The 60,948-nt window shown below is 44.5% G+C and overlaps 1 protein-coding gene across 1 annotated transcript; it reads left to right on the forward strand.

Annotated features, from left to right (window-relative positions):
• The first annotated feature begins 7,319 nt into the window (after positions 1-7,319).
• LOC147421016 (alpha/beta-Hydrolases superfamily protein) lies at positions 7,320-55,033 on the forward strand. Its single transcript, XM_086505211.1, has 10 exons — positions 7,320-8,332; positions 8,445-9,656; positions 9,756-10,766; positions 10,859-10,900; positions 52,640-52,716; positions 52,815-52,902; positions 52,995-53,078; positions 53,205-53,303; positions 53,386-53,484; positions 54,317-55,033. Exons 1-10 carry the CDS (start codon positions 7,415-7,417, stop codon positions 54,434-54,436), a joined length of 3,750 nt encoding a protein of 1,249 aa, XP_086361337.1. The 5' UTR covers positions 7,320-7,414; the 3' UTR covers positions 54,437-55,033.
• Positions 55,034-60,948: the final 5,915 nt, after the last annotated feature.

Genomic DNA, 60,948 nt, shown 5'->3' on the forward strand with positions numbered 1-60,948 from the left:
GAGCATCTTGCTCTACTTTACCTGCCACATTGGCCTCCGATGTTGGCTTGTTGTCTTGAGACTCGGTCTCCTTCTTCTTCTTGGACCAGCAATCCTTCTTGACGTGTCCCTTCTTGCCGCAGTTCCAACATTCAAGAACTGACTTTGTGCGTGACTTGCTCCGTCTTGAGCGATCACGACCCTTTTGGTTTTTGAACCTCTCCTTAGGCCTTCCTCTTGTTTCCATTGACAGTGCAGCACTTGATGATTCTCCTGTGCTTCTCCTTCGTATTTCCTCGCTTAAGAGAACACCCACAACATCATCAAACTTAAGAGTATTTGTGCCAGAAATAGAATTACTTATAGCCATCACAAGGCTGTCCCAACTATCCGGTAGAGATGATAGTATAAGGAGAGCTCGCACTTCGTCATCGAAATTGATTTTCGCCGATCAAAGTTGACTTATGTTTGTGTTAAAGTCATTTAGGTGTTCTGCAACTGAACCATTCTCTGCCATCTTTAGATTGAACAAGCACTTCATAAGAAATACCTTATTGGATGTCGATGGTTTCTCGTAGAAGTCGTCAAGTGACTTCATCAAGTCCTCCGTGGTCTTCATCTCCGAAACATTGAAGGCCACCGTTGACGTCAAGTTTAACCGGATTGTTCCCAGTGCCTTTCAATCAAGGACAATCCATTCTTCATCTGCCATTGTTGCAGGCTTCTTCGCAAGACCGCCTAGTGGCAAATAGAGGTCCTTCTGGTAGAGATAGTCTTCAATCTGCATCTTCCAATGTTGGTAGTTTTTGCCGTTGAACTTCTCAATCTTGAGCTTCCCTTCCTCCGCCATAACTCCCACTCAATTGGCAAGGAATCCTTTCCTTGAGATAATTTAGCTACGAGCAAACCTTGCTCTGATACCAGTTGTTAGGAAATATGACGTAGATAAATAGATATTTAAGTAGATTACTTAATGGAGAGAGATAGATTTCACACACAAGAGATTATAGAGTAGAAAGAGTACACAAGATATACGTGGTTCACCCAATGTGGGCTACATCCACGGGAAAGCAGCCACTCAATGGCTTTAGTACTTCAAAACAAGAAGTAGTTTATAAAGGGATTATACCCTTAATAGAGCTCCCGCCTTGCTTCATTCTCACCACCTCACACCCACCTTGTTGCATCAACTTCACACTATGAATGTGTGTAGAAATGGCCTCCTTTTATAGGCCAATGAGAGAGGGTAGCCATGTGTAGCCGCCCTTGTGTAGATAACTCCAAATCGGACCCTCCAATTCGCCCATGCATGGCCACCCTTGAGAAGACAAGTCCGCTTTTGAATTGCCACCGGCCATTGACTTCCGACCACCGGCCACCGGCCGGTCGGCCAACCGACCACTTTCCGGCTGTCGTCCGACCATAATATTTCGGCGAAAAAGGAATATTTCGACGATGGCCGTGAAAATTTTGGTTTCTGGCGAGTGATTTTTATTTCCGACAAGTGATTTTCCTTCACGCACAATGGCTTCTCCTCATAATGGGGGCCTTACAAATGTGTGTTTTTACCACATAAAATTACAAGGGGTAAATCAGGCTCCATACTTAACATGATGGAGGCCCAAGCGTTAGTTTCCAACACATAACTGAAAAAGGAACTCCAACAGACTAAGGTAGAGGTAGAGGCACTGAAAAAGGAAAAAGCTGAATGGGTAAAACAGATTGTGCATTACCAGATTGACCAAAATCAGAATACTTGGACGATCTCAACTCTTGAGAGGAAGATAGACAATTTAACCTGTTGGAAATGTTGTGATGGAAGAAGAGAAGAACATTGCCCAGAAGTCAGCAGAGTGCTTCAAAACTATGTAGAATGCAAAAAGGGTTGACTATAGAACCTTGCACGACACCCATAATCTAATGAAAAAGGCTATTTTGAAAACATATATTTATCAATCCTTGGTCGAGATTGTGGATGCACACGGAGACCTAACTCTCAATGCGAAGGACCTGTAGATAGTCGTAGAGTCTATTCAATCAAATCTAAAACATAAGACAAAGGAGTACAATATTGCACTATTAAATGAGGCTATTGCTGAGTTCCTCAATAATCAGCAGAACTAAGATAAGGACTATGACAAGGATGAGGATGAGTTTGAGGAGGAAGGGATGCGGCATAACCACCAAGAGGGTAACGATGATGATGATGATGAGGATACCCTCTCCTCCATCACCAGGATTAGTTGCAAGGGAATCGAAACCCAATGACGACCACATGTCTGATGGCAAAAAAGATGGAAATGCTGGTGACCAACAACAACCTAGAGTGGATGACTTTTAGCAACAGACCTTACTGCCTAACCAGCAAAAGTCAGGACATGAGTTTCCAGCAAGATGTCAAGGGTAAGCATGTTATCCATGACTCTAATTTTGATTCTGATCATGCACACTCCATGGAGTTAATAATGCTCAATAAGTGATGGAGGAAGAAAAAATCACTCCAGATACAAAGTTTTTACATGATGAGATTGTCTATTCGGATCTGGAAAGATTTCAAATGTTATATGTGGAGGCTAGACGAATGGTGTTGGATTGGAAGTCAATAAGTTATCATAATAAACATGGTTGCCAATTGCCTCCACATTCAAGCTGTGTATAGGTTCTGGAAAGAGTTCCGGAGTGGTGCATCACCCATGATGATTTGGCAGTTACCCCTTTTTTAAAGGATCTTGCCATTAGTAATCTGAAGGCTTTTACAACTAGAAATGCTACTAGTCACCAAACCCACTTACCAATGTATGAAGGATATACGGGTTCAAATTAAAGAAATGTTGATTCAAATGCCGAGTATCAAGGGAGTTTTGGATTAGAGAATTTAGACCTTGCTTGAAGACAATGCTACCAGTAGTAAAGTGCCAAAGACTCGGATGACAATAGGGAACAATAGATTAATCTCAAGAGTTTGTTTCATTTGGTCCGAATTACTAGAACGATGATGCATCAGGAGAACCAAATGGTCCTAAATTTTTTGGAATTCGTTCGAGATTCCCCAATTCTCTTATGTGCCATTCTGGCTAACAAGGCTGAGGTGCAGAGGTTTTTTCCTACTCTCTATCCAACACATCCTGAATCGGCAGACCAGCAAAGCTATATTAAAATAGCTGACGAGCTTAGAGACTGGTACGATGAAGCCACCACTAAGTGGACAACTTGGAATCAAGTTGTGGTAGAGGCTCTGAAGGAAGACCAGGTTCTTGATTTTCTTAGAGCTATTAATACTTCCAGGTGAAGATGAGCCAGTGGTGAGTTCAAATTTGTAGGCTGGTCAAGATCACCAATCAATTGATGTAGCTCACTGTCATAAAATCTAATATCTAACCAACCCAAATGATTTTCTCATATTAAATTGATCACTTAATGTGGGAGAATAAACGGGAACAAGTGTTAAGATATAGATATGTGCTTATAGATCTATCTCAACACGGGGCCAATGGTAAAGGGGCCCAAAAGGGAGATGGTCTATCAAAGAGCAAGGCTAACCAATGGAGCATAAGACCTTAGGGTTAGCTTCATTAAAGACCTCCAATAAATGTGTGTAAAAGTCCTTTGACCTTAGGTAAGCTAGGACTGAGCTTGAGGTGGGAACCCGGCCCAAGCTCGAGATGCTTGTCCTGCTTGAGGTGCTTGTCGTGCTTGAGGTGTTTGTCATGCTTGAGGTGCTTGATTAAGATGCTTGAGGTGCTTGAATGGATCCTTGCTTGAGGTGCTTGACTTGCTGCATGATTAAGGTACTTGAGGTGCCTTGAGAAGCTTGCCTGAGATGCTTGTGGGAACACCCCCTAGTTCAAGTGCTTTGTCATGCTTGGTGAGTAAGGTGCTTGATCACCTAAAGTCAAAAGCATTCCTACAAGAGGGGGGGCGAGCCCTTTTCCTAGGGGCTAGAGAGAGAACACCCACTCACACACACAAGGGAAGCCCCAACTTGAAGAGGCAGCAAGGACACATGTCAGGTCCCTACCCATGTTACCTTCATGAGTTGCTTGAAGCCTATTGGCTAGGCTTCAAAGGGGTCCAATGATAAATTACTTGAATTATCTAATTGATTTTGCATTTATCAATTCCTCTCTCTCAAAGGGGAAAGAGGGACACTTGTCCCAAGGTTACCCATGTTGCTTGTAATGGCTCTTGCTTATGATTGGCTAGGCCTGGGAGGGTCCAATGAGCTTCAAGCATGAGCTACAAGGGGGGGTCGACCCAAGCTAGCTAGGGGCTTACTTGAGGGGTATACTCACCCACACACACTCACAAGCACTCTCATTGTGTGCTATGCAAAGTGCAAGAGCTCCCTCTCCAAGCAAGTAGAGGTTGAGAGCCTACACCAACACTCTTGGCTATGGATGTGCAAATCCAACCAAGAGCCATGCTTCAATGCTTAAGCTTGCCATCTCCTTCTTCTTCATTACTATGCTATTATGTATGCTAGCAATAAGAGTATGATAAGTGAGGAACTAATTCTTTCTCCTACGAAATGTTTCTTCTTCCTCTTCCCTACCCTCATTCCCTGCTAGCTCTCTCCACCTTCGAAGGTGTTTGAGGTCTTGGGACTGAGGCTTGGGATAGTTAAAGCTTTCTTCAAGTTCATGTTATGCTATGATTGTGATGCATGAAGCTTTCCATCTTCATTGCATCACCTAGGTCACAAGGAATACAAAGAATGTATTGTAACAAGTCTCTCTTAATGGGAGAAATCATAATACAAATGCCTATTGGAGGGGGGACCGGCTCCACATAAATCCGGTCCTCAACTGTTGTCATGTTCTCTAAATTCTCTCTCTTGCAAAAGTATTGTTCATGCCAAGTTAACTAATTGCTATGATTATGTTGCTATCTTCGATTATGTCTACCCGCTATGCTCACAAAGTTAGTTCTCGAAAGTATTCTCATTAATGTCCGCTATTCTCAAGTTGAATAGGCTAATTCCATTACATCACACTCGAGGTGTCTACGATAACTGAAAAGGAGTTAGCCAATAAAGCAACCTCTGAACCGCAGTTCCAAGAAATGGCTGAAATTCTCTTCGAAGCTCGCATGAAGTGCAATCATCCTTTACCACAAGGATGGATACACACTACCCCTTATTGCCATAAGGTGTCTAGGGCTCGATTAACTAGAGGCAATAGGACCTTGTACGTCCCTGAAATGAGACCTGGAATGCACTCACCCTTTATGAGATGGAAATGAAGACAGTTAGGAAGGATCAACTAGAACAAGAAGCCTTGTATCGGCTTATTCAGAAAGAGAACGCTAGTCCTAGTGTGCAAGATCCACATAGAGTCTTGTATAAACCTCCCAAGAAGAAGGCTCCAAATAAGAAGAAGAGGGTTCAATGGACTAATACTGGCTAACTAATGCCTTCTAGAAAATTTTGGTATACACCAAAATTCAAGAAAAGTGGGAACGAATGTAGATGGCGGGAACAACTTCTAAGAAGGCGGTTGGATTGGTAACTTCCAAAAACAGTAACTGTGAACAATTACCTTGGTAATTGGCACAATGTTTAAGTGGTCAAAAGTCCAGTCAGGAAGCTATAAATAGGGTTCACTAATTCATTTTCAAGGACGACTAATTCTTGGATCCTAGTTCCTTGTATCTTGTACTCACACACTGAGCATACTTGATTCATCATTGTACTTGTCTACTGATTTGAATATACACTTCTAGTTTCAGTTCCCGGTTCCAATATTCATTCTCTTTTCTAGTTTCAATGCTCATTGCCATTTCCAATTCCAGTGTTGTATTTCATTCCAGTGTTTTATGACCTGAATTCTCATACTGATTTGAACAAACTCTAACTACCAACCTAATAGATGTCTGAAAGTGTTTAGCTCATTCCACACACATTTACAAGAGTACCAATAGATACAAAAGTTCTCACCCCCCAAATAGGATTAACGTGTCCTATTTATAGGTGTCTAATGGGGTCTAATTAGTCGCATAATCACACAACTGTCGATAACTCCAACAGGTAATTTGTTCAAGTAAACCCTCATGCAAGGGATTCCTAGAACCAGTTCTCACCTTCTACATGCAAGCCTTATCTTATATTAGCACACTTATGAATAGTACTTCGTGTGTTGTGTACTCTTAAGATTCTTGTGAGGATAAGGACTATCACATGCCTTTCTGCATCGAACCATAGTCCTCTTATAGCCTCTTGGATTACCTTTAGGAGACCCCTTGACTTGCATGCCTAGCCAGCCATGCCACCCTTGTCCTAACACTTTCCTTCATCTTTTCCATCTTCGTGTGCATTCTTGCAACTCGATTTCCAATCGGCCTCACCATCTATGTTAGTTTCTAGGTACCATATTTCAACTCTTCAAAACAAAAATTGTCCCATCCTACTTTCAAGGTCCACGATCGTATTTTTGTCAAGTTTTGTATAAATCAAAATAGTTCACTCTCTTCCTCAACTTTAGAGTGACCATAATATTACCATTTTAACCTTAAAACCGCTAATACATTAGCGGCTTAGAGAGACCCGACCCTTAGAGATGTTAAATATAGTCTCTCTCTCTCTCTCTCTCTCTCTCTCTCTCTCTCTCTCCCTCTCTCTTTGATGTGGCGAATTGCAATAACCTTGAAACTCTAGCAACTAGTATATGAAACTTCACACAGGTGCGAATTTTGGCAGAGTTACAAAATGAGTTCTCAATCTTGGCAATGCGTTCTTTGTTCTGCTCGAGCCATGAGAAAGCAGAACAAAGAACGCATTGCCAAGATTGATGTTGACAACTTAATCCTACTGTGCGACCTGTGAAACCCTTCTAAACAATGATGATTTGGAGCAAGTTTGGGATAGCTAATCAAAGTTGGGTCTAGTCTCTAGATATTCTAGTGGTGCCTCAAGACTAATTGACACGGACTCCCCAAATGGGGATCAATTGTCCCAATCAAAAGGCACCGGCGACATTCATCTATGCTGTCAAATCACGAATGTGCATGGTTGTGATCATCTTGTGATGTGATCTCGGTATAATCACAACGTGATTGCCATGTGAGCAACACACGGGGTGTGATCCCTTTGTGATCCACAAAAAGGTCAAAACCCAAGGTTTGCTTTATATGTTTCATTTATGTAACTGACAGGGAATAGCTTAACGGTAAGGCATTGGTCCAACATTCAAAGGTGAGCTTGAATACAAGTGCCCCACCTGGATGACGTCTTTATCTTCGCAAGAGAAAGAAGATTCTTTAATTATTCCTTAGATTCTTAAATCATTCTCCTTGCCCACCGTTGATCTCTATTGGGATTTGGGTGGATAGACGGGCCGCACTTTCATGCATTTAGCGACAAACAGAGGATGAGGTAGTATAAAATCCCAAGAGGGCGCTTTATGGACAAGCGCTAGGTAGAAAGAGGTGTTGGAATGAGATGTTTGGGCTGTTCATCAGAACAGCGAAGCTTCCGTCTTTGAGGTCGTCTACGAGGTTCTTCTGTACAAGAAGACTATACACACAGATTAAGGTCCATTCTTCCTGCTTTGAAGGCAACTCCGGGTCGATCGGAATACGAAAATTTTATCCCCCTCCTCCCTTCTTTGCCAGCAGAAGCTTGAAAACAGGGTTCATCGTTCACGATTCCATTGTTCCTGGCCATGCATGTTATGTGACGAAAGAAGCATGTGATGTGACGAAAGAAACCTCAGCCCTTGAGGATCGATCCCTCGTTCTGCTTACTGATCACACCAGGAAAAGCTTCTATGGCTGGCTCGGTGGGTCTACTGCTGCAGCACTACTTTTGTCCGCAGCTTTTGTGTTTGCAAAAGCCAACGAAAGTCCTACAGTTCTGCATGACTTTGACCTTAATACTACAATTTCTGAGGCACATGTTTTGGCCACGGACTCATGGAGAAGAGTCACCTCTGCCTATGATACCATTTGCATATCATTATGGAACTTTCTGGATAAAGTTTCTGAAGCAGCAACAGCAATGACTGTTTTGGCACGGTGTGTAAATGCTGTTCTCTTTACGAAGGGTGAAGATTATGCAAACGAATTGGCTCTGAGATGGAGATTGAGGGTTATCTCACTGCTGGCAGATTTGGCGGCCTCCAGTCATTCAAGACGAAGGGCTTTGATTCAAGCAGGCAATGGTTCCGTTATAGACTGGCTGTTAGAAGCTGTAGGACATGGAGAGCAGAAGTATCAACTGGTTCAGGCTGAAGCTGGTCGAGCGCTCTCTCAATTTTTGTCAGATGATGTTACGAGTGAGGTGGTGCTTGGAAGACCCAATGCTTTGTCACACTTGCTATTGTTCGCGGCTTCAATTCAACCCAACAAGAGTGCAAAGGTCTGAAATTTACAAATTTAAGTACATAACTTAATGCTTACACACACACACACACACGCACACACACAAACTCTGTTACTCTTTTGCTCTTATATTTTGGTTGACAATACAGGAGTTGGGCATCTTTCTTGGAAATGATGAGAGGACCAGAGGCAGAAGCATGCTGGTAGCGGCTTTGATGGACATTATAACTTCTAGCTGTGAGGTCGAGAAAAAAGGTGGCATTCAACCAAAGCTTTCGGGGTTGGCAGATGTCTCAGATATTTCGGCAGCTTTAAAGGTTCTTCGAGAGGGAAGTTTGTGCTTGGATGAAGCTAGTGATGAAAGCAGCAGTGACAATGGAGGCAAGGGACAAGATATTCGTGTAGATCAGGAGATTGTATGGAGTAGGTCAGGTGAATCAAGTGTTATGGGAGCTCAAAACCAATTAGTTAGCTTGCCTGGGTTTTTTTGGGGCCTTCTATCTGGTCTGGGAGGCAAGCGGTTAACTCCAGCGAAAGAGTGGCAATTAAACCTAGGGCCAGACTTGATAGCAACTGGTTCAACAGGTTCAAGGGAGATTGCAGAAAGGAAACAAGAAACTGTTAGTCATGGGCTTTGGGATGACTTGCATGGTAATCATGTGGCTGTGCCACTGGCTGCTTGGGCCGTAGCAAGTTGGGCACAAGCATCGAGCACTAATTGTGGAAAAATAGCCAGGCTCGATAAGGATGGTGATGCTATTTTTGCATGTGTGAGGGCGCCTGAGCGCACGGTCAAGTGGCATGGTGCCATTGCTGCACGCATGGTCTTGGAGAATGGGTTTTGTGAACAGGCTGCTGTTTCGTGGAGTGGTGCTCTTCTGGAAGCAGCAAAGCAAGCATCAATGGTGGAGGATATACAACTTTCCTTGACGGCACTACATTCTTTTTACGCTTGTATTCGGAAGAATGATCAAGCACGGGAACTTGCAGCCAAGAACAGTCTGAAGTTCCTGCGAGACATTGCAAAGCAGACTGCCCAAAGTGAAAAGTTGCAGAAAGCGATTTCTGAAGTACTTGAATTGCTGAGTATCCGTGGTTCAGGTTTATCATCTGAAGAGGGAAAGAAATGGTCTAGCATTTTACTTGGTTGGCTTTTCAATTCCAAATTAGACGATTCAGCTCGTCTTACAGCGTCGAAAATTCTTGCCCATGTGCTTGATGAACTGGGTCCTACTGGTATATCTCTTTCTCAAGCCTGGCTAGCCATGGTTATTCTGGGAACAGTGAATGGTTATGTTACTGATCCGGCACGGGGGGATGCTCAGGTTTCTAAGAGTGCCAAATCGAAAGCTCTTATTCAGGTAATGAGTGTTGGGTTTTTCTTGTAAATTTGGGTATGAAGTGGCAAGTACTTTTCTCCTTGTTGAGGTTATTCATTGGCATTCATACTTGGCTTGTAGGGGCAATCAAGTCAGCTGGCCTTACAAGCAGCCAATGAGCTTGCGAAAGCAGTTTTTTTGTCTATTGGAGAGATCCAAGGATCTGCTGTAGAAAAAGGGGCCTCTGATCTTCCTGAGTCGGACTGGGGAGATCTCAATAGATTGCTTCTCTTTAACATCGTTGGGAAAGTGACTAAGAAAGACAAGGGGAGGCTTACTCCCGCAAATACTGTGGAAAGTACCCTGAAGGCTATGAAGGCTTTAATAGAACTGTCAGCAGAGGACAAAGGATGTCAGCAAAGAATCATTGAGATGGGGGGCCTGCAGCTCTTAAAAAGATTCACCATTAAAGACGATTATGAGAAATTGTTGGGTTCGGCAAAATTGTCAGGTTTAGTTGAAAATCATAAAGCAAACGGGGAAACTGGTTATGTGTCCAAAGAGTCTTATGCTGCCCAACTTCGAAAACATGCTGCTCGAATGGTATCTATCTTGTCGTTTGAACCATCTGCAGCGGCTGCCATAGAGGAGGATGGCTCTTGGTGCAGTTGGTTAGAGACCTGTGCTGATAATCTGCTTTCTAGCTGCAGTGATTTGAAGACATGCAGCTATGCCCGGGCAACACTTCTGAATATGGAAGCATGCACAAATAGGGGAGGACAAAAGACTTTCAGCAAGGGACTTGTAAAGGAACAGCCCCATTATGAAGATAGGATCTTCATCATTAACACAGATTCACCCCTTTGGAGAGACTCAGATGGGCAGCAAGTTGGAAGTGCACCAGGAAGCAACTTATCTATTGCAGGGAGTAAGAATCGTCCTGACTTTCAGATGGACGTCGTTTTTGTGCATGGACTATGTGGTGGCCCTTTCAAAACTTGGCGTATATCAGATGATAAGACTTCTTCAACTAGCAAGGCTGGCTTGGTGGAGAAAATTGATGTTGATTCAGGGAGAGAGGGGACATGTTGGCCCAAAGAATGGCTTTCTCGCGATATTCCTACTTGCCGAGTGTTAACTGTGAAGTACAAGGTCTTATTATGTGCTTTCTGTTACGTCAATGAAAGAGAGCGGGCCAGCATGCATGTAGTAAACGATGTTAACTGCTTCTCATTACTTTGCAGACCAATCTTTCTCAATGGTCGGGTGCCACACTCCCCTTGCAGGTGCACTTTATGACATTCCTGTTTCTCCCCTTTTGTGTTTTACAGAAGAGGATTGTAAAGATGCTCAGTTGAGATTTGTTGACTTGTGTAGGAAACTAAGCTTTTAATTAAGGTAGCAATGTTCATGTCAAACCATTTCTTCTTGGTGCTACCCTTCTTAGACCTTTTGCAAGACATGTGTTTCACCGAAAAGCATTCCTTCGCACAAGAGAAAATTATTTCTTTGAAAACTTTCCACTTGCATTCTAATGTTGGGCTCTCTTGATGCTCTATCATGCTTAACATTTGGTCCACAATATCAGCATATATAAGTGCTCGTTTGAGGTCTAGACGTAGGTACAAATGATTCACATAATGATTGGAGGCTACATGCTCGGGCCGTTTATCACACTTGAGGTCAATACATAACATCCTATGATCCGATTCCGGATTCCATTCACCAAGTGTAAAGCTTTGTATGCATTCTAGAGTGGCTTCCGAGAACAACATATAGTCAATCACGCTAGCACCGTTGTGCTTTCTACGTGTAAAGTCATTGGTGCCTTGCCATAGAGATACACCATTTGCAATGAGCATTCCGGTACTATTGCACATATGTAGAAGTGACTTTCCATAGTGATCCACTTCTTTTGCATCATTAGAACTTCGATTTTACATATGTGAGTCATCCATTCTTCTTGAGACATGCGGCATGTCTACTTGTTGTGTGTCGTGTTGTAACATATTTGTGTGAGCATTCATGTTTCCAAAAACAATGACTTCACCTTGATCCTTGTAATGAGCAATGTCTTCCTCTAGTTCAACAAAGGACTGATCTCTATCCATATTTAAGCAAGCATAAAAGTTGGAGTCATAGTGAGGAATGTAGCAACCGGCCACAAACATGACTTGACCATTTGGTGAGCTGATTTTCAGCCATAAGTAGCGTTTATACTTATCTTCTTTGACAATGGAAACATCTTTCAAACCCTTTTTGGGCCTCCTTGGCCTCTTCGTTGCTTTGCATTTTTGGCCCACATCAAAGAATGCACATCGTATTTATCAAATCCAAGAATTCGTTGCGCATCATGCTCCCATGTTTCGACAAGAAGTATCACATCGGAGTCATTGGTAAGCTCATCAATGCCAATTCCCGCATTCCATGGATACCCGTTACAATTCCAAAAGCTTATTCGCAAGCGTGAGTTGGTCTCATAGATCACGTGTCCCTATTTGTTGGGTGGACTTGCATCCTCCTTAAGTGGCTTTTCTTCTTGAGGTGATACCTTAACCTTCTTGCTTCTTTCCTCATATACATTACAACCTGTTCCTTTGAGGTAGATCCAATCATTGTCAAGGATGATCTTTCTCTTTACCTCATCAGCCATGGTACATACAATAGGTCTTTCTCCGGAGCGAGGGACTCCTTGTTTTCCAACTCGATGTGCACCATAAGCCATGATTCCTGACATGCCAAAGTGTGTAGCAAAAAACTCTTCAATAGCAACTGCAAGAGATTGGGGTGTTTCCATGCTTTCCTCCTTGATTCCACGAATGACGATGTTCTTTGAGCGTTTTTGTCGTTCGTGCAATTCTTGAGTGTCCACATTCTCTACATTCTTTGCTTGGACAACGGCTTGCGTGATAGGAGATGTAGAAACCACATTATCCTTACATATATCAGCCCATGATTTGGATGCATTTCTCATCTCACATATATCATGTCGTATTGTATCTATTGTTTCCTCTTTCAATACATGATCACTCTCAACTTTGCTCAAGCGCTCTTTCAATACATTCATGTCAACAAGAGAGCGTTTACATTCTTGAACTTCATTCTCAAGATGCATCAAGCGTGTTGTTTGTATTTCAAGAACCTTCTTGAGGTGCTCATTCTCCACAACGAGAACTCTTAAAGTACCATTCTCCATTGCAAGTGCGCACAACTCTTCACCTTGTTTGTTGACGGTTTCTTGTAACGAGATCAAGTACGCCATGATCATTGCTTCCGTTGTTGTAGATGATGTGGTTAGATTAGCATCCAAATTCCTTGGAGATTTTGCATCATTCTCCATGGTGAGTGTGGCTTTTCCACCCTTGCGAGTTTTGTCTGACATTGCCTTCAAGTCGGCAACAAAAACGCAAAGTTTTGACAGTTTTTTCAGTTCTGAGATGCTGTTACAGCAAAGCCTTCCATTACACAGAAAAATTCTGTCTTTACATCAATGCGTAGAGGGCTTCGTGCTCTTCGATTGAGGCTATAGATTACCTAAATCGGAGTTCGGATGAGCAAGTTATGGTCAAATGAGTGAACTGTTGTCTACTAGGTCAAAAAACGGCTGAGAGAGAGAGAGAGAGAGAGAGAGAGAGAGAGAGAGAGAGAGAGAGAGAGAGAGAGTATTGCCTTGTATGAGTATTTTTATTGTTGGGGAGAAGTCTTTATTCAAGCACTTTAACCGAACGTATTACCACATCAGTTCTAGATCAGACTTGATGGTACTCGGAAGCCTCAGCTTCCTATTCTCAGGGCAAAACCCTATTCCTAAGAACCTCTGTTCCTTACCCAGAATCCTCGAAGACCAAGTTTCTCACCTTTGGAACTTTCCAGACCCATGGCATGGTATCTCTAAAGCTCTATTCCGACTCTATTCTTCCGGAGAGATCTTAGCATCAACTATGCTACCCTGGACACGAAGTCCCTTCTCGGGAATCTCTACTCCTAGATTCCAACTCGAGAGTCTATCACTCTCAAATCTGTGGATCTAATCCCGAGACCTAGTCTAATTTGTGGATCTAATCCCGAGACCTAGTCTGGAACCCTTGGTCTGATCTGACTCTGTTTCCATAGAGCGCTTTTCTCCTGTAGAGGCTCATGCCTTCCTCTGCTCCTACTTCCTCGTGCAGAGGAGGTGCACCTGCAAACAAACACTCATAGATCAAGACATGAAAAGCATTACCTGTGAAGTCTCAAAAACTCGGAACGTAACTCGGTTCTTGGAAAGCAATGTATGCTTGAAAAACTTGAAACGACTTCGACGGGATATCTGGGGCGTGTTTCGTTGTACGCTAGAAAACCTTTAAACGACGCATACGAGATGTCTCGGGAGCCTTCTCTTGAAGGAATTGTAATCGCCATCAATTACAATTTACACCTGCAAAAACAACCAAAGGACATAAACTCTCTTCAGTAGACACCGACTGTATGTACTCATGCACTAGACTCCACCATTCCAACACTTCTACAAAGACATCAGTATCGATCAAGGGTCTCAGATACAAATCCTGATCATTGTAACCATTTAGCAATCACATCCAGACCACGTTGATCTTTTCATGGATGTCACAAATTGTTGACGTGTCAAAGCCTTGAAGAAGGGAGCCGACTTGCAAATGCTGGCCGAGGGGCCTAAACCCTAAGAAGAACAAGTAACAAAAGAAGAAGTTCTACCAACTTATGGGGATCCCATCCAATGGGGCCCCAAGTGACATAAAGGATTAAAATAAAGCAGGACTCTCACACACACACAAAAGAGACTTGCGGCAGAATTTCAAAAATTGCGCTTGCATGATGACGTGGCAAGCTGTACGGAATTCCACGTTTTGCACTAGCTGATGACGTGGTAGGCTGTACGGATTTTCGTAAATTACGTTGGCAGCTATTTGGCTTTGCTTTTGGACCAGATGCTTTTGAGTTTGAAGGCTTTTTACTGTAAACTGCTTTTGGGGCCTAGGGCCTTTAAATATGAGGTTAGGGCTCATTCTCTGGCATGCTTCCTGGAGAAGGTGCAGAGTCTGGAGTATCGGCTTGTACTGTGTTGATGCAATATAAAGAAACATCGAAAGGGGCGCCAAGGTTTGGGGCCAATACTCTCTGGGGTGGAATTTCGCCACTCCATGTCGCGTGTCGTCTCTCTCTCTCTCTCTCTCTCTCTCTCTCTCTCTCTCAGTTCTGTTTTTATTGAAGTGCTAAAAGTCTGTTCGGTCTGTTCTTTTCTATTGGCACATGGTGCCTGTCTTGTGACATTGATATCAGAGCATCAAGCATGTGCTGTTCTGAAAGCATACCGGTCCCTTGTGGAATTTATTTGAGGTATCTTCGTCCCCTAACCCGGACTTATTAGCCGCTCCCACCCTTACTTCATCGCGCATCGAGCGCGCTCCCGTCTTCACCGCTCATGTCTTATAGGACATAAGCCATTAAGATCACTTGCAAGAGAAGGATCCAAGATTTGTTTCGAGCTGCTGTTTTTCTTAGTGACAGTACCATACAGATGTCTATAGCTACCAAGCCGCACACTTCCAAGGACTTGGCAAGCTTTCAGAAAAAAGAAAAAAAAAATTGCCCAAAGTTATATGGTTTCTGACATCTTTCTTCTGAGTGCAATGTCTGGCAGAGTGGGGTATCTTGAAATGCTTGCCATGGAAACCCTAGCAGATTATAACTAGAAATTTCTCGACATCTCCTAGTAGATGTCTCTTCACGAGCAGATGACCTTGGAGATCCAGTGTGATTGCTATCTTGGGACTACCATCGCCGCCAAAGAAAACACTCTCTATCCAAGAGCTGATGGACCATGCTGTGCTCGCCTACGACCTCATGGAAGGAACCTAACCCTAATTTTTGGTGCAGGTTTCAGGATGGAAAGTAAGTCGACTTTTCGAGCTCGGCTGATGTCGAGATTGCTTTTTAAGTTTGAAATCTGTTTTAGAACTTGTTTGGTGATCCTGTCAAAAATTTGTTTGAAATGGATGGTATCTGTTTTGCACCTGTTTTGGTGCGTATTTGAATTGTTTGACTTTGGTTTTAATACTGGTTTCAATGATTGGTGATTTTACTCCCGGGTGAAGTAGTGAGAAATCATGTTTGAGAATGCTTGTTCATACTCATGGCTCGGACCCTTGTGGTTATTTGCGGGGGGAGTATTGAATGATTGAAAAGTGCTGTTTTTTTTTACTCATGGCCCGGACCCTTGTGGTTATTTATGGGGGGAGTATTGTTGTGACTCCCAGCCCGGACCTGGATGGTTATGCGGGAGGAGTATTAAGAAGTCTGATCAGTGGTTACTCTTAGCACCTCCAAATGACGCAGGCTGCGGTCTGGGGGGGCGTTTGGTTGTAAAAGGGCTCTATATTTCCCGGCCCGGACCTTTTTAGGTTATGCGGGGAGAGTGATGAGGGAGTCGTTGAATATCTCCCTGCTCGGACCTTGTTAGGTTATGCGGGAGGAGCGCTCATCGGCGGCTTTATGTTTCTATGTCTTGTAACATGCATATGTGAGCATTTGTGTTGCATTGTGATGTGCCAACCATTGAATATTCCTAATTGGATGAGAGTGCCTGGATATGTAATTTTAGTGCATCAAGACACCCGTGGAAGATCAGTACGGTCTGGGTGTGATGGTTAATTTTACTACGCCGGAATATCGAGAGTTCCGATCTGGGCGAAAGGAGAAGCTAACTCCTTGATCAAAAGAGCCGAAAGGAGAAGCTAACTCCTCAATTAAAAGAGCAAACTGATTGTCCCTTAGAATGACCCTCGTGAATTTTTTTAAGCTAACTTGAGTTGTTTTGCAGATATGCTGTAATCGCGGACGATTACTCTCTTTCAAGAAGGCGAGATGTCACAAATTGCTGACGTGTCAAAGCCCTGAAGAAGGGAGCCGACTTGCAGATGCCGGCCGAGGGGCCTAAACCCTAAGAAGAACAAGTAACAGAAGAAGAAGTCCTACCAACTTATGGGGACACCGTCCGATGGGGCCCCAAGTGACATAAAGGATTAAAATAAAGCAGGACTCTCACACACACACAAAAGAGACTTGCGGCAGATTTCCAAAAATTGCGCTGGCATGATGACGTGGCAAGCTATACGGAATTCCGCGTGTTGCGCAGGCTGATGACGTGGCAGGCTGTACGGATTTTCGTAAATTTCAGTGGCAGCTTTTTGGCTTTGCTTTTGGACCAGATGCTTTTGAGTTTGAAGGCTTTTTACTATAAACTGCTTTTGGAGCCTAGGGCCTTTAAATATGAGGTTAGGGCTCATTCTTTGGCATGCTTCTTGGAGAAGGTGCAGAGTCTGGAGTATCGGCTTGTATTGTGTTGATGTAATATAAAGAAATATCGAAAGGGGCGCCAAGGTTTGGGGCCAATACTCTCTGGGGTGGAATTCCGTCACTCCGTGTCGCGTGTCGTCTCTCTCTCTCTCTCTCTCTCAGTTCTGTTTTTATTGAAGTGCTAAAAGTTTGTTCAGTTTGTTCTTTTCTATTGGCACGTGGTGCCCGTCTTGTGACAACGGATGTCTTGATCTACTAAATCGTGTTACTATCATATTCATATCCTTTCATTTAACATTTCAATCAAGCAAACCATGCTCATGACCATCCCCACAAGACAGTACATCCACATAGCATGCAGTTCACAAAATCGGACACTTAGTTCACACTGAACACCGTGTTTTCAATCATTCAATCTAGCCATCTCATTCCGTCCAGAACTCTTGATGCATCTAGATCATTGTGCAACCATCTCATCCTTCTGGAACTTTTGATGCATTCACAACAATATCCAATCATCTCATCCAGATAGACATCTTGATGTACTAGAATCTCATTAAATTCACATTCAGTTCACTTAGCCATCACATCTAGATCTCGCTGATCTCTAACAGACGTCTAGATGCACTAAGTTTACAAAATGCCGCAGACATTTCATCTTTCTCTACATGTCTCTAACAATACACATGAAAGAGCACATGTTTTAAATTCAATCAAGGAAATTTCCAATTCAGTGCATAGAGTTCATAAAGTCATTCCGCAAAATACTGTCAGCCCGTCAGTACCCTAAAATCTCAACGACAAATTAGTGACTCTATTCAATCTAGGCAATCTGTGAGTCTGTGACAAAGGAGTGGAGTGGCTCCCCTCTTGTGTAGTCCGCACCGCACCGCACCGCACCAGATTCAACCTGCTGATTCATTGGCAGCGTTTGGCATAGACATTGCTAATAGCCCAAAAGCTTCAAGGTATAGCTCTCTTTGAAGAGAATTTGCGAGGTTCTCCTCCATCCACTTGCATCGAGGGCCAAAAAGTACCTTGACCAAATCATCCGGTGGACCTAGCTTATCTTTCTGTTCTTTTCTTGTGCCCTGTGACCTGTTGGTAGCCTACCTTTCTATTCTTTTCTTGTGCCCTGTGACCTATTGGTAGCCCTGCTGACCTCCTTGTCCTTGGCACCTCAATTTGGATCGATGGAATTCTCTAATCTACCAGCTTATTTCCTTTCCTTTCTTTCCTTGTGCCCTGAGACCTGTGGGTAGCGTCTCTAGCCTCCAGTCCACTGGCACGTCAGTCTCAATCGTTGAAACCCTGAGACGCACTATCATTTGATACCTGTTCTTCTTTGAAATTCTCTGATGTACTTGCACCTGGTTCCCTTAGTTCGTCGGAACCTTCGAATGCACTACCATTTGATTCTCTTACTGCCTCGGAATCCTATGATGATATGTTATCCTTTTCCTGCGATTCATTCTCTTCTCTGAAAGACTCTTGCCCTGTTGAGGTCGATACTATCCTATTCGTAGGATCAGTCAATGAGCCGGCATGCATTCCGAATCCTTGCTTAGCATGTCCCATAATTCTCTGGATAGAGTCAGATTTCTGCTCTAGACAATACTCTCAAATCTCTTTTGGCAAACCATAGCAAAACTACTCAATCTGGTCCCTCAAAGTAATCTTCCAAAACCAACACATTGGCAAATAAGTATCCCAAAACCTCTGGGGGTAGTCATCTAATGTATCTTTCTTAGTCATGGTCAAATGATGCCTAGCTGTGATAACATCTCTTTCATATACGTGTGATATTCAAGTTGACGTGAATTTTTTAATGAATTTTACCCAAGTCGTAGGTGCTTCTCTGCGTAACAACAGAGTAGACCACCATGTTTGTGCATTTCCTTTCTAGCAAGATGCCGCCCTTCACACCTTGGAGGGTTCCGAGAACCGAAGGCGACGTCAAACTGATGTAGAAACTCAAGGGCTCGATGGGTGTCCTGGTAGCCCAAAGACGTCTCAAACCCGACGGCCTGACCCCCTTTCTTGAACTCCTTGGTGTTGACTTCTAGCCTATATAATTAGGGAAATCCACCAATTTCTCTTCTTCTGAGAGTGCTTCAAGCCTTTCATTATCTGGTTCATCTTTTTGTCAAGAGCTCTATCGAGCTCTTTCTGTGAGTATAGTTTCCTCCTTTCTGCACGCGTATGTCCTTTCAGCTTTCTTCCCTGCTTGGGAGGAGAATCAATGGCCTCTCGCCATCTCGAGCGAATCTCATCCATTGGGTATCTCCTCCATTGGGTAAGTCTTCAGGTGTTTCGCAAATTTCGGGTCTCTGGAGTACTTGATCAGTCTTTTCACACACTTGTCAACCTGCAGTTGACGTTTGTACTCTCCTCTTGCAAAGTTTCCCGTCGAAAATTTGCCCAATTCTTCATTCTTTTCTTTAGTTCTCGCGTCGGGTTTCAACTTTTCTTAGCCTCCCCCTTGAGATGTGTTATCTCTGTAAGATTCTCCGCGAGAACCCATGTGTGGTCTTGGGTTCTTTATGGCTTATGCCCCTAAGACAACGATGAAGACGGGAGCGCGCCTGATGCGTGATGAACTAAGGGTGGAAGTAGCTATTAGGTCCGGGGCAGGGACACGAAGATTCCTTGACAAACAAAATCTTGAGTGCTTTGTCAGATTCTCCTCGAGAACTCGTGTTGCAGAAGGGATCGGATCCTCCGCAGAAGAAGAATCTTTCTGAGCTCTGATACCACTGTTACAGGCTTGGACACTCCACGGGAGAAATCAATAGCAACACACAAAGAGAAATTGCAAAATCATTGAACTTTACTAGAGGCACGGGGGAGTTCCCCGCCCAGATGCACTGGCCCCAAAGATTGGCGCCCCTTTCTGTATTTCTTTATTATTACGAGTCGCAACAGTACAACTTGCGAGGGTCCTTTGCTCTCATACTCTGTGTCCAGATGCTCTGCAGAGTGAGAGGCCCAAGGACTCTTCTAAATCTACATGAGATGCCTAAAAGCAGAGCCCCCAAAAGAACTTCCTTAAAAGCATCTACTCCCAAAAGCTAGCACTAAAATCATTCAGCGCAATATGTGGAAATTCATACAGCCTGCCACGTGGCATTGGCAGCATGTCAACTCATTTTACAAAAATCCTCCTCAGAGTTCAAACAAGCTTTGGGATTTTTAAGGAGAGGCTCCTCAGTCGGTGCTCATAAGTTCTTCTAGGCTTTGTTCTTCAGTTTCTCTTGTCCACTCAACCATTTCTCTTCTTGTTGGGCATGCCACGTCTTCACTTTCTGACAAGTTGTACTTCGGTGAAGCAATATAAAGAAATACCGATAGGGACGCCAGCTCTCGTAAGGGTGGAACTCCGCCACTTCGTGTCTCGTACGTTGTGCATCTCTTTCAGTTTAATTGTTATTTGAAATGCTTAAACTTGTTCAGTTTGTTCTTTTTCGTTGGCTCGTGACACCCTGTCACAAATTGCTGACGTGTCAAAGCCCTGAAGAAGGGAGCCAACTTGCAGATGTCGGCCAAGGGGCCTAAACCCTACGAAGAACAAGTAACAGAAGAAGAGGTCCTACCAACTTATGGGGACCCCGTTCGATGGGGCCCCAAGTGACATAAAGAATTAAAATAAAGCAGGACCCGCACACACACACAAACTGATGACGTGGCAAATTTTCAAAAATTGCGTTGACATGATAACGTGGAAGGTTGTACCGATTTCCGCTTTTTGCGTTGAATGCTGTACGGATTTCCGTGGCTTTGCTTTTGGACCAGATGCTGTTGAGTTTGAAGGCTTTTCACTGTAATTGCTTTTAGGCCAAGGGCCTTTAAATATGAGGTTAGGGCTCATTCTCTAGCATGCTTCTTGGCGAAGGTGCAGAGTCTCGAGTATCGGCTTGTACTATGTTGATGCAAAATAAAGAAATACCAAAAGAGGCGCCAAGGTTTGGGGCCAATACTCTCTGGGGTGGAATTCCGCCACTCCGTGTCGCGTGTTGTCTCTCTCTCTCTCTCTCTCTCTCAGTTCAATTGTTAATGAAGTGCTAAAAGTCTGTTCAGGTTGTTCTTTTCTATTGGCACGTGGTGTCCGTCTTGTGACAGTGGTATCAGAGCATCAGGCGTGTGCTTTTCTGAAAGCATACCGGTCCCACAAAAGAGCAGACAGAGCTATTGGAATTTTATTCGAGGTATCTTCGCCCTCCAACCCGGACTTATTAGCCACTCCCACCCTTACTTCATCGCGCATCATCGCTGTGTCTTATAGGGCATAAGTCATAAAGAACCCAAGATTTGGGATTCATGGATTCAACAGAATATTTGCGGTTTCTGCTCAACGAGCTTCACGATCTTCTGATGCTGCAAAGTTTTCAACAATTTTTGAGCTACATGTTACCCCCTCTGATGCCCCAGGTGGTACCTCCTCCTCTGGAGGTGGTACCTCCTCCTCCGGCACCAGAAAGTACGAGAGCTTCCAACCGGCAACCTTCTTAGCCGTCTGTTCCGATCATGGGAGTTTTCAGGAATATGGTGCAGCCATCTGACCCTGATCCAGTGCAACCGCCTTTGCCACCGCCATTGCCCCCACCACCGCCGCCACCAGGCTACAATGGTTGGAGCCCACTTGGATACCCTTATTATCCATACCCGGGATATGCGCCTAACCAACCCAAAGATTTTAAAGATGGCGGCTCGACAATCAAATTTTTCACTTTTTCCGGGGTGAAAGATCGCAAGAAAGTATTGCAGTTCCTGTAGCAATTCGACAACATCTATGCTTTAGGGAACTATACAGAAGTATCCAAGATTTCTCGAGTAGCAGGATTTCTTATAGATAATGCTATGCAATGGTGGAGTTCAATCGTGACACAACCGCATGCTCCAAGGACCTGGCAAGCTTTCAAGACAGTTTTTGCACGTAGTTACATAACTTCGATGTTTGAAGTCCGGATTTTGGCAGAGTGGGGCAACTTGAAAATGCTTGCCACCAAAACCATGGATGACTATAACCAAAGGTTTCTCGACGTGTACCTTCAGGTGTCCTTTAAGTTCATTCCCTTGGAGGACCAGTGCAAGCGCTACACCATTGGACTACCATCACCATTGCAGGAATATTCTCTCTCCAAGCAAGTCTCTACCATGCAAGAGCTTATGGACCATACCGTGGTCGGCTACAAGCTCATGAAAGGAAAGTTGGAGTTTACCACAGAAGAACCTCCGGCCACTAACCAGAACTTCCGGCCACAACAAACAAATTCTCGGGAGTCCCGTGAAAACCAACCTCAACGGCCTCGTTTGACACGTCGTCAACGAGACGCCTTGTTACAAGAAGGCCGATGCTTCGAATGTTTCCAAACAAGGCATATGTTCAATACATGTCCTAAGCGAGCCTCGACGTCCTCAGTGCAACCTTCTGCTCCCACGTTAGACAAATCCTCGGGGCCACCTCCGGCCAACAAGGCTAGACCTGCTATTGGACTAGTACTCGATATTTATGGTATACACCTCGAGAGTTTTAATGAATTATGCAGAGCTTATGGAAAAATCACCGGCTTGAAAGTCCTTATTTTCTTTGACCCTGAAGCTATGGAGAACTTCATCCATCTAGAATTCTTAAAGTAGATGCACTTTGATTATGATGCAGAGGGTGGAGAAATTGAAGCTGCGCTAGCCACGGGGCAAACTCAGAAAGTGGTACCGCTCATTGGTGCACTTCCAGTGACTATACAAGATTATTATGGAAAAGCTGATTTCCACATTATGAAGTTGGGCAATTGCGACGTTCTCTTGGGCATGCCTTGGCACGACAAGAATGATGCAACTCTCTAGGTCCAGAACCGAACCATCACCGTGATGCAGAAGGGCAAGCCCGTTGTCCTCAAAGTTCGGTTGTCCGAACAAAACCCTGAATGACCTCTCTAGTTGTTTTCTAGTTAGATACTTTTGAACATTGTTTGAGAAAGTATTGCTTGAACTTTGTTTGAAATGGATGCTATTTGTTTTAAACCTCTCTTGGTGCCGATTTGAAATGTTTGACTCTGGTTTCATTGATTGGTGATTTTTACTCCCGGGTGGAGAAGTGAGAAATACTGTTTTGGTATTGTTTGAACCTCGGAACCACGCAGGCCGATGCATGGGGAGCGTTTCGTTGTATGCTAGAAAACCTCCGAACGACGTAGGCCGATGCCTGGGGAGCGTTTGGTTGTATGCTTGAACCTTCGAGCGACGTAGACTGCGGTCTGGGGAGCGTTTGGTTGTACAGTCCTCTGAGCTCATGGCCCGAACCTTTTTAGGTTATTTGCGGGGGGAGTGACGAGGTAGTCGTTGAGTAGCTTCATACCGCAAACCGTTTGTCTCGGGGGAGTGCTCAACGGCGCTGTTTGTTGTGTCTTGTAACATGCATATGTAAGCATTTGTGTTGCATTGTGATGTGCCAATTACTGAATATTCCTAATTGGATGAGATTGCCTGGGTATGTAATTTTAGTGCATCAAGACACCCGTGGAAGATCAGTATGGTCTGGGTGTGATGGCTAATTTTACTACGCCGGATTATCAAGAGTTCCGATCTGGACGAGAGGAGAAGCTAACTCCTTGATCAAAAGAGCCGAAAGGAGAAGCTAACTCCTTGATCAAACAGTTGAAAGGAGAAGCCAACTCCTTAACAAAAAGAGCAAACTGATTGTTCCTCGGTATGTCCTTTGAAATGACCCTTGGAATTTTTTTTTGAGCTAACTAGAGTTGTTTTGTAGATATGCTGTAATCGCGGACGATTACTCTCTTTCAAGAAGGGGAGATGTCACAAACTGTTGACGTGTCAAAGCCCTGAAGAAGGGAGCCAACTTGCAGATGTCGGCCAAGGGGCCTAAACCCTAAGAAGAACAAGTAATAGAAGAAGAGGTCCTACCAACTTATGGCGACCCCGTCCGATGGGGCCCCAAGTGACATAAAGGATTAAAAGAAAGCAGGACTCGCACACACACACACACAAACTGATGACGTGGCAAATTTTCGAAAATTGCGCTGACATGATGACATGGCAGGCTGTACGGATTTCCGCGTTTTGCGCTGACTACTGTATGGATTTTCGTGATTTACGTTGGCAGCTTTTTGGCTTTGCTTTTGGACCAGATGCTTTTGAGTTTGAAGGCTTTTCACTGTAATTGCTTTTTAGGCCAAGGGCCTTTAAATATGAGGTTAGGGCTCATTCTCTGGCATGCTTCCTGGCGAAGGTGCAGAGTCTCGAGTACCGGCTTGTACTGTGTTGATGCAATATAAAGAAATACCGAAAGGGGCGCCAAGGTTTGGGGCCAATACTCTCTGGGGTGGAATTCCGCCACCCCGTGTCGTGTGTTGTCTCTCTCTCTCTCTGTCTCAGTTCAGTTGTTAATGAAGTGCTAAAAGTCTGTTCAATCTGTTCTTTTCTATTGGCACGTGGTGCCCGTCTTGTGACACACCCTCCCGTTACATGTGTACATTCCATTCACGCAATCAAAAGCAACTACCACATCGGCAATGGTGTGGGGGCCCTTGAGAGGGTTGGTTGGGACCCCATTAGGTGGCATTTCCTCCTCTCTCTCTCTCTCTCTCTCTCTCTCTCTCTCTCTCTCTCTCTCTCTCTCTCGAACAGCGCTGCTTGTGCATTAGCGTTTCGAGTAGCAAGGGGCAGCACGCAGGGAGCCACGGCAACAAAATGACGCGAAGACTTTTCGAAGTAAGGTGCAGCAGCGTGTAAGGTGCAACCATTGCGTAAGGAACCATGAAACCGGCCCGTAGGGCGGTAGGCGTTGGCTTTCACCCGAAATTATTTACTTTAGTCACACACACACACAGAGCACTTGCAAAGGAGACCTGTAACGGGAATTAACACTTAATCACACACACGGCTCGGAAGCTAGAATGCTCCGAGGAGACGTCGACAACCTGTAGGCCCCAAAATTGGGGCCCCTTTCGGTATTTCTTTATTCTTTAGGAGGGTAAAGTACAAAGAAGAGTCCTGGGAATCCTTTGACTGTATCCCACTAGATACCGCCTGTTTTGGCCAAATTTCGGCAGCATAACAGCCCCAAAACTTGCGCGAAACCAATTCCCCTGCTGGAACTCGCTTCTATTGGCGTATACCCTCTGATTCCTGTCCAAAAACAGTAAATTCAGCACGCTGTATTTACTGGTTTTTGCCCTGTTTTCAGCCCCAAACAGTCCCCTAACTGTCCTCTGCCAGTGGGGCACGATTCCCAATGGTCCTGGCATCTGTAGGGCTGAAAAACAGTAAAATTACAGCGCATACACAGCGCTGATTTTGCACCTGTATGGTGAGGTTATGACCCTCACCAGTGCCTGCTTTGGAGCAGCAGCTAGCTACCCTTGTTCCTGCTCAAGGAGGCTCTTGCCTCAGCACAAAAGCATGAACCCACACAACTGTACATCAGTCAAATGAATAGCCCTCTTGTGGGGCATCACATAACTGCACGTAGGGGAGAGAGAGAGCCGTGTGTAGTGTGCAGGGCATCACTCCTAGCACCACACTGTACATGAAAGGGAAAGGAAGCACTCCATAGCTCTTAACCTGTGACAAAAACTGAAATGAGGCCTCTCCCAGCATAAAATTCAGCGCCACTTCTTCTGCAAGAGGAAAGTGCATGAAAATTCGACACTTGGCGCATTTACAAGCATCTGTCCGTTTCGGGTTCGCCGCTTAAAAATATCCTGACCGGTTGCCCAGTCGACTTCGTGGCAGAGTTATAAAATGTTCCCCTAGTCATACCGGAGGTAATGACGCGAAAACATTTCACGGCCCAAAATAGCAGTTCCCTAAATTTTAGGAGATGCTTCCGTTGGGCTCCCTCTGGTCTTCTGACCATCTATCCTCATTGGAGCCGCATCCAAAAGTGCAATGTGGCCCCACTGTCGGATACTTTTTGTTGGTAGTCCCACCGTGACTTTACGCCTTAATTGAGTTCACTTCCTAGTATCCACCAACTTGCTAAGTGCGACGGGGGGACCTATATGATCTTGCTCTGAGCCTAGACATCCTCTTACTATACGAATTCCAGTGCCGACCACTTCCCGTCTATGGGTGAATCTACCGTTCACATTGGACATACAATGTCCGACCGTTTGCTACTTCAAAAAGAGGGTCTCAAAACAAATAAAATAAACCCCATTGGAAAGAAACCAACAACCAAGGTTAGCAGTTGCCACATCTCTGTGACATGGTTAATAACTTCCTCGTGACATACCCCCCTCTTGAAATCGCAAACGTCCTCGATTGCATACAATAAATACACGCCACTGATGATCTTGTGCTATCAACACTCTTTTATCATCGCATGTATCCGCAAGAAAGGTCGTAACATACATAGATACAAATGACTTAATGAGGCCTTCATACTTTTGCCATTTCCATCTATGGCACTGAATTCATATGTGCATTTGATGTACTAGCTCTATCATTACCCCTCCTTTGCACACGTTGGGTTGGGGCATAAGTAGGCTGTAACCCAAAGGCTTCAAGGTAAAGCTGCAATACATTTGGTGACTCTAACAGTTCATGCTCTTCCATCCACTTTGCATCCATAGGCGGATAGTTCTTGAACTTCACCAAATAGCGTCTTGCAACTTGTCCTTTAACTTTTCTGTCCTTATGTGCCAAAACTTGCTCAGGTACCAGGATCTCATCAAGTTCCTCAACTTCTGGCTGATCCTCAACTGGCATATCTTCTGGCACATCACCCATGAAGGGTCTTAGAAGACTCACGTGAAACGCATTATGAATCTTCCACGCATCAGGCAATTTCAGCCTGTAAGCCACATCGCTGATCTTGTCAAGCACTTGAAAAGACCCATAGTAACGCATGCTGAGCTTAGGAAACAGCCGTTCCTTGCCCTTCATTTTCTTTAACCTTGCCTTTTCGAACCTTAACAGAACCCAATCAACAGGTGATAACAACAATTCACGACGGTGACAACCAGCAGCCTTTTTCTGCTTTGCCTGAGTCTTCTCCAAGGCAACTTTAATTTTCTTATACATCTCATCGATGTTCTCAACATATCGATCTGCCTCAAAAGATCTTGTCCTTTGTATGCAAAATGGGAGGAACCTTTTTGCCGCCTTCAACAATCTCAAAAGGTGCCTTGCCAATAGACGAATGCACCGTATTATTGTATGCATACTCAAGCATAGGCAAATACTGTTCCCACTTGCCCTTATTATCTGACACATAGCATTTCAGCAGATCTAAGACAGTAGAATTAGCCTCTTCTGACTGTCCATCAGTTTGTGGATGAAACGAAGACAAAAACTTGAGCGTAGTGCCCATGTTCTCAAACAATCCTCTCCAGAACAAACTGGTCATGCAAGGATCACGATCACTGATAATCGATTGTGGCATACCATGGTACTTAAACACATTGTACATGAACAAGCGTGCCATTTGATCAGATTTTATCTTCTTCCTGACAGGGATAAAATGGGCTTGCTTGCTGAACCTGCAGATAATGGTCCATATACCATCATTCCTTGTTGGCGTCCTTGGAAGATCAAAGATAAAGTCCATAGCAATGCTTTCCCATGGCTTATCCGGAACCGGCAGTGGTTGTAACAACCCTGGTGCCTTTTGCTTGTCAAACTTGACTTTTTGGCAAACTATGCATGCTCGCACAAAGGCATCCACATCTCTCCTCAAGGTAGGCCAATAGAAGAACGTCTCTACCGCTTTAACTGTTGCATCAATGCCACGATGCCCTACATACGGTGGGACATGACTCTCTTCCATGACCTTATGTCGCAGTGGCCTAGTGACACAAAGTCTGCCGTGCATCATCATAAAACCATCTCTGAGGAGGTAGTGCTCGTGATGTTGCCCCTCTTGTAATTGTTCAAAGATCCTTGCAAAATCTTCATCAGCAGTATATTGTTCCTTCATGTCATCTAACTCATGATGATAAGGAATTGACACAACTGAAATTTGTGGCTTTCTTGATAACGCATCAGCCACAACATTCTTCTTACCTTCCACATGCATAATCTGGAAGTGGAACATGGAAAGAATGTTTGCCCATCGCATATGCTTTTGGGATAACTTTGACTGTGTCAAGAAGTATCGCAAGGTCTGATGATCTGTTTGGACAACAAAATCAGTACCTAAGAGGTAGTGCTTCCAGCTAGAAAGCGCATGAATCACGACCAAGAGCTCTTTCTCATAGACTTGCATAGTCCTCTCTGGCCCTTGCAAAATTCGGCTTTCACAAGCTACTACCCGTCCATCTTGCATTAGCACTGCTCCGATGCTACTGCCACACGCGTCACACTGGACCACAAATGACTTCCTGAGATCTGGCAAAACAATAACTGGATCTGAAGTCAACTTTTCCTTTAAGAGACTAAAAGCTGAAATCTCTTTTTGGGTCCATCTGAAAGTGACTTCTTTCTTTTGCAATGCGTGAAGAGGCGATGCTATCTCTGCAAAATTTCTCATAAACCTTCTATAGTAGGAACACAATCCCAAGAAGCTTCTGACATCGTGCACAGTCTTCAAGTCTGGCCATGTCTTGATAGCTTCGACCTTTGCGGGATCCATTCTAACACCATCCTTTGAGACTATGTGGCCCAGAAAGTGGATCTCTTCAAGGAAGAATTCACTTTTCTTAGGATTGACAAGTAACCTGTGACTGCGCAGCTCTTCGAACACAATGGTCAAGTGATGCCTATGCTCCTCTTCATTCTTCGAATACACTATCATGTCATCGAAGAATGTTCCAACAAACTGTTGATGCGAGCGGAAAATCCGGTCCATCATTCTGTTGAACGTGGCAGGAGCATTTGTTAGCCCAAACGGCATCACTAGAAACTCATAAAGACCAAATGTCGTTCTAAACGCAGTCTTGTGCACATCCTCTGGCCTTATACGAATCTGATGGCACCCACTCTTAAGGTCTATCCTGCTGAAAATTGCAGCACCCTCTAAACGATCGAGAATATCATCAATGCGAGGAATAGGAAACCTATTCTTGATGGTATTCTTATTTAACGCACGGTAATCAATACACATGCGCCATGAGCCATCCTTCTTTTGCACTAGGAGCACTGGGGAGCAAAAGGGTGAAGAACTAGGCTGAATCAGCCCCTTCTCTAATAACTCCTCAACCTGGCCCATAATCTCTTTCTGCTGCGCCGCACTAACCCTGTAGGGAGGTCTATTTGGCGGGCTACACCCTGGCACCAAATCTATCCGATGGTCCTCAAGTCTCTCTGGCGGCAATTGCGACGGTAATGAATAAGAAAAACAGTCACTAAACTTTTGCAAAAATGCTGACCTTTCTTTATCTAACATAGATAAATTTGATTGATCACTATCTGAGACATCACGTGCAAAAATCAAGTACACAGAAAGATGATTCTTTATTACAGTAGTGATAGCAGAAGCAGATACAATAGGGACTGACTCTCCTTTAAGCTTAACATCCAAGATGTGAGTTTTGCCCCTATGCTATACAATGATCTTTTTGTTGTAGGCATCCAAGACTCCATGCACTCGGAACATCCACGGGATCCCCAACAAGGCGTCACAAGCTTCCAGCGACATGATGTAAAACTCTTCAGTGTCCACATACGACTGAATATGCAGACGCAGTTTTCCAATGATGGGAGTAACACACTCTGAGTGGCCAGGACATGCCAACCCTGCCTCTGCTGTGTACCCCATCTCTTCGGCTCTAATGCCCAGCTTCATAGCTAACTCTGGTGAGATAAAGTTGGCTTTGGCACCTGGATCAAAGAAGATGAGTGCCGTCTGATCCCTAACTTTACCCCATGCCCTGCATAACTCACTGGCATTTGTGCTGGGCTTGTCACCCACCATGTCTGGCACTAAACCTGCCGTGGGTTTTGGCTTCTTGCCTTTGTGGTCTTCTTTATCCTCTGAGTCAGCTGGCCTTTTCCTTTGTGGACAATTGATAGAAAAGTGACCAGGCTGCTCGCATATAAAGCATTTGTTCTCAGCCATTAGGACCTTCTTTTCCTCGAGCGACTTGCGCACAAAAGGCTTCCTTTTCTGTTTCTTTGCGTGCGCTCCAGAAGTCCCGGCTGAATCCTTGTCTTTGGTGGCCTTTTCTGACCCCTGTGACGCATCAGGAGCCGTTTTCACAAAGGGCTTCTTCGCTGAATTTTTCTTTCGCTGCCCTCCTTTGTCACTGCTCGGAAATCCACTGTCCTCTCCTTTCAACAAGGCAAGACCAGTGTTCGCAACTTCCATAAATTGAGTAAGGGTAGCCACTCTGTTCTTTGTACAGTAATCGCGAAGCCCTTTAGGCAGCCCACAACAGTACTTCTCTATCTGCTCTGTCAATGGCACAAATTTGTAGGAGGTCACTGAAAGTAATGCTTTACAAAACCTCCTATTGTACTCCAGGAAGCTCTTGCACGAAGTTGCCGTAAGTTGGTGCCAATCTGTCAGGACGTCAGCTTCAAATTCATTTGACAGCCAAGCAGATGCAAACATTTGCTTGAAGTAAACCCAAGTGGCGGGTGCCTGTCCTTGCATTAACAATGTCGTCCACCATGTAAGCGCATTGTCCTTTAAGAAAGTGGCAGCTTTCCTGACCTTCGAGGCCTCTGTAAAATTCCCTCCCGCATAAGCTGTATCAAACTGCTGGAGGAAAGTGAGTGCCTTTGTCTTGTCCTCGAAACCACTGAAGGTACTGAACTTTACCGCTGCGCCACCTTCTTTGTAAGCCTTCGGCTTCTCTAGTGCCCCCAAATTGTCATACGGAATGGTCTGCAACATGGGCACTGTACTAGGCTTCATCGGCACGTGTTGGCCATTCACATTTTGCGTCAGAGGTGCGATATCTGGCTGCTGTCCAGAAAAACCAGCCATGCCAAACTGACCCTGTGGCACCCCAAACTGACCCTGGTTGCAGTGGAAACCTTGTTGCATGCCGATACTACCATACATGGGGTTTGGCATGATGCCTTGCATACCCCCGAACACTGTTCCTGGCATGTACGGCTGACTTCTAGACGCATAACCAGCCATACTTTGGAACACTGATCCACCCCCGAAATACCCAGGATGTACTGTGGGTGGTGGAAAAACTGAATGCATAGCCTGGTATCCAGCTCCCTGTCCATTCAAGACAGCATGCTGGCTCTGAAAGGTGGCGGGCTGAACTGGCATAACTTGTGGAATAGGCGTTCTAGCCACCTGTTTAAGCACGGGAGGAACCTGCTTTGGAGCCCCCGACTCCGCAACATGCGAGTGTTCCCTTTCCTCCTGCGTCACATGAAGTACCTGGGCTTGAGCATCAACAAGCTCCGTACGCGGCGTAGGTTGCCTATTTTGCTGTTGCACTGGTGGCGCTTGCAAGAATTCCATAAACCTCGGATTCTGCACCAGTTGCGAAAAGACATTCACTACGGCAACTAACTCAGTCTTGAACGCATCATCCTCAAGTTGCCCTGTCATAAAGCCCTGTAGTACTGGAGGGACATTCACGTTGACAAGAGGTACAGACTGACGTGGCCGTGAGCTCTCGCCAATCTCAAAAACTATAGGAATCTCCTGCCTGTCCTTTGAAGAGGAACCCTCTTCCATAATTCCCTTCCCCTTGTCGGCCATAGTGTAATCCCCGTGTTTCTGCACTGTGTGTCTTTACCCTGAACAATCCAGGCTCACTCTTTGAGGAAAAAGTGATTGATGTCCCGGCAACGGAACCATGAAACCGGCCCGTAGGGCGGTAGGCGTTGGCTTTCACCCGAAATTCTTTACTTTAGTCACACACACACAGAGCACTTGCAAAGGAGACCTGTAACGGGAATTAACACTTAATCACACACACGGCTCGGAAGCTAGAATGCTCCGAGCAGACGCCGACAACCTGTAGGCCCCAAAATTGGCGCCCCTTTCGGTATTTCTTTATTCTTGAGGAGGGTAAAGTACAAAGAAGAGTCCTGGGAATCCTTTGACTGTATCCCACTAGATACCGCCTGTTTTGGCCAAATTTCGGCAGCATAACAGCCCCAAAACTTGCGCGAAACCAATTCCCCTGCTGGAACTCGCTTCTACTGGCGTATACCCTCTGATTCCTGTCCAAAAACAGTAAATTCAGTACGCTGTATTTACTGTTTTTTGCCCTGTTTTCAGCCCCAAACAGTCCCCTAACTGTCCTCTGCCAGTGGGGCACGATTCCCAATGGTCCTGGCGTCCGTAGGGCTGAAAAACAGTAAAATTACAGCGCATACACAGCGCTGATTTTGCACCTGTATGGTGAGGTTATGACCCTCACCAGTAGATCTAAAGGTTGAGGGCAGAGAGCACGCAGGTATGCAGCAGCTCATGCGCAGGTCTCAGGGCAGAACGCGTAGGACTCAGAGCTGATCATGCAGGGCGCAGGACATAGGAAGGGCTGAACGCGGACAGAGCGTGCAGGACTCAGAGCTGATCACGCAAGGCGCAGGACAGGGCTGAACGCGTTGCAATTTGCATTTGCATTTTGCAGAGGGAAGCCCAGGAAGGCCTGCATTTTGAGCGCAAGTGAAAAGGAAATCGCTCTTGGCGAAGGTCTCCATTAAAGTTACAAAATTGGCAAGGACGGGTCGAGTTGAATCCCCCCTCCTCTTTGGCTCTATTACACAAAAGGGGTCGCAGTGCATCTCTTTAGGACATCATCTCCATTGGTTGGACATGTTTGTTGCTCCTTTGTATTTGTGTTACTTTGGGACCATCGCCAGATTGGAGACTCGTAGTTGGGATTGTCGTTGCTTTGGCGGCAGTAATAAGGCGGCACACAACAGTAGAGTTGTTGGTTCGCACAGCCCTGCTAGTCTGCGCACAGGGGTCGTTACGATGGAGGTTATGAGCGCTTCACCAAGTTGCAAGTCCCGTACGAAGGCGACCTTCATGCTTACAAACAAGCGGATAACACAAGTGGAAAGGGAGATGAAGGAATGGAAAGCAGAGATGGAAGGATGGTGGAAGGAGAAGGCCAACCTTCTTCAAATGTTCCTCAACGTAGGTATTCAATGGAAGAAGGAGAAAGAGGACCTGCATGTAGTGATACAAGCACTTAAGGCGTATTCACAAGCACTCAAAGAAGAGGTCTCAACCCTCAAGCGAGTGCTTGCCGATAGAGCAAGCAATGGACTAGAGGAAGGTGAATTCCAACCCTCGGTGATAGAGGAATCAAGGTCATCAAGGAACAGGTACAGATGATCAGAGAGGAAGAGAAACAGAATGGAGCGAAGACGTCTTCGTGGGTGGATGTAATCACGAAGACACAGAAGAAGGCGGATAAGAAAGGGAAAGGGAAAGAAACCACGTCTATCCCCACTCCTACAATCATCAACATGACTTTAGAAGAAGAGCAGCGAAGGAAGACTAGAGCTTTGCACATACGAATAACCGGTCTAAAAGACTGAGATGCTGTGGAAGGGGAAGTCAAAGAACTTCTCCGCATGATGGGTAGTGAGGCTACTCATACAAAGGCATGGAGGGTAGGGAAGAAGACACAAGGAAATGGGGAGACTTCAAGAGAAAGAGCTCTAATCATGCGCTTCCCATCCATGGAGGCAAAGAAGGACTTCTTGAAGAAGCGTCCTACACTAAAGAAAACGGGCATATTCCTTGGAGATGACCTCACACTCACACAGCTTGCTAATATGAAAGAAGTTATGCTCGAGATAACGACAGCTCGAGAGAAGGGGAAAGTGGCCTTCTACAAGGATGGACGAGTGGTTATTCTAGAGAAGTGCCCCGCATGACGGCGCAAGACCTGTGGGACCACACTCAGAGTGGCTACATGGAATTGTAATGTGTAACAAACAGCTGACGTGTCAACCTACTGAAGAATGGAGCTGTCGGCCGAGGGACCTAAACCCTAGAAGAAGTAGAAGCAGATGTACAACAGATTTTCGAAAATTGCATTGGCATGATGATGTGGCAGGCTGTACGGATTTGCGCGATTTGCGCTGGCTGATGACGTGGCAGGCTGTATGAATTCCGTAAATTGCGCTGGCAGCTTTTTGGCTTTGCTTTTGGACCAGATGCTTTTGAGTTTGAAGCCTTTTCACTGTAATTGCTTTTGAGGCCAAGGGCCTTTAAATATGTGCCAAGGGCTCATTCTCTGGCATGCTTCCTGGAGAAGGTGCAGAGTCTGGAGTTCCGGCTTCTATTGTGTTGATGCAATATAAAGAAATACCGAAAGGGGTGCCAAGGTTTGGGGCCAATACTCTCTGGGGTGGAATTCCGCCACTCCGTGTCGCGTGTCGTCTCTCTCTCTCTCTCTCTTTCTCTCTCTTAGTTCAGTTGTTATTGAAGTGCTAAAAGTCTGTTCAGTCTGTTCTTTTATATTGGCACGTGGTGCCCGTCTTGTGACAGTGGTATCAGAGCATCAGGCGTGTGCTTTTCTGAAAGCATACCGGTCCTACAAAAGAGCAGACAGAGCTATTGAAAATTTTATTCGAGATATCTTCGGCCTCCAACCCGGACTTATTAGAAAATTTTATGCGAGGTATCTTTTTATTCAAGGTATCTTCGGCCTCCAACCCGGACTTATTAGCCACACCCACCCTTACTTCATCGTGCATCGAGCGTGCTCCCGTCTTCACCGCTCATGTCTTACAGGACATAAGCCATTCATATCACTTGAAGGAGAAGGATCCAAGATTTGTTTCGAGCTGCTGTTTTTCTGAGAGACAGTACCATGTAGATGTCTATATGACCAAGCCGCACACTTCGAAGGACTTGGCAAGCTTTCAAGTAAAAAAAATTTGCCCGAAGTTATATGGTTTTTGACATCTTCCTTCTGAGTGCAACTTTTGGCAGAGTGGGGTATTCTGAAATGCTCTTCATGGAAACCCTAGCAGATTATAACTTGAAATTTCTCAACATCTCTCAGTAGATGTCTCTTCACGATCAGATGACCTTGGAGGTCCAGTGCGATTGCTATCTTGGGACTACCATCGCCGCCAAAGAAACGCTGTTTCAGGATGGAAAGTCAGTCAACTTTTCGAGCTCGACTGATGTCAAGATTGCTTTTTAAGTTTGAGTTCTGTTTGATCTTGTTTGGTGAGCTTGTTTGGAATTTGTTTGAAATGGATGGTATCTGTTTTGAACCTATCTTGGTGCCGATTTGAACTGTTTGACTCTGGTTTTAATACTGGTTTCATTGATTGGTGATTGTACTCCCGGGGGGAAGAAGTGAGAAATACTGTTTTGGTATTGTTTGAACCTCGGAACAACGCAAGCCGATACCTGGGGAGCGTTTTGTTGTATGTTTGAAAACCTCGGAACGACGCAGGCCGATGCTTGGGGAGCGTTCCGTTCTATGCTAGAAAACCTTCGAACGACATAGGCAAATGCTTGGGGAGCGTTTGGTTGTATGCTTGAACCTCCAAGCGATGCAGACTGCGGTTTGGGGAGCGTTTGGTTGTACAGTTCTCTGAGCTCATGGCTCGGACCTTTTTAGGTTATTTGCGGGGGGAGTGACGAGGTAGTCGTTGAGTAGCTTCATACCACAGACCGTTTGTCTCGGGGGAGTGCTCAGCGGCGTTGTTTGTTGTGTCGTGTAACATGCATATGTAAGCATTTGTGTTGCATTGTGATGTGCCAATTACTGAATATTCCTAATTGGATGAGATTGCCTGGGTATGTAATTTTAGTGCATAAAGACACCCGTGGAAGATCAGTACGATCTGGGTGTGATGGCTAATTATACTATGCCGGAATATCAAGAGTTCTGATCTGGACGAAAGGAGAAGCTAACTCCTTGATCAAAAGAGCTGAAAGGAGAAGCTAACTCCTTCATCAAAAGAGCCGAAAGAAGAAGCTAACTTTTTAACAAAAAGAGCAAACTGATTGTCCCTCGGAATGTCCCTCGGAATGACCCTCGGATTTTCTTCTTTGAGCTAATTTGAGTTGTTTTGCGGATATGCTGTAATTGAGGACGATTACTCTCTTTCAAGAAGAGGAGATGTAACAAACAGCTGACGTATCAACCTACTGAAGAACGGAGTTGTCGATCGAGGGGCCTAAACCCTAGAAGAAGCAGAAGCAACAGAAGAAGCAGCTGTACAGTAGATTTCCGAAAATTACGTTGGCATGATGACGTGGCAGGCTGTACGGATTTCCGCGTTTTGCGTTGGCTGATGATGTGGCAGGCTGTACGGATTTCCGTAAATTGTGCTAGCAGCTTTTTGGCTTTGCTTTTGGACCAAATGCTTTTGAGTTTGAAGGATTTTCACTGTAATTGCTTTTTAGGCCAAGGGCCTTTAAATATGTTCTCTGGCATGCTTCTTGGAGAAGGTGTAGAGTTTGGAGTTCCGGCTTGTACTGTGTTGATGCAGTATATAGAAATACTGAAAGGGGCACCAAGGTTTGGGGCCAATACTCTCTGGGGTGGAATTCCGCCACTTCGTGTCGCGTGTCATCTCTCTCTCTTTCTCTCTCTCTCTCTCAGTTCATTTGTTATTGAAGTGCTAAAAGTCTGTTCAGTCTGTTCTTTTATATTGGCACGTGGTGCCCGTCTTGTGACATAATGGATCTTTGCGCCTTGCTGTAGGGGCCTTTGAGGATAGTTTCACAGGGGGAGACATCATTTTCTACTCTGAGACGCATCAAGCCCCGGTGCAATCCATGCCCCATGTGAGCGGAGACAGATGGGAGACAACTTGCGGAGACTCGATCAGAGCGCAGTGAACGAGGTTCAGGAGGAGTGACAGTCTTATTTAGGGAGGAGCTACAGTCTCTGATACATATAGCTCGGAAGGATGAGGATGCGAGGTACATGCGGGTGAGACTGAAGGCAGAAACAGACAGATATCTCTACATCGCTATTTGCTATTTTCCTCCTAGTATGTCAGTATATGCATCACCTAGAGGACAGTCCCCCTTCTCTATTTTAGATGATGATATATGGGAGTTTTCGAGAGACGACGACATTATTATCTTGTGGGATTTCAATGCTAGGATTGCCCACCACCAGACAATATTCTATGATACCTCAGAGGAGTTGATGCGAGAGCTTGATATTTCAGAAATGGGCTTGTCTAGATTATCACAGGATGAGGAGCACATTGAGTATGGCAGATACTTGATTGATATGGGGATTGCACATGGATTGGCCATTTTACAGAGATTCCCTGCAGCTGGTGGTTTTACATGTTTTCCACATCGGCATGGCGCTAGTATAGTGGATTATGTTATGGATCCACCAGGACTCATTTCTTTCTTTCAGGATTTCGTGGTGGGAACTAGACCGGTTGGGGTAGCAATCGATCATGCTCTCTTGTCTTTCACTCTATCGTTCCAGTTCAACACAGCTCCATTGGGAGAGGCCTCCACGCATACTCGGTATACCTTCATGAGGGAGACGGATCACGTGTACACTGATGAGATATACAAGCAGCTATGCACTCAGGAGCCAGGACGACCACTAGATGAGCTCACCCAGATTCTGACAGAGATGCTGCATGATGCAGCTTCAGAGGCATACCCCCACAGCCAGCCTACACGCAGACGATATGGGAGAATGCCTTAGAACAGTTGGTATGATGAGGAGTGTAGAGAGACGAGGATCAGATTACAGAGAGAGGTGCAGAGAGAGGTGCTCATGGGTACTACTACACATAGTCACGTATTATCTTCCGCCGCCTAGTGCGACGAAAGAAGAGGGCTTACCTATCTCAAATAGAGCGTGATCTGTATCGGCTGTTTATGAGTCAGGGCTCTAGTGAGGCATGGAGGCTTTTCAATGAGCACTCTCCACCGCCAGCCGTCACTTCTACAGAGACATGGGGGGAATATGCTACATCTCTCTATACAGCATCGGGGAAGCCACCTTTGCCTGACCCTCCAGAGGCATGCCCAGAAACATGTACTTTCTTTACTGCTGAGAGGATAAGGAAAGCCATTGACAAGATGAAGACAGGAAGAGCACATGATCATGATGGTCTGGTAGCGGAGCACTTTATCCATGCGAGAGATATGCTTGCAAAGCCTCTTGCTATGATGTTTAATAGAGCCATGTATGAGGGTTTCCCTGAGACTTGGAGTATGTCCACTATTGTGCCTATCTTCAAGTCGGGAGATCCTATGCTTCCCTGCAATTACCAAACCATCATGGTTGGTCACACTCTGGCTAGGCTATATGCATCAATTCTTGAGCATGAGTTAAGTGGATGGGCAGAGAGAGGGGGCATACGGGCAGGCGGGGTTGAGGAGAGGTTTCTCTACTCTTGACCAGATTTTGACACTCAGCCATTATTGAGGAGGGTAGACATCATGGCAGGAGGATATATTGTAGCTTTGTGGATTTCCGCAAAGCCTTTGATACAGTGCCACGAGCCAGACTCATACGTGGATTGCAAGACATGGGGGTGCCCACAGAGTTGATCTGGGTGATCTTAGCTTTATACAAGACAGTGGTAGGACAGGTACGCACTACTCAGGGCATGTCCGACATGGTTCACTCCACCATTGAGGTGAAGCAGGGTTGTCCCCTATCTCCGACTCTCTTTGGGATATATGTAGATGAGTTTTCAGATTATGTACATACAGAGGGTGATAGAGGTGCTCAGCTTGTAGGGACATGGATTCCGTTGCTATTATATGCTGCTGATGATATTGTGCTGATCTCTGATTCTCCAGAAGGGATGCAACGTCATTTGGATGCACTGCATGTATTTGCACGGGACAATGGATTGTCTGTGAACCTTGGTAAGACCAAGGTAATGGTGTTTTAACACCACGGTGCAGTGGGTAAGGAGGTCTCGCCCCCATTTTTACATATGGTCGAGAGACTATGGAGTATACAGATACATACACTTATCTTGTGGCGGTTTTCAGTGGTCCAATATTTCCCCTAAGGCGTGCTGCATGTGCGCGATTGACCAGAGCCTATGCAACATCAGGGAGACTTGAGAGGATATGTTCGCAGGTTCAGTTCCAGGAACCTCGAACAAAGCTTTGGCTCTTTGACACTTTGGTCACTTCGGCCATGCTGTACGGAGTGGAGATATGGGCCCCTCAGTTGATCATCATAGCAGAGCTGGCAGTACTGATGGATGGAGATGTATGGAGAAGCCATTGGTGTCTATGATTTCTCGGATGATTAGGGCCAAGGCCTTAGTACCACGTGACATTGTTAGGGCCGAGCTCGTTGCTCCTCCATTGGTAGTGTAACAAACGGGAGCGCATAGCAATATAAAATACATTCCGATAAATAGGATTTATCACTTATTACTGAAGCCAGAGGATATAGAGAGAAATAGATAGAGATAGAGAGAGATAGAGAGTGAGAAGATTGACACAGTACTGGGGACCAGAAGATGGGCTGGTCCCCCCCTGTAATAATATCTTTATTACTGAGGAGAAGTCTATACAAGCACTTGAACCGAACGTGGTAAAAACCGAACGTATTACCACGTTCGTTCTAGAATAAGACTTGATGGTTCTTGGAAGCCTCGGCTTCCTATTCCTAGGGCAAAACCCTATTCCAAGGAACTTCCGTTCCTTATTCCAAATCCTCGAGAATCAAGGTTCTCGCCTTCGGATCTCACCTTCCAGACTCAAGGCATGGCATCCCTGCAACTCTTTTCTCACTCTATTTCTAGAGTCCTCTTATCACAGAACAACTCTGCTTTCCCGGACGCGAAGTCCTTACTTGGGAATCTCAACTTTCGGATTACAACTTGAGAGACTACCTCTCTCCGATTTGTGGATCTACTTCCCAAACTCGGGTACGAAACCCTTGGGCTGATCTGGCTCTAGTTCCTCAGAGCGCTTTCTTCTGCAGAGGCTCATGCCTTCCTCTGCTCCTATTCCCTCACTAAGAGGAAGTGCACCTGCAAACAAATACTTAGAGATCATAACATGAAAATCGTTACCTTCACAGTCTCGACGCTCGAAATGCAACTCGGTTCTTGAAAAGCAATTCCCCGAAAGAGATTCTTCATAGAAAATCCTCTCTTCCAATCCTACACACAAAAGAGGTGTGTTCTTGGGTTCCTTCTTGTAAATCAGCCCCGTCTACGAGGTTTATGGGCTGAAAACAGAGAAAAACAGCAACTTGTCGCGATGGAAACACGCTCCGTAGGCACTTCTTCGCGAGGGAACTCGCGTTCTGGGTCTTGGCGACATCTGGTACACTTCGGGCAGCCATGGGCATCACCGGCAACGTCTTCTTTTCGGATGAAATGTGCAACATCTTTTTCTTGCAAAGATTGGTCTCCTCTTTGCGAGAGGGCATGTGATGCTTTTATAGCTCCCTGGCCACGGCAAAGATAGCAGAGCATTGGCTGCTTTCGTAGAGATCGCGGCCATTTTTTGTTTTTTGTTTTTTTCTTGTGTGTGTGTGTGTGCGTGTGCGTGCTGCATTGTTCTTCCAGAAAAAGAGAGAGAGAAAACGCTGGCTGATCTATGAAACTAATTTGACTATTTTGTTTCTAATTTTTATTTTCTAGAATTAGGACTTTGATAAGAAATGTGCACAAGTTAACTAATAAGTTAAGGAATCACAGATCTGTAAGAAAAGCCATCAGGAAACAGACAACTCTGGTGTGTCATATGATGGGTGACAAGAAGCACCGTGAAGGAGTTGGCCTGTTAGTTCGGTGGAAGAAGACCAGGTAATGGTGGTCCCTAATGAGTCACAAGATGGGTGACAGGTTCATCGGTAAGGGGACACACTAAGGGTCTAAGGAGGAAATCCGAACTGAGTAAGAAAATACGCGTAAGAACGCAAGCACAAGAATAAAGATGGGTTCAATGAAGCTTTTTACGAAAAGCAGGAACAGTCGCGGGAGGATAGATGTTTTCTCGCGAGGAGTCGGTGTCTGCATTGCATCTGTGTCGTGTCCTGCACCCGGGGACGCCTGGAATGTGTTCGTGTAGCATTGTTTTCACTAACTGAGTGAGTTTTTAAAGTTTGAACAGGTTCACACTTTATTTTATAAAGTGACCGGTCACTTTTAAGTGACCGGCCCCTTTATTAATAAAATAAAGCAAGTAGGGCTCTTATAAAAAAAGCCAGCGCTAATAGCTATGCAGGGGGTTGAATTGCGATCTCTCTCTCCTCTTTCTAAAAAACCCGATTTTCTCTCTCCTCTCTCTAGAAAACGCGATTTTCTCTCTCCTCTCTCTAGGAGCGCCCAGCTCTGCTTTTTGGACCCCTATTTCTGCTGGGTGTCAGACCCTATAAAAGGGAAGCGAGCGTTTCAGTTTGGTAGAGCCGGAAGCAGCAGAAAAGCACCAGCGCTAGGGTTTTGGAGCAGAGTCTGGCGATGGAATTTGCAGGTGCTCGCGTGACGACTGAGTACGGAGGTCGATTCTCCGAGCAAGGAGCGACAGGTATAAAGAATTGTTGCTTTGTGTGGTTTGTTTTGCAGGAATCTCCCGTCTCAGGGGAAGTCCCTTACGGGAAAGTACGGCTTCACGCCTAAGTCCCTTACGGGAAAGTACGGCTTCGCGCCTCCTAAGTCCCTTACGGGAAGGAACGGCCTTGTGCCCAAGCCCTTTACGGGAAAGCACGACCTTCGGGTCTAAGATTACAGAACGGAGGGGTTTCCTCGGGTTTTCGTGCTTGTATAAGAAATTCTCCCTGAATAAAAGAATACTCTTAACGGGGGGGGGCCAGCCCATCTTCTGGTCCCCAATACTGTGTCGATCTTCTCCCTTCTCTCATGTTTTCAAAGAATTATAATTTTCAGATTTTCTAAGTGCTCGTGTACGCTCCCGTTTTGTGACAGATCTGTTGCCTTATTTATCAGATGGCTGCCCACTTATTAAGTGGGCGGCTGGCATATTTTAAAATAGTCTGAATCTGCCCAAAAACTCACTGAAACCTTATAAGTTAAAAACAATGCTTTCATAGCACTTCCCAGGCGTCCCTGGATGCAGTCACACGCACAATTGCAATGCAAACATAGACTTCCTCGTGGGAAAGCATCTGCCCTGGCCACGGCAAAGATAGCAGAGCATTGGCTGCTTGTGTAGAGATTGTGGCCATTTTTTTTTTTTCTTGTGTGTGTGTGTTTGTGTGCGTGCTGCATTGTTCTTCCAGAAAAAGAGAGAGAGAAAACGCTGGCTGATCTGTTGCCTTATTTATCAGATGGCTGCCCACTTATTAAGTGGGCGGCCGGCATATTTTAAAATAGTTTGAATCTGCCCAAAAACTCACTAAAACCTTATAAGTTAAAAACAATGCTTTCATAGCACTTCCCAGGCGTCCCTGGATGCAATCACACGCACAGTTGCAATGCAAACATAGACTTCCTCGTAGGAAAGCATTTGCTTTCCCGAAAAGCAATCCCGCTTTCTCAGAAAGCATCTGTTTTTTCTCAAAGTTTCCTCTGAACCCATCTTCATTCAAGTGCTTGCTTTTCTTTGTGCACAATTTTAACAGAGTTCGGAATTTCCTCTTGACTATGGATATCTTCTTTCCAATGCACCCATCACCCACTTTGTGACGCATTAGGAATACCCATCACCTAGTCCTTTCCTACCAAACTTACGGTACAATCTCCTTCGCGATGCTCTATGTCACCCATCCTATGACGCATCAAAGATGTCCATTCCTGGATGGTCGGATACTTCTTCCGGATGCTCCTTGTCACCCATCCGATGTGACGCATCAGAAGTACCCGTTCCTGGTGGCCTTACAGATATTCCCGTTCTCAGTGCTTGCTCCCGTCATTACTTTGAATGACGCACTAGGAATATTCTGTACTCGGATGTCTCCAGTGAGAAAAACCCTCTCACTTAAAATTCCAATAATTCATTTAGAATTATTTTTCTTGGTGTTTCAAGCGAGAAAACCCTCTCACTTATAAATTCAATAATTCATTTAGAATTATTTTCCTGTAAGATAAAGCCAATTTAGCAACAGGTAGTGGAGCGACTCACTCAATCAGTTTCATTTATGCATAGCGCTTGGGCTCTCCCTAGAGATAGATATGCTCGATTAGCACTATAGTCTTCGCGATAGCTGGCATTGTAGGGAGGTAGATCATGTTGGTATACAGAGATGGCATCTTGGTTCCAGTTACATGGCTTTAGTATGGACCTGCTACCCCCATTTCAATACTCTCTGGATGCACCCTCCATCCCCCTCACAATGGCAGAGATTACCAGGCTCATCAGACAGGACTTGATTCAGTTGGATACGAAGAGGACATGGATACAACCTACACATGAGCTAGGTACGAAGATGACTTTCTATAGAGAGCATCTTCTCCAACTCACGGAGGATGGTTTTGTGATCAGATAAGGATACATGGATACTCATCTATCCCACGGGATATGATGTGCTATTGATCAGATACGCACATCCTCATATCAGCTAGAGATCGAGACAAGCGGATTTAGAGGAGTACCTGGTGAGTCTAGGATTTGTCAGGTGTGCCAAATAGAGTCAGAGACAGAGCTACATTACATATGTCACTGCCCTAGTATACTATGAGATACGAGGCGGGTTTCACTGTCTATTCAGAGAGGGTGTTGGGCCACTTTCTATAGTCATGAGATACCATGATCAGAGATGCCTCGGATTATACTTACTGGAGATTCGCAAACACAGAGAGGACCTCTTGAAGAAAGATCCAGCGACAGCGGAAGGTCACAGATAAGAAAGATCCAGCGACAGCGGAAGGTCACAGATTTCTTTCAGTCACAGACATAGGAGTTCGAGCAGCCCCCACAACATAACAACACAAGAGGTACCAGAGGCATACTGCTTGACCGGGCGATAAGAGTTGGGGCGGTCCCGTCGCCCACGGATGAGAGGGCCCTCTTGATATCGGCGCAGACTGCGATAGAGGATCCATACCATACTGGCGCGACATAGGAGCCGTCCCGGATATTGATGTATATGTATATGATGCCTCAATTGTCAGAGAGCTCCATTGTATCAACCCCCCCCCCCCCCCCCCCCCCCCCCCCCTTCCCCCCCTTTTTGTCTTCCCCTTTGTATCAGCTTTCACCCCACCCCTACCCACTATTTTCTTTTCAGTTCTTTGTACTTTTTGTACCCAGACTTGGTAATAGATGCACCACATGTAACCTTTTGGTCTTATAGGTCATTTTGGCCTTTTGAAGATGTTAATTACATTTCATTTCATTTCTCTCTCTCTCCCCCCCCCCCCCCCCCCCCCCCACCACCACATCTCTCCCATTCCCTCTCTTCAAGAAAATTAAAAGGAACCATCATTTATGCTACATTGCTGTCATTAATGCAAGGAAAGAAGTAAAGATTTGTGGTAGTGTAAACCTAGATCTTCACCATTCAATTCCGTTGCACCTGACATTGGTGTCAGAGCTTTGAAGATTTTGCACTAATTTGCTAATCTTTGAATTTATTTTTTTTCTCTTGAGTGTTTGTGTGTTGTAGCTTTTTGCCCAAGGACGCTTCTCTCACTAAGGAAACTGCAGGACTTGCCATTATGCATAGAATTGTGTGCCGAAATGCAAACATTGTATACTGGGGGTTACAGTTGCGGTGCGCCTACGAGAGGGTAGTTGGCTTGGTGTGGGCGCTCGACCACCTCGACCTAAAGAAATTCTAGCATGGATATTTGGAGTCATAAATTCTTCGACATGAGAGATCGTATCATTGAAGACTTGCATTGGAAACATGAAGATGTTGATTGCGAGTATCAAGATTTGTTTGTGGCGTATGACGACAAAGGGCACCATCCAAAATAGCATATTAGCTTTGGAGTTTGGGCATTGTTTGCACAAACATCTCTCCCATCTGCATGGAGAATTCGTCATTCCAAAAGAGGCATTGCATCATCATCAATCTGTATACATCTTTGGCAGCACATCGGGTCCACACATCGGCATCTTCTTAGCTATCGGCGGCCATCAATCTGGAGCCAAAAGGTTCCAATCCGAGGCAATGATCACGGGAGTTCGCAGGCATCGTGAGCCTACATTCGCAGCCACATCCGTTGCAGAGACGAGGATTTATCTAGAGCTTCGATCATACAGCAATCAAGAGGAGCTTCTATCTTTGAGGAGCTATTTGGCGGTTTCATGAGACATCATATAGAGGATTTGCCATGGTTCATGGGCATTTCAAAGGACATATCCATCTTCATCTTCCATTTGGCGTTGCTCTCGCCAATCTTCCCGCGTAGGCATCATAGGTTGGCCAGTATTCTTCGTGGGCATCAGCGTTTGCATATCTAGCCATTTGCTCTATGAGCATCCATCCAGTTTGGAGGGTGGTTCACACCATCTGAGTTGGGGCAGCAAAGGCTGGCCGGTAATCAACAAGGGAATCGTTGATTCAAGGGTAGTCCAATGTTTGCGAGTAGATGGATCATCACCATCCGTGTCTCTTGGACATTTCCACATTAACCGGGGGAGCCTCTCTCTCAAAAGTAGCCATGGAGGACGTTTAGAAGGCCATTCATTCGAGACTATCTTGTTGCTTACATGGAGTTCAGTACCCTTACCTCACCTTAAGCAGGAGGGGATGTTATGTGCACATGGCTCTGTGTGCCACGTGGACATGCTTCATCGACTTCCAGAGCCAAGTCTGTATCTATCCCTAGATAGGAGTGTCTAGAATTCCAAGAGGATTAGTACTGGCAATTTTAAGCCTGTTTGCAGGACTTAAATGTTCAAAGGAGTCCATTTGTGTTAGGTGCAGCGGAATGAACGCTGTATTTTCTCAAGATTAGTGATCTTTATTGCTCAAGGTTCCTTTTAGTTCTTTAGGGAAAGAGAGAGCTTTCCGTCTTGTAGAGTGCTGTGGTCACGAACAAAGTGAGTGGATATTGTGCGTGCAAGTGAATGAGACTGAGAGAAGGAGAGAGAAGAGATACGACACCCGAGAGGTTGTAAAACCCTCCCCCGAAGGCCCCACTCTCGTCGGCGAGAGTGTTCTACTTTGATTGCACAAAGGTGTACAATGCGTATGCAATGGACTGACGCAATGGGACTATGGCGATGATGACGACGGCGATGACGACGACGACTTCGTGGCTGAAAATTGGGATCTTCTATCTGCTGATTTTCATGGACTGTTTCGGTGGCTGAAAATGACTGTTTTGGCTGAGTTTTTATGGCTGAAAATGGGGGAGTATCTGCAACCAACCTGGGACTGATCTGCTGCTATTCCATAGGCTGCAAATCTGGGTTTCTGACTGCTACAGATCTGCGTTTTAGGGCTGGTAACTGAGGTTCTTCATGGCTGAAAACTGATGATTATTACGGGGCTGAATCTGCTACTTCTTGTGGTCTGAATCTGCTACTTTTTCTATTGCTGAAATCCAAAACGCTAGAGACTGAGGTTGACCAAAAATGCTAGCTGATCTTGCATTTCCAAAAACGCTGGGCATGTGAAAAACGCCAGGCATGTGATGGTCTTTCCGGCGACGATCTGATGCAAAAACGCCAAGGGCTTGGCTTTCCGGCATTGACTGCTGTTGAAAACGCTAGGGATAGGAATCCGCTGCTTGGAGAAAACGCCAAGGCTTGGGATCTTGCTTGGAGGGAATCCACCAAGGTTTTGCTGAGAAGTTGCCTGTTGAGCAAGGTGCTCTTGCTGCCTCTTCTGCTAGAAAGTGTGAACTTTGGTTTGCTTATATATTAACTTAGCAAAATTGCCCTACCTACTTTTGTAGGAAAGTCACTTAAAAATAATAAGTGAAAATCCGAATAAATAGGAAAATAGGCTAAATGCACTGGAAAATTCCCCTAACTGATGCTAATGGATTCTGATGGGAATTCCGATGATCATGCTGTGTGCAACCGGAGGATATGCATCTAAGCTAAGTGACTGGGCATGCACGGTCTACGAATAGACTCACAAAAGTGCCAGATCACTGCTAATCTAAATTGACTTGGTTGACGGGAACCCTGCTATGGTGTAGCTTGTCCACGGAGACATAGGGTTGGGATGTGTCACGTGACATCCCCTCCTTTTCAAAGTGAGGTACTGGTACCGAATTGTATGGCGTCGAGGGAGATCGCCAACAGCATCCGGAATCTTGGAAGGGACTCTTCGCCGGCCCACTCTGTTGTGTGGGTCGAGCGGGTACTTGAACTTCATAAAGGTTTGCAACGCGTGCTTCTTTGGGCCGCGCCGAAAGCGACACAAAGTCTTCTGAATCTCCTTTCTTGCTTCAACTTCGTCTAGAGTCCTGCTTCTTTCGTCTTCAAGAATCTCCATGGCTGAAAATTCTCGAAACAATCTCCAACACAAAACCATGAACATACCCATTCCATGTAAAGTGAAGGAAAAAAAATATTGTCTTCTCTAAAGACTGTGTATGCAATGTGGATGAACATAGAGACGGAGTGACAACTCGTTCATCAAACACATGCAAACAATGCGATCGAATCTTTTCTGTTTGATCGAAATCAATCAACTGTGGCAAATCACAATGGAGATGCCCATGCTTGGTACTCATACAATCATGTGCTCGTTCAGAAACTGTGTGATGCCAAGGAAGAGACATGGAATGTGACTTCCTTACATACAAACTTTTCAACTTTTCCTGAACAATCCGCATACATGCGTGCTCATCCATGAGAGAAACGTGCTCAACATACAATATGTCATGCCTAGGAAAAGGGATCACATAACGATGTTGACTAAAATACAGGAAACCTTCACGAATGAAACACTCAAACAAGGCGTGCGTATCAATCATGCGAACACAGAATACTTCCTGTGAGGGTTCTTTGGACCAAGGCTCGAGAGCGAGGATTGCTTCTTCGGGATCTATCGAATCTTCTTGTGGGGGATTTGTGGACCTTGACTCGAAAGCCAAGATCGATTCTTGGTGATTGATCGAATCTACAACGAGGTTAGCTTCGCTAGAAAAAGCATCAACTAACACATCATCCTTGTGAACAATCACATCCTCTTCATGCAACTCATCATGCTTGTGAGAATCACATCTTGATCATGCAAATCATCATGCTTGTGAGAAATCACATCTTGATCATGCAAATCATCATGCTTGTCATTGTCATCCAAATCATTATGCTTAGCAATATCATTCAAATCATCATGCTTATCATGGTCAATCAAATCATCATGCAAGTCCTGTGTGTCATGCTTTGGAGAAGAAGAGACTGAGAGAGTCTCCTTTTCCTGATCTTGTGCGAATTGCGCCTGCACAATAGAAACGAGTCGCAAGAACTCTTTCATGTGTTGGTCGCTCTTTTCTTTTTGTGCTTTGATCTCGCGATCAAAATCTGCTTGTCTTGCTTTGCTCTCGCGCGCTATGGCTGTCATTCTTTCTTGGTACTTACACTCGATGGCTGCCATGTCTTCTTCGTAGGCTTTTCTTTTTGCTTCTCTTTCTTGGTCCATAGGAGTTAGTGCAAGTTTTGTCGTAGATGGTGAAGGGGGAGGGTCGGAAAAACCTCTTGGTGGGGAAAATTCTTCTTCGCCTCTCTCATGCTCATCACCTCCAAGCGAAGTATCCATTCCGCTTCGAGTGATGACCATTCTGCAATCGTGGGTTCTTGTGGGTTCTTGGGGGTCTTGGGTTCTTAAGTCCACGAGGAACTTGGGTTCTTGCGGGTCTTGGGTTCTTAAGTTCACGAGGAACGTGGGTTCTTGGGGGTCTTGGTTCTTGAGGTCCTTGATTCGTGAGAATCTTGGGTTCTTGAGGATCTTGAGGTTCTTGCGGTTTTCTTTCGCTTGCAAATCGCGTTGGAGAAGGATCTTCTCTTCACCCAAGTTCTACCCTTTTCTGCGGGCGCACCCCTTGGCGGCCTTGCGCTCACACCAAGGTTGCTTTTTCCCACCTCACGTCGATTGGCTGGCCGCTAAGTGCACGGTCCGCTCTCAATGAGTGAAAAGAGACACAAGGGGAGGTTGGACAAGCCCTTCTTTCTTGGGATTCCTGTCACTCTTCAACAAAACACGATTAGGAATCGCCACGCCCAAGTAAACTTGGGTTCGTGCGATCACAACAAGCAAAAAAATTCTTGTGGTTCTTTCCTTGAGTAATGCAGAACACTTCCAAAGCTCTGATACCAATGTTAGGTGCAGCGGAATGAATGTTGTATTTTCTCAAGATTAGTGATCTTTATTGCTCAAGGTTCCTTTTAGTTCTGTAGGGAAAGAGAGCTTTCCGTCTTGTAGAGTGCTGTGGTCACGAACAAAGTGAGTGGATATTGTGCATGCAAGTGAATGAGATTGAGAGAAGGAGAGAGAAGAGATACGACACCCGAGAGGTTGTAAAACCCTCCTCCGAAGGTCCCACTCTCGTCGGCGAGTGGTCTACTTTGATTGCACAAAGGTGTACAATGCGTATGCAATGGACTGATGCAATGGGACTATGCCGATGATGACGACGACGACTTCGTGGCTGAAAATTGGGATCTTCTATTTGCTCATTTTCATGGACTGTTTCAGTGGCTGAAAATGACTGTTTTGGCTGCGTTTTTATGGCTGAAAATGGGGGAGCATCTGCAACCAACCTGGGACTGATCTGCTGCTATTCCATAGGCTGAAAATCTGCGTTTCTGACTGCTGCAGATCTGCGTTTTAGGGCTGATAACTGAGGTTCTTCATGGCTGAAAACTGATGATCTTTACGGGGCTGAATCTGCTACTTCTTGTGGTCTGAATCTGCTACTTTTTCTATTGCTGAAATCCAAAACGCTAGAGACTGAGGTTGACCAAAAACGCTAGCTGATCTTGCATTTCCAAAAACGTTGGGCATGTGAAAAACGCCAGGCATGTGATGGTCTTTCTGGCGACGATCTGATGCAAAAACGCCAAGGGCTTGGCTTTCCGGCGATGAATGCTGTTGAAAACGCTAGGGATAGGAATCTGCTGCTTGGAGAAAACGCCAAGGCTTGGGATCTTGCTTGGAGGGAATCCACCAAGGTTCTGCTGAGAAGTCCTACAAAGGAAGTAAGTCGCCCATCGATTGGCACAAGTTGAGAAAGCGCTAGCAGAGGATGCAGATCAGCTCCAGCGTTTTCACTCCCAGATCAGCCTAGTTTTTTTTTGGCAGCAGATACCAGCGATTTGCAGATTTCTGCCTAGCGCTAGCACAAGCATAGCAGATCAGCTAGCATTATCAGTTTTCAGCCCTTCGGGCACCGGAGGTGCATGAGATCTGTAAGCGCTAGCCTCTCAAATGCGGTCCAGTATTTCGGCAGCCCATAGAGCTTCTCCTCGGCCATTCCCTCGTTGCATCGAGTGCTCCCATTTCTGTCCATCATCAGCATCATCGAGATCTGCGTTTTCAGCCTCACATCGGGAGCGCAAATCAGCCCCATATCTACCCCTTGGTGGCCCTCAGCAACCTCTCATCGAGACGGAGCCAAAGGTGCATCAAATTAGCCCCAGAGGTGCTTCATCTTGAAGAGTTACCGAGGCGACTGTCACAAACGGGAGCGCATAACAATATAAATATACTCGGATAAATAGAATTTATCATTTAATACTGAAGCCAAAGGATATAGAGAGAAATAGATAGAGAGAGAGAGAGTGTGAGAAGATCGACACAGTACTGGGGACTAGAAGATGGGTTGGTCTCCCCCCTTAAAGAGAATCCTTTATTAGGGAGAATCTTTTTACAAGCACAAGAACCGGGGAAAACCCCTCCGTTCTAATTCTCTGACTCGATGGTCCTTCCTTCCCGTAAGGGATATCCGAGAGACGAGCTCTCAATCCTTTTTCCGTCTGTACTCGGAGTCGAGACTCCGCAGACAATTTCCGAATTCCGTTCCCGGAATTCCCAGGCATAGGCCGAAGCCCTCTCGCTTCTCCTTCGCGATGAAGTACCTGCAAACACACAACAACAATTCGTATGAATCCACAATAGATACCTGTCGCTCCTGCGCGGGATAAGCGACTTCCGTGCTTCGTAGTCTCGCGATCTCTTGCGTTATCTGGCGGCAGAGTCTTCTCTTGCTGACTTTGGTATACCTGTCGCTCCTGCGCGGGATAAGCGACTTCCGTGCTTCGTAGTCTCGCGATCTCTTGCGTTATCTGGCGGCAGAGTCTTCTCTTGCTGACTTTGGTAACTCCTTTTCCAATGAGGGCATGTGGTGCTTTTATAGCTCCTTGTTACGGCACGAATAGCTGCTCGCGTGGAGATCACGGCCGTTTTTTTTTTCCCCCCCGATGTTCTACTCGAAATAGAGAGAGAGAATTCGTTGACTGGTTTTGTTGCTTTATTTTCTAAGTGGCTGCCCCCTTATTAAGTGGGTGGTCGGCATATTTTAAAATTGGTCTGAACTTGCCCAAAAACTCAATAAAACCTTATAAGTTTAAAACAATGCTTTTCACAACACTTCCCAGGCGTCCCTGGATGCAAGCACATGCACAAATGCAATGCAGACATAGATTCCTCGCGGGAAAGCGTTTGCTCTTCCCGGAAAACTCGTTAAAATATTCCGCTTTTTAAGAAAAGCTTCTCAGAATCCATCTTTATTCTTGTGCTTGCGTCTTTACGCGTATTCCTCTTTCCAGTTCGGATTTCCTCTCGACTATGGATATCCCCTTTCCGATGCACCTGTCACCCACCTTGTGACGCATCAGAAGTACCCATCACCTAGTCCTTTCCTACCGAACTTACGGTACAATCTCCTTCACGATGCTCTATGTCACCCATCCTATGACGCATCAGAGATGTCTGTTCCTGGATGGTCGGATACTTCTTCCCGACGCTCTCTGTCACCCATCCGATGTGATGCATCAGAAGTACCCGTTCCTGGTGGCCTTACAGATATTCCCATTCACAGTCCTCCCGTCATTACTTTGAATGACGCACTAGGAATACTCTGTACTCGGATGTCTCCAGTAAGAAAAACCCTCTCACTTAAAATTCCAAATAATTCATTTAGAATTATTTTTTCCTTGGTGTTCCAAGCGAGAAAACCCTCTCACTTATAACTCCAATAATTCATTTAGAATTATTTTCCTGTCAGATAAAGCCAATTTAGCAACAGCGACATTCCCTATTCGAGTCAGTAGAGTTTTGACTTGAGGTATTGAATGTGTGTACATTCCATAATTCAAAGAAAATACCACATCAACAACGGTGTGCGGGGCCCTTGAGAGGGTTGGTTGGGGCCTCATCGGGTGTCATTGTCTCTCTCTCTCTCTCTCTCTCTCTCCCCACAACACATCTTTTCACATCTCTCCCATCCCCTCTCTTCAGGGAAATAAAATGAACCATCATCCATGCTAACTTACAATTATTAACACAAGGAAAGAAGTAAGATTTGAGGAAGTGTAAAACCTAGATCTTCACCATTTCAATTCAGCTGCACTTGATAATAGGCGCGGGGATTCTGCTTATGAGAATCCATCTCCTACTCAGGCACACTCTTCTTCGGATGGTGTACCCCCTCCTTCCCCCTATGGAGCCTGGTGGTACGTAACCTGTCACTTCCTCTTTGGATATAGAGATGGTATTACTCTAGCTGTGTTAATGAAAGAGTGTTGTTTGATGGAATGATTACCTCCCACATTGTGCCTGTTTTAGACATTTGCAGATTAGACGCATCTTATGATAAGGTGAGGTTATTGAGCAAAATGCTACTTTATGTTTAAATTTTAACAGAACATTAGTCTTTAACTTGATTCAATTTTGAATCTTCTCTCTTAAAGGTATGTGTGAGCCGCTTGATTGTATATTTTGTGCAAGCGTTGTAGTCCTTATAGTTTGTACATTCAGATATTTCGGACCTCATGAAGTTGTATTTTCTTGTAGGAAGTGAGTGCCATGCTGCTTCAAAAGCTTTTTGCTGCTGGTGTGGGAGAACGTCCAGTAGTTTTCATCACCCACAGGTATTACATTACCACGCATTTGTTATAGTTGTACAGCTCTTACAGATTTCATATGGAAGAGTTACTCTGCCTAACATGTGTATTTTGATATGCATCAGCATGGGCGGCTTGGTTGTAAAACAGATGTTGATGCAAGCTGGGCAAGATAAGAGGCTCTCGCAAATTGTGAAGAGCACTGCTGGCATTGTAAGTTTGAGTCTCTGTGACCTAATTTTTACACAGCACTCATGTTCCTGCTAATTGCATTTGCCTTATAATGTCTTCCTCTGAACTAACAGGTATTTTATAGCTGTCCTCATTTTGGTAGCAAGCTTGCTGATATGCCCTGGCGATTAGGCTTAGTTTTACGACCTGCCCCTTCTGTAAGTAGCATAATAGATGTTTTAATCTGCCAATCTTCTCTTGCTTCAGTTATTTGTTGTGTGAAGGGTAATTTGGCACCCAAGCCTTTGTTTGGCCATTTGTGTTTACTTTTATTAGTTGTGCAGATTGGTGAACTAAGGAGTGGTTCAGCCCGGCTTGAGGAGCTCAATCAGTTTATTAGGACTCTTCATAAAAGCGGTTTAGATATTCTTAGTTTCAGTGAGGTTTGTCTGGTCTGCAATGTCTTCCTTTGAGAGCTTGATTCAGCTTTGTTATGGCCTTTAAATTTTCATTCTTTTTTTCCAGACTAAGGTTACTCCCCTCATTGAAGGTTATGGAGGCTGGGCGTTACGCATGGAAGTAGTACCAATTGAGTCTGCTTATCCAGGGTTTGGGGAACTTGTGGTAAAATATCTTTAGAGATTCTCTGTTTTGGTTTTGGTGGATGCTCAGTATTAATCTTTATTATAAAATTTTAAGTCATGTGCTTGTGATTTTATGTGCTCCTCTGGGTTGCTTTTAAGTTTGCAGTTAAGGTAGTGTTTTCCTTGGAGTTTTTTCATTGGTTTTGTTTGAAGCTTCTGTTCTTCCTATCTGCTCTTGGCATAATTTTGAGTGTGAGGATGTGCTTCACTTCGTGTGAAATGCTCACATGTAGTTCATTTTATATTGGATTGCCTTGGAAAATGAAAGAAAATGTTTCTTTGGGGAGTGGAGCCGCTTTGCACATCGCTTTGTTGGTTGGTTGAGTGAGTTCTAATTAGCAGCTATCTCTTAAAATGACCTTCTCGTGAGCACCTGTGACATGAAGAGGGTTGTCTTAGCTATCATTTTAGTTAAGCATGATAAAAAATGTTGATTTCTTGATTCTTCTTTGGACAGGCAGTGAAGCTAAGGTTGCTTAATTCAAGTTTTGCAAATTTTATTTAAGTTTTCTGTGTAGTGCTTTATGTTGTGGATTCCCAGTTTGTTGTGTATGACTCCTGGTGTTTAGTTTCTTCTATTTAATCAATTTAAGCTAGTTTTTAAATATAAAAGAATTATGTCAGTAACTAGTCCAATACTTAAGTAAATTTGATTCTTCAGCAGTAAATTTGATTCTTCAGCCTATTGGTATATGTGCTCTTGATTGTGTGTGTTGTTCAAGTGTGTTACCTTTGTAATTGATAAGTTCAGATCTTCCTGATTATTAAGTTATCATGCCAGTAAGTTTGATAGGATTGAGGTGAAACTGCAGGTTTTGGATGGTACTGATCACGTGAACTCTTGTAAACCATTGAACCGTGATGACATCGCATACACACAGACGCTGGAGTTGCTGCAGAAAATCTCAAGAGCCAAAGCCTCGCGTCCGTAAGACGAGTGCTTGCCACCCAATTTGCCAAAATTCCAATCAGAGGGGTCCAATTTTCAAATCGACTGCAGAAATTATTGACTTTAGCCTCTTCATTACTATGTGCACATCAAAGCTCAGCGGGAAATAGAAGAGTTCTGTGCGCACTAATTTTCTGAAGGTGCCTGAAGCCCTGTCATCATGGACAAAATCTTATAAGCCAAGAAGAGAAGGGTGATTGGCCACCACTGTCGAAGATAAGTGGTCTCTCCTCCCTTGGCATGTAGAGCTGTTTGGCCTTTTTTCCTTCACCTGACAGCTCGTGTATAGAGAGTAAGGGTATACACATGTAAAATAGTCGAGGATTACTTGCAGTCTGCATCACTTGCAGATTGCGTGTACCATAAGCTCAATGGAATTTTACAAAAGATCTCACACTTTTTCTGTATCTCCACCCATGAGAGGCTTGTATATGATAAAAATAAAGCTCATCCTGATTGGCATGGTGGGTGTGTTTGCTGATTGGATGTTTTGGTGTCTAGCCATGGGTTCGAAGAACAATGGTGTTTTATCTTTCAAAATTGTGGAGGTTGCATCTCATATAAGACTCTTGTTATTACATTTTGAGCGCAGGGTAGCAGCATTAAATGTACTCTAATTTGTCATCGGTTTTTTAAATTCATTTCGCCGTGTTTTCTTTCTGTGAATCAAGTCTAGTATCTTGATAAAGAGGAGTAAGGCTCCTAGTCCAAGGGGGGCTTTTGGAATGATGAGCACGTTTGCTGTGCAATTTAGATCTAGCAGGACTTGTGGATGATGAACATATGTTTCTGCTTTAATGTTCAAGGTCTTTCAAATTTTGAAAAGCCAATGAGAATCAATCCACGAAGCTTTTGAAAGGGAGCGAACTTAGTGCATCCCCTTGACAGAGGCTTTTATCTAGCACATAACATGATTCTATTGCATGTGGCTACATTTGTGTGTTTGTGTGCGCACATGTTGAGAGGATTTGACAGTATAGTTGATACATCAGACTAGAAGTCGATGGCATGGGTCAATAGTCTGACATAAAACAAAACTTCATGATTCCAGTTCCAACCAAACTATTGCAATTGCATTTCAAAGAAAGATGTCGTTCAATGAAATCTGGCTACTTAAAGCATGGAGGCGGTTGGCTAGTTTATAATGGCTTTCACCTTTGCTGTGCCTCATTGTTTTGGCCACTGATTAGTTGAGTTGAGCTTTCAACTCGTGTGTGGCATCCATTGACTGACTTGGAAAACATGCAAAGCAAAGTTTTCCAAGTATTGTATAAGAAAGACTTTTAGGTTGCTTGTGGAATCTTTCCTATACCATTACATTCTTTGCTTTTGAGCACGAACTATCGAAAATATATTAAGAGAGTTTACCAACTCTCTTTAACCCATTGCCGATCATCTAAGACAATAATCCTAATCTTCACAAAATATCCAAAAAACATTTGCATCTAAACAGAAACCATATTAACTTCTAAAAAAGAGGACTCTTCTCTACCCTACTCAATCCACTTAGTTTGTTCTCTCATTCATTTTTATTTCAACTACACAGTCAGATCCCTTATTCCAACCTTACCCGATCTTAAAGCTTATAAACCCATGAAGCATGTGGCCATCATCCTTTCCTAGCTTGATCACGGTTGACTTGTCACCTCACAATCCTTGCCAGGGTTGTTGACCTTGGGCAATTGGCAAGCAATTTTTCAGCTTTTTGAGCTAGTCTCGGGATTCCCCATCCCTATATGTCATTGTCAACAATCTTTCATAGAATTTTTGAAAGACTGACAAAAGTTAAAGCTAAGTCGCTCTACTTTCTGCACAATTTCAACTAGAGTTTGAATCTCTTTTTTGCATAGTAAGCATCTTCACTCAGAATTCTTGTAATATGATTCTAACTCCATACGACAATGAACATTTTTTGTCTCATTAAATTGTGCATACAAAAGAAGCTAGACTATTCCATGCCTGCTTTGCGGCTTTGTTGAGCGAATGTGTGGAGTCGTGGAATGCTTAAACTTTCAAACTTTCTCTTCTTTGTCCCCCTCTCTCTATCACTGTCACTGCTAGCCAATAGAGGCCCATTTCCTCTACACTAGACAAATAAAAAAGTTATTTTTCAGATTTCGAGTGGTCGATTCTCATACCTTGAGTGAAAACTACTTGTTGTCTCACACAAAACTATACACTCAAAGTTGCAGTTAGTGGCCCTTAGAAAACTCCTTTCCTTGTTCTCCCTCTGATATGAATTCCACAAAGAAATGAATGTCATCAAATTTCCTTATAAGCTTAAGACAGTTAATGGTGCTCAAGCCTCACACAGAGAGGGAGGAGGGGGCGGGGGGCCTTGATAAGCTCCCATTGCATACTATCCTTGTGAGATATAATGTGACTAGGAGTAGGTAGTTCCTAGTAGTCACATGGAAACTTGGAATGGTGGGCCTGTTGACAACATTTCTATCGATCATCACAAAACATTCCATATCTTTGGTTGAGAGGTAGTGTAGGGAAATAGTACTTGTATTAAAAGGTATGATGTGACAAGTGGTAGAGAGAGAGAGAGAGAGAGAGAGAGAGAGAGAGAGAGAGAGAGAGAGAGAGAGATTGCACTATGTGAGTGGTACATTGGACCGAGCACTCTTTTATGAGGTTGGAATAGAGGTGCAGCTCTATGGTTACACATATGTGGATTGGGAAATTAGTTTCTCTAATCAACGATTTACTAGTGTGTTCAAGTTTCACTTGAGAGTGCTGCTATCACATGGAGCAGAGCCAACCATGGTTTCTCTATTGAGTACAAAGGCTGGCATCTAAGAGTGCCACATGTGAGGTAGCATGACTGCAGCTGCTACTGGAAAGTTGGGCTTACAAGTTCGAGGGGATGAACAAGTTGCAGACATCTTCACAAAGGCCTTGGGAGGAAAAAAAAATTGAGTATGAGAAACGGCATTGAGCTTGAGGGGGAGGGTTGAGATATCAACCTCAACACATGGTATCCTTTGATGACTTCTTATCTACATTTATCTCTAGCTCAAGGTAGCAAAAAGGAGGATCATTTCCATTGGTACTACAATTGGATTTATCTGACTTGGTTTACCTACCAAACCAGCTCACTCACTAGTGGTTTCACATTGACTATTATATAGGCTCTTATAATGTTGTATTTCCCACTCACCAGAGTAGATCTTATCATAACTTTGAATAGTGAAGAAGATTTTTTAGCTTCCATGTCCATTGTGTGTTGTGTGTTGTGTATGTGTGTGCTTGGAAGTGCTCAAGCTCTCTCCTCTATCTTGTTACAACTCAACACATGGTAAACTTGGATGATTTCTCACCTACATTTATCATTAGCATAAGGTATTAGACACGCCAATGGTACTATAATTGGACTTTAATGACCTAGTCTAGCTACCGAGAGTGTTGGCCACTTATCCTACTAGCTCAATCACTAGCGGTTTTCACTTTGATGATTGTAAATAGTTGGTAGCACAATGGTTAAGGACGAAAATAGAGAGTAACATTCATGTGCATGTGCAAGACAACGTGAGATTTAGCTCACATCAGTGTTAAGTATGGAGTCTGATTTACCCCTTGTAATTTTATGTGTTAAAAATACACATTTGTAAGGCCTCCTTTATTAGGAGAAGCCATCGTGCGTGAAGAAAAATCACTCGCCGGAAACCAAAATATTCTTTTTCGCCAGAATATTATGACCGGACGGCGGCCGAAAAGTGGTCGAAAAACGGCCGGTCGTTTGGCCGGTTGGGTAGGAAGTCAATGGCCGATGGCCGGTGGCCCATTTCAAAGGCGGACTTGTCTTCTCAAGGGCAGCCACACATGGGCGGATTGGAGGGTCATTTGGACTTGTCTACACTAGGGCGGCTACACACAGCTACCTCTCATGAGAGAGGGCATCCCTTTTGGCCTATAAAAGGAGGCCATTTCTACACACATTTTAGAGTGTGAAATTGATGCTATTAGGAAATAGGACGTAGCTAAATATATATTTGAGTAGCTTACTTAATGGAGAGAGACATATTTTCACACACGAGATTATAGAGTAGAGTAGAGAGAGAGAGAGAGAGAGCACACATGATATACGTGGTTCACCCAATGTGAGCTACATCCACGGGAAAGCAGCCACTCAATGGTTTTAGTACTTCAAACAAGAAGTAGGTTACAAAGGGATTATACCCTTAATAGAGCTCCCGCCTTGCTTCACTCTCACCACTTCAACCCACCTTGTTGCATCAACTTCACATTATGAAATGTGTGTAGAAATGGCCTCCTTTTAGGCCAAAAGGGTTGCCCTCTCTCATGAGAGGCAGCCATGTGTAGCCGTCTTTGTGTAGACAAGTCCAAATCGGACCCTCCAATCCGCCCATGTGTGGCCGTCCTTCAGAAGACAAGTCCGCTTTTGAATTCGGCCACCGACGAAACGATCGGCCGTTTTTCGACCACTTTCCGACCGCCGTCCGGCCATAATATTTCGGTGAAAAAGAATATTCGGGCGAATGGCCGTGAAAATTTTGGTTTTCGACGAGTGATTTTGATTCACTCATGACGGCTTCTCCTCATAATGGGGGCCTTACAAATGTGCATTTTTAATACAGGAAATTACAAGGGGTAAATCAGGCTCCATACTTAACAGATGCAACAAGGTGGGTGTGAGGTGGTGAGAGTGAAGCAAGGCAGGAGCTCTATTAAGGGTATAATCCCTTTGTAACCTATTTTTTGTTTGAAGTACTAAAGCCATTGAGTGGTTGCTTTCCCATGGATGTAACCCACTTTCGGTGAACCACGTATATCGTGCTCTCTCTCTCTCTCTCTCTCTCTCTCTCTCTCTCTCTCTCTCTTCTACTCTATAATATCTTGTGTGTGATAATTTGTCTCTCTCCATTAAGTAAACTACTCATTCATCTACTTAGCTACATCATATTTCCTAACAATCAGTAAGGTTCTAAGATGGAAAGCTTGGATTCATGAACTGAATGTTGAGACTAAAGTGAGTATTCACCAGTTTACATGAGTAGTGCCTTCAAGAATGAAAACTTGGATGATTACATTGAAAAATGAGCATCCTTCATTATATGAGGCATATGAAAAATACATAGCATGTGGGATAAATCCCCTCCTCTCATTGATTCTGTGTGTTTTCATGCTTCAATACCCCAACTCAAAGTTACAAACTTTGTACACTCATATTCGATACACCTACTTTGTTTGTAGTGCAACCCATCCATGATGCCCTAAGTTCCTTCAATCCAACAATGATTGGCTCAAGCCTTGATAAAGTGCATAAAAACAATACAATGGGGAAATTCAAACCATTCTTCCAAAAGTTGTTTGACCTTTTTTAGGCCTTTCCTCTTCATGTGCATTTCTTTCTGCCAAGAAATTTTCTCCTTGCTCTGAACAATCCCTAGCATAGTGTCCCGGTCTTCCACATCTATGAAAAATTGAATATCTTTATTCTTCCAGTTAACCTCGCCCTCTTCCTTGAGCTGTGTTGCTTTATCCTCTTGCGAATCCTCTTTTAGTGAAGAATGCTCTGTCTTTGGTTAGTGCCATTGTTGTTGGAGCTTCTGGCTCTACACGGTGGTGGGAATCATACTCCAAAAGAGAAGCTTCCATTTCTTCTTGTTTCTTGTCCATATTTTGTAAGGTGGACAATAGCACATTGAAAGGTGGCTTGCCCACACACTGTTAAGGAGAGCAATTATTGCATCATCATTGTCAATAATTTTTAAAAAAAACTCCTAATAGTCTTTGCTTCAATGCTTTGAGCTTGTTGAGATGATCAACCAATGTCTTATCACCTCTCTTCTATAGCTTGTAAAATTGAGCCGGTAATTAACTTTTAAAACTTGTACCAAATTCTCTGTTAGAGTGTCCCAAGCTTCTTTTGCACCTTTGATGCTGCATCTTAGTCATTGTCAATATATATATTTTTTCACTTCTTATAGTCTTTGCTTCAATGCTTTGAACTTGTTGAGATGGGCATCATCGTCTCTCTTCTGTAGCTTGTAAAATTGAGCGGGTAAATTAATCTTTGAAATGGGAATCGATGGCATGGGAAATGCTTCCCAAGAACCTATCTTCTTTTCTTTTATGAACCCCAAAATAAATTTGGATTGATTTTTTGCCTCAAGTCAATTTCCCCTTGTTGACTTGTAGTGTGATGTTAAGTGTGCACGACTTGCAACCTTGTAGCTAGGCACATGCTATGGCCTAAAAAGGCAACACGCGCTAGGCCCATGATTCTCTACAAATACAAATGCGGTACATCACATTGATAAAAGTATTTGCTGGAGTCACATTGGCTTGAAAGCTACGCTCAACAATGGAGCTGCCACTCATGCTGATTGTAGCATGTGTGCGGCCGGTTGCACCTGATTCTAACATGTTATGTAGGTGATCTTGTCAATGATGCATGCAATCCAAGAGACCCCCAAGTTAATTGACGCCGACAACCCACCTGGAAAACTATGGTTGGTTAGTAGG

This window comes from Adiantum capillus-veneris, chromosome 28 (genome assembly GCF_014529385.1).
Source record: "Adiantum capillus-veneris isolate H3 chromosome 28, ASM1452938v2, whole genome shotgun sequence".
Taxonomy (NCBI): domain Eukaryota; kingdom Viridiplantae; phylum Streptophyta; class Polypodiopsida; order Polypodiales; family Pteridaceae; genus Adiantum; species Adiantum capillus-veneris.

Bases quoted from the DNA above. Each gene is read 5' to 3' on its own strand.
- LOC147421016 (XM_086505211.1), top strand. From the start codon at position 7,415: ATGTTTGGGCTGTTCATCAGAACAGCGAAGCTTCCGTCTTTGAGGTCG. The intron at 53,079-53,204 runs GTAAGTAGCATA...TTAGTTGTGCAG, and splicing joins TTTTACGACCTGCCCCTTCT to ATTGGTGAACTAAGGAGTGG. The intron at 53,485-54,316 runs GTAAAATATCTT...GTGAAACTGCAG, and splicing joins CAGGGTTTGGGGAACTTGTG to GTTTTGGATGGTACTGATCA.